Source organism: Oncorhynchus clarkii, chromosome 7 (genome assembly GCF_045791955.1).
Source record: "Oncorhynchus clarkii lewisi isolate Uvic-CL-2024 chromosome 7, UVic_Ocla_1.0, whole genome shotgun sequence".
In the NCBI taxonomy this organism is placed as follows: Eukaryota; Metazoa; Chordata; class Actinopteri; order Salmoniformes; family Salmonidae; genus Oncorhynchus; species Oncorhynchus clarkii.
The window spans coordinates 17,044,780-17,104,982 of record NC_092153.1 but is presented as its reverse complement, the minus strand read 5'-3'; the positions used below and the strand labels follow the sequence as shown (position 1 = coordinate 17,104,982).

The 60,203-nt window shown below is 43.9% G+C and overlaps 2 protein-coding genes across 2 annotated transcripts; one reads left to right on the top strand and one right to left on the bottom strand.

Moving 5' to 3' along the window:
- Positions 1–4,253: 4,253 nt before the first annotated feature.
- Positions 4,254–5,351, top strand: LOC139414129 (2-oxoglutarate receptor 1-like). The gene has a single exon (XM_071162008.1). The coding sequence runs from the start codon at positions 4,275–4,277 to the stop codon at positions 5,313–5,315; it is 1,041 nt and encodes a 346-aa protein (XP_071018109.1). The 5' UTR covers positions 4,254–4,274; the 3' UTR covers positions 5,316–5,351.
- Positions 5,352–12,589: 7,238 nt separating this feature from the next.
- Positions 12,590–43,898, bottom strand: LOC139414127 (heparan-sulfate 6-O-sulfotransferase 3-B-like). Its single transcript, XM_071162007.1, has 2 exons — positions 43,330–43,898; positions 12,590–14,279 (listed from the first exon to the last, which is right to left on the bottom strand). Exons 1-2 carry the CDS (start codon positions 43,896–43,898, stop codon positions 13,508–13,510), a joined length of 1,341 nt encoding a protein of 446 aa, XP_071018108.1. The 3' UTR covers positions 12,590–13,507.
- Positions 43,899–60,203: the final 16,305 nt, after the last annotated feature.

Genomic DNA, 60,203 nt, shown 5'->3' with positions numbered 1-60,203 from the left:
CAACTGTTCTTATGTTTTTTCGTACCACCTTTTTTGAAATGCAAGAGAAAGGCCATAATGTATTATTCCAGCCCAGGTGCAATTTTTATTTTGGCCACTAGATGGCAGCGGTGTATGTTCAAAGTTTTAGACTGATCCAAAGAACCATTGCATTTCTGGTCAAAACGTTGTATCAAGACTGCCCAAATCTGCCTAATTTGATTATTAATAACTTTTCATGTTCAAAATTGTGCGCTCTCCTCAAACAATAGCATGGTATTCTTTCACTGTAATAGCTACTGTAAATTGGACAGTGCAGTTAGATTAACAAGAATTTAAGCTTTCTGCCAATATCAGATATGTCTATGTCCCGGGAAATGTTCTTGTTACTTACAACCTCATGCTAATCACATTAGCCTATGTTAGCTCATCCGTCCCTTGGAAGGGACACCGATCCCGATTAAGTATTTGTCTGCGAATAGTACGCATGTTATACTAGATTCAAGTCTAAGATATGGTAAATAAGGAAAATAAATATAGGTGTGAGCCGGTTCGTAAAGTAAAAACAAACAGGTTAAGCATCAACTCATTGGCAGGTTTAAACAACTGTCCTGCATTATGCATACACAATGTACACCACAGTATGTGTCATACCAACACTGTAGGTCCCTAAAGATTTCCACAGTAGGTTTGACATACAGGAGGTTGATCTCCGTTGCCCACAGTGGTGGAAAAAGTACCCTATTGTCATACCTTAGTAAAAGTATAAATCACTTCAAATTCCTTATATTAGGCAAACCAGATGGTACAATCCTCTTTCTTTACAGATAGCCAGTGGCACTCTCCAAAACGCAGAAAAAAATTACAAGCAATGCATTTCTATTTCGTGAGACCGCCAGATCAGAGGCAGTAGGGATGACCAGGGATGTTCTTGTGATAAGTGCGTGAATTCGACCATTTTCCTGTCCTGCTAAGCATTCAAAATGTAATGAGTAATTTTGGGTGTGTAAAAATTGTATTATTTTCTTTAGGAATGCAGTGAAGTAAAAGTCAAAAAGAAGTCAAAAATATAATAATAATATATTACTAATAATAGTAAAGTACAGATACCCCCAAAAACTACTTAAGTAGTACTTTAAAGTATTTTTACTTAAGTACTTTACACCCCTGGTGACCCCGAACTAGAAATCTCTATGTTACCTAGTCTGTCCTAGAGATGAAATAAAGGTGAATATTACACCAAAACTCTAGAAACAAATTCCACATTCACCACAAAGAATATTAGGAGCATATGTTGTACTATTGTAAATGTGGGCATTTTCACTAGATCGTAACTTCCTCTAGATACCCTTTACATTCATGAGTTGAACTTGCACTGTAACATTACTAAATACTTACAACCACCACAGCTTTTGTTTTCACCGGCATCCATTTCTAGTTCACTAATGTTTGTCATCAACATATATCAAGCATATCAACCTGCAGGCTGATGCCAAATGCAGGACATGTGACATAATGCAGTACAGTAACACTAAGCCACTAAACCTGTAACAATTTTCATTGGTGGAAGAAGGAGTAGACCAAAGCGCAGAGTGGTACGTGTTCATGATGCCTTTAATAAACTGAACACTAAATACAAACGAACAGAAGAATAAAGGAAAACCGAAACAGTCCCGTATGGTGAAAACACTGAAACGGAAAATAATCACCCACAACTCAAAATGGGAAAACAGGCTACCTAAGTATGGCTCTCAATCAGAGACAACGATAGACACCATCCTCTGATTGAGAACCATACCAGGCCAAACACATAGAAAAAGAAAACCTAGACCTACAACATAGAATACCCACCCACATCACACCCTGACCAAACTAAAAATAGAAACATACAAAGCAATCTACGGTCAGGGCGTGAACTGAGGGGGAATAACGCAGCTCGATGTACTCCACGCTATTTCTCCCTTTATTTAACTGCTGCACAGGAATGATGTACTGTACCCATAGTGAAGAGGAAGTAGTACTGTACTTCCCGTATATTTTCAATAGTTTCATGTCAAATACAGCTGAAATAGGATCTGAATTCTTTGTGAATAAGGGTTCTATGCAGAAGTCAATGAGGTAAGGCCCAACAAAGGCACAGTGCGTGACATGCTTGTGTTTTCCCGTAGTGGGGCCCAGACAGAGCTGTTGGAGGTTTAATTGAGCTGGAAGGAGGGACTAGAGGTGGCTGATGTATAAGAGAGAGGAGGAGGAGGAAAGTCTCAGACAGGATATCGATGACTGAGGGAACAGCATTGACTGACTGACTGACTGAGAGTAAGTTTCCATATTACTAACTGTGTCTCTAGCCTTGTTTATACCTGGTGCTAACATGCGTCTTTTTTTCTGATCTTATCCATATTCTGAATGTGCCCACATTGTTAACGTTGCATCTACACACGGTATTAAAATGTGTCTCCTATCCTTCCACTGTGTCTGCATTGTGACCAGATTCGCTGGTGCCTCCCAGTATGCAGATTATTTGACACATTAAAAAAAAAATGTATTTATTTATTTTAAGACCTGTCAATGATTTTAGACCAGGACAAAGGACGCATGTTAGAACCAGGTATAAACGGGGCTTCTGACTCAATGTGTATAGTACAAAGAAATTCTAAGGAGGACTTTTTTTATTCTAGTCTGGCGTTGATCATACTTACTAGGTGGCTGCATATGTTACATTATTTTCTGAAAGAAAGAATACATGAAGTGCAGAGTAAAAATGTAAGTAACAAGATGAGAAGGAATAATCAGACCTGAGATGTAAACTTTGCACTGGCATGGTGTGGATTTTTTTGTTTGTGTAGGCTGCCAGACAAACCTGAGACTGTCTCACACCTTTTGTGATAATGGGACCAGAGGGAACTAGAAATAATAATTTTGAATTAGTATTAGTAGAATAAGTTTTAAAGTTGAAATTGTTAGAGGCTAGTGTTGAAAATGTGAGGGTAAGTGACTGTTTTAGAAATAGTAGTAGTAGTAGTAGTAGTAGCAGTAATAGTAGCAGAAGTAGTAGTAGTAGTAGTAGTAGCAGCAGTAGCAGTACTAGTAGTAGTAGCAGTAGTAGTAGCAGAAGCAGTATTAGTAGTAGTAATAGTAGTAGTAATAGTGTTGACTGTGGTAGAAGTAGGCCTAAAAGCAGTGAAAGTTACTGTTGGTGGGTTCTACAGTCCTGGATAGTTTCATCAAAATTGTAAGTGTGCCTTGAATTCTAAATAAATCACAGACAGTGTCACCAGCAAAGCACCCCCACACCATCACACCTCCTCCTCCATGCTTCACGGCGGGAACAATATATGCAGAGATCATCCATTCACCTATTCTGCATCTCACAAAGACACAGGGTTGGGAAAATACATCTCAAATTTGGACTCATCAGACCAAAGGACAGATTTCCACCGGTCTAATGTCCATTGCTCGTGTTTCTTTGCCCAAGCAAGTCTATTCTTCTTATTGGTGTCCTTTTTGTAGTGGTATCTTTGCAGATATTTGACCATGAAATCCTGATTCACCTCTGAACAGTTGATGTTGAGATGTGTCTGTTACTTGAACTCTTTGAACCATTTATTTGGGCTGCAATTTCTGAGGCTGGTAACTCTAATGAACTTATCCTCTGCAGCAGAGGTAACTCTGGGTCTTCCTTTCCTGTGGAGGTCCTCATGAGAGTCAGTTTCATCATAGTGCTTGATGGTTTTTGCGACTGCACTTGTTCAGATTGAATGACCTTCATTTCTTAAAGTAATGATGGACTGTCATTTCTCTTTGCCTTTTTGAGGTGTTCTTGACATTAACTTGTACTCAGTCTTTTGCCAAATCTTCTGTTAACCACCTCTACCTTGTCACACACAACTGTTTGGCTCAAACGCATTAAGAAGGAAAGAAATACCACAAATTAACTTTTGATAAGGCACACCTGAAATGCAATCTAGGTGACTACCTCATGAAGCTAGTTGAGAGAATGCCAAGAGTGTGCAAAGCTGTCATCATGGCAAAGTGTGGCTAATTTGAAGAATCTGAAATATACAATTTATTTTGATTTGTTTAACACTTTTTGGTTACTACATGATTCAGTGTGTTTTTTAATAGTGTTGATGTCTTCACTATTATTCCACAATGTAGAAAATAGTAACATAAAGAAAAACCTTTGAATGAGTAGGTGTGTCCAAACTTTTGACCTGTATTGTATATAATTATATAACTGTTTGTCTCTACTTGGGTTCCTCTCCTAGGCCTATAACAACACTCACAGCACGGTCATGTCTAGCGCCATCTACAACGGGAACAAATCCGACGATAACTGCACCAATGTGGACACCCTGATGAAACGCTACTACCTGCCCGTCATGTACAGCATCATTTTCGTTGTGGGGCTGCTGGGTAACGTCACCTCCATCGCCATCTACCTGATCAAGCTACGACCCTGGAAGTCCAGCAGTATCATCATGTTCAACCTGGCGTTGACGGATCTTCTGTATGTTCTGAGTCTGCCTTTCATGGTCTACTACTACACCAACGGTGAATCCTGGACCCTGGGCGACTTCATGTGTCGCTTTCTGCGTTTCGGGTTCCACTTTAACCTATATGGTAGTATACTGTTTCTCACCTGTTTGGCTGTGTTTCGATATGTCGTGGCGGCGCATCCTCTGAGGGCGGCGCAGGTGCAGCAGAGGAGGTGGGGTATCTTGGCGTGCGCTGTGGTCTGGGCCATAGCTGTGGCAGAGATTGTGCCCATGCTCACCATGATCACCATGGAGACTAAAAACAACAAGACCCATTGTTTGGACTTTGCTAGCGGTGACCCGGCTGTCCTGTGGTGGTACGGCTGGCTGCTGACCGTGCTGGGCTACCTGCTGCCCCTGGTGGTGGTGGTGGTGTGTTACGCCGGTGTGGTCCGTGAACTAGCCAAGGGGCCCCACACCCACAACCCTTGCCGCGTACGGGCACGCCGCCTCAACGTACTGATCCTGGTGGTGTTCGTGGTATGCTTCCTGCCATACCACATCCTGAGGATCCTAAGAGTAGACACCAGGATGAAGCCTGAGTCATCATGTATGCTGGTGCACTGGGTCCACACCGCATATATCGTGTCCAGGCCCGTAGCGGGGCTCAACACCTTCTTTAACCTGGCTCTGTACACCCTGGCCGGGGACAAGTTCCAGCAGGCCTTCCTCAGTGTGTTCCCCTGGGGTTCCTGGTGGACCAAGTTCAGGACTCACCTCAAACTCAGCCTGGCTGTCGTCAGTAAGCCCAGTAACACAGCTTCAGCCGAAAGGCCAGCAGCCACAGATATGGCATGAAATATAGTACATTGCTCTGTTTAATTCTGTGTGGACATTACTATCATGGCAATATATTGTCCTTCAATATTGTATATACTGCACTGTGATCCTGTAAATAGAAAACCTTTTATCAGATTTTATTATACGCCAATATGAGGTTTACAACATTGATGGGGTATCTATAAATATATTATATACTTGTAAAGAGTGACTTTATATGTACTGTATAGTCTAATTGATATTGCCATATCACTTCATTATAAATAAACGTTCAACACATTTGATGCATGACTTGAGAGAAACAAGAACATGATACACTTGACCCAGGACCAGAAACATGTCAATATGATTCAGACACCAAATGTTTTCACTTCTATACCCAGTGTTGGCACTCTTTCAGGTATGTGTTTCTCACGTACTTAACGCAAGCAACAATGAAATTAGAGTCTAGGAACAAGGAACAGGTTGGCTAGAGACGAAAAGGAGTGGCTGGGCAGAAAGATTTCCTGCTGTTAAGTGACGTCTGTTTTACATCTTACATTATGGAGAATCACAGAACCACTTCCTAAAAAGGACACTGATAATCAACTTTATGATCCTGTTTTTCCTCTGAAGGCTATTTACTATAATATATTATTAATGCAATTTGATTTCAACTAATTTCATCATTTGATAGTATCAAATAGCTAACAAACTAGTGTCAGATTAGTGGTGCTTAAATGTTAATTTGAGGCTGTACTATTTGAATCCCACATCAAAGGGTGGTAATGTCCACTGTCCACCCTACCTTGTGGGAGCCCAGACCTCATTTCAGATTCAAAGCTGAAAGCAATTATCTAACGCAAAGAAACACTTGAGTGAACTCTCTGACAGTAAAAAAAGACCTCTGTATAGTATCTTGCTACCATAACACAGTGAGAACAATATAGAGGAGTGATAGGCTAGGATAGAAACTTGAATATGAATATAAATGAGTAGGCCTTTGCGTGTAACAAGTTCCTCCTGTCTCTAGCTGCAATTGATTGCCGGCTGTTGTTTCTTGTCAACTTTTCAATCTCTTCCTCTACCGTTCCGGTAAACATTGTTGAGAAGTTCCTTTGATGAATACCCCATGTCATTAGAAGCAGTGTTTAATGCATTTGAACCTTTCGAGAATGTACAGGCGTATTCCAACAGGAGCATGTGGTCTCCTATCATAGTATCTACTGTCATTCAGAGGTGTTCAGATGTACAGATTAGTGCTGTGTTGCACACTGACTGGGAACCAGGAAGTAACTGTCTCTGTCTGGTAAACCCTCTCCTGTCTGGTAAACCTGTCTCTTCCTTCCTCCACACCTCCCTCTCTATCTGTATAATTTCATGTTTCTCGATTAACCACTTGTCTTTCTATTAGCACACGCCCTTCCCATATAAGTCAACTGGAATGTAAGTTGACAAAGCCACTGTTTTAGAGGTGTCTCTACAGGCCACAGCTACTTTTCTATTTAAAATATATATATATATAATTCCCAAACATCAATTCTACATAATATGTTGAATATGACATAAGTGTACTGAGTATAAGGACTCCATGTGGTTCAGGGCTGTCTTCATTTCAATGTATATTTAAGGTAAATTAGTCAACCCGAACAACCGGAATGGCCCATTTCAATCAACAGTGAGAGATCTTCTTCAGAAATGAGGAGTGATTGGATTGTTTGTTCTTTAGAAATGATGTCACCAAACGATTCTACTGAGTGCCATATATCATATCCCTTTATGCGTCACTGTAACGAGTGCGCTGAGAGTCGGGAAGCAAGTACAGGGAGTGAGTGAGTGTTTTAATAAATAAACAAACCACAAACAACGACACGAAACAGAGTCAAAAACACCTGAGGAAAGAACCAAGGGGAGTGACAGATATAGGGAAGATAATCAAGGAGGTGATGGAGTCCAGGTGAGTGTCATGAGGCGCTGGTGTGCTTGACGATGGTGACAGTTGTGCGGGATAATCAGCAGCCTGATGACCTAGAGGCCAGAGAAGGAGTATACGTGACAGTCACTAACCATTTCACAGTGCTCTCTCATGTTAATGATTCTAAAAGTGAAAGAGCTCCTATGGTTAGAACAAGTGCCATTTGGGGAAGCGGTGGACTTGACACTGAGGTTAATTTTGGTCTGAATTCTTGCAACAATGGATTTCTACTGGGATCACACTGCTTTTCAAAAAAAGCTTCACATCCTAAGTGTTATTCACAGTAGTGCATGGTATTAGTTATGGAAAAAAACAACTTATCTCACTGTTGCTGGGTTCCCTTGATAAGACATAATGATGGTTGTACAATTATGGGAGTAAGAACACACGGACTTCCTCCTCCTCCTCCTCCTCCTCCTCTTCCTCCCCTCCCTCCTACTTCTCCTACTTCATACATACAGTTGAAGTCAGAAGTTTACATACACCTTAGCCAAATACATTTAAACTCAGTTTTCACAATTCCCGACATTTAATCCTAGTAAAAATTCCCTGTCTAAGGTCAGTTAGGATCACCACTGTCACGTCCTAATCTTAGTTCCTTTTTATGTCTCTATTTTAGTTTGGTCAGGGCGTTGGGGTGGGCATTCTATGTGTTGTTCTATGCTTTTGTATTTCTGTGTTTGGCCTGGTATGGCTCCCAATCAGAGGCAGCTGTTTATCGTCGTCTCTGATTGAGAACCATACTTAGGCAGCCTGTTTTCCCACTATGGGTTGTGGGTAGTTGTTTTGTGTTTCTTCACCTTACAAAACTGTTGGTTCACGTTGTAATAAATTAAACATGGACACGTACCACACTGCATTTCTATCCTACTCCTCCTCAGAAAAGTAGGAAAACCGTTACAACCACTTTATTTTAAGAATGTGAAATGTCAGAACAATAGTAGAGAAGGATTTACTTCAGCTTTTATTTCTTTTATCACGTTCCCAGTGGGTCAGAAGTTTACATATACTTATTTGGTAGCATTGCCTTTAAATTGTTTAACTTGGGTCAAACGTTTCGGGTAGCCTTCCACAAGCTTCCTACAATAAGTTGGGTGAATTTTGGCCCATTCCTCCTGACAGAGCTGGTGTAACTGAGTCAGGTTTGTAGGCCTCCTTGCTCGCACACACTTTTTCCGTTCTGCCCACACATTTTCTATGGGATTGAGATCAGGGATTTGTGATGGGCACTCCAATACCTTGACTTTGTTGTCCTTAAGCCATTTTGCCACAACTTTGGAAGTATGCTTGGGATCATTGTCCATTTGGAAGACCCATTAGCGACCAAGCTTTAACTTCCTGACTGATGTCTTGAGATGTTGCTTCAATATATCCACATAATTTTCCTGCCTCATGATGCCATCTATTTTGTGAAGTGCACCAGTCCCTCCTGTAGCAAAGCACCCCCACAACATGATGCTACCACGACCGTGCTTCACAGTTGGGATGGTGTTCTTCGGCTTGCAAGCCTCCCCCTTTGTCCTCCAAACATAACACTGGTCATTATGGCCAAACAGTTCTATTTTTGTTTCATCAGACCAGAGGACATTTCTCCAAAAAGTACGATCTTTGTCCCCATGTACGGTTGTGTTTACAAACTGTCGTCTGGCTTTTTTATGGCAGTTTTGGAGCAGTGGCTTCTTCCTTGCTGAGCGGCCTTTCAGGTTATGTCGATATAGGACTCGTTTTACTCTGGATATAGATACTCTTGTACCTGTTTCCTCCACCATCTTCACAAGGTCCTTTGTTGTTGTTCTGGGATTAATTTGCACTTTTTGCACCAAAGTACGTTCATCTCTAGGAGACAGAACGCGTCTCCTTCCTGAGCAGTATGACAGCTGCGTGGTCCCATGGTGTTTATACTTTCGTACTATTGTTTGTACAGATGAACACGGTACCTTCAGGCATTTGGAAATTGCTCCCAAGGATGAACCAGTGTTGTGGAGGTCTAGAATTATTTTCAAGGTCTTGGCTGATTTCTTTTGATTTTCCCATGATGTCAAGCAAAGAGGCACTGAGTTTGAAGGTTGGCCTTGAAATTCATCAAAAGCTTCTAAAGCCATGACATAATTTTCTGGAATTTTCCAAGCTGTTTAAAGGCACAGTCAATTTAGCGTATGTAAACTTCTGACCCACTGGAATTGTGATACAGTGAATTATAAGTGAAATAATCTGTTTGTAAACATTTGTTGAAAAAATGACTTGCGTCATGCACAAAGTAGGTGTCCTAACCGACTTGCCAAAACTATAGTTTGGTAACAAGAAATTTGTGGAGTGGTTGAAAAATGGCTTTTAATGACTCCAACCTAAGTGTATGTAAACCTCCGACTTCAACTGTAGATCACTGGTTCTGTTCTCTCTTCATCACATCACACCAGCCTCTCTGGTGTGTAGAAATCCCCAGGGTGACTATGTACCCAGATGAAGGAGAACGGCATTCAGACAGCCTACTCTTTATTGTGCTGCGTTAGAGTCAAGCTCAATGGCACTTTAAACACTTAATTTCACCCTGAACTGCCTGTAACCAAAACTAATGGCTAACAGCTGCTCTACACCACCATGACATAAGAAGGCTCTAATTGGTTCAGACAGCCAGCCTATTGTGCCCCCCCCCCGGTGTTTATTTCTAACATCTTAAACAGAGTTCCATCACACAGTGTGTGAGTGTGTCTACATGTTTGTGTGAGTGTTTGTGTGTCTACGTGTTTGTGTGAGTGTTTGTGTGAGTGTGTCTACGTGTTTGTGTGAGTGTTTGTGTGAGTGTTTGTGTGAGTGTTTGTGTGTGTGTTTGTGTGAGTGTGTCTACGTGTTTGTGTGAGTGTTTGTGTGAGTGTTTGTGTGTGTGTTTGTGTGTGTGTTTGTGTGTGTGTTTGTGTGAGTGTTTGTGTGTGTGTTTGCGTGAGTGTTTGTGTGAGTGTTTGTGTGAGTGTGTCTATGTGTTTGTGTGAGTGTTTGTGTGTGTTTGTGTGAGTGTTTGTGTGAGTGTGTCTACGTGTTTGTGTGTGTTTGTGTGTGCGCGTTTGTGTGTGTGTTTGTGTGTGTGTTTGTGTGTGTGTTTGTGTGTGTGTTTGTGTGTGTGTTTGTGTGTATGTTTGTGTGTGTGTTTTTGTGAGTGTTTGTGTGAGTGTTTGTGTGAGTGTTTGTGTGAGTGTGTCTACGTGTTTGTGTGAGTGTTTGTGTGTGTGTTTGTGTGTGTGTTTGTGTGAGTGTTTGTGTGAGTGTGTCTACGTGTTTGTGTGAGTGTTTGTGTGAGTGTTTGTGTGAGTGTGTCTACGTGTTTGTGTGAGTGTTTGTGTGTGCGCGTTTGTGGATTTGACAGGGAAGGCGTGCGAAGAGAACTGGATGTCATCAAGACTTCTCTTTGTCATGAATAACAATGTGAACAGAAGCAGAAAAAATGACAGATTTTGGAAAGCTTGGAAATCAGTGGTATGCAGCGTACATTTAATGAACAGCTTTCCTACAGGTGAATGTCTTGAATACCATCATACTGTACATACTAACTCATAGTTGGAAAGCAAACTTACAAGGTAAACTAATACAAGTCCTGTCCTAAATAACCAAAGTATGGGAGGGTGGTTAATGAATCCTTTATTGTGTTATTTACTATCGTATCTTACTTTAGATATCATGAGCAAGTCCTAGGTTGCAAAGCTACCGCTAATTCACCAAAGTTACTGGAATTTTCAGTAATTTTGGTAATTAAAATGTCATCTTTGGTAACTATGGTCATTTACTCGAATAACTTAAAAAATATACTGTATATTCATATATGTATACATTTTTTATATCTGTGTCCATATTGTCCATGACTTTCTAGTGTATAGACCATATCGTTCAAGAGGAAATAGCATAATTAATGAAAAAAAGCATCTAATCAAGAATGGCATTATTTTCATGTAACTCTGCAACTCTTCCAACTATTGACTTTTTTCACAACTAATACCAGTTTGGCGCCAAAACAGTTACAACAAAGACATAAAAGTGTGTAAAAAAATATAAAGGTGTTTTATGCTGAAACCCTCATATTAAACACCAATGGCATTCACTAAGTTGATGGTTTATATTTGGATAATATTTTACAGGTTTTTCATTCAATTTCTTATTTTAAAATCTTATGTGATTATTTTATACATTTTACATGTGATAAGGCCACAGAGGGCCATATATAATTACAGACACCTGTGATAAACTGAAGTACCCAAAATGACCTGTAGATGTCATCTGATAAAATACAAAAAAAAAAACTACCAAAAAACTACCAAAAACTTTGAAAGTTTCCAGTATTATACAGTACTGTGCAAACGTTTTAGGCAGGTGTGAAACATTCTGTAAAGTAAGAATGCTTTCAAAAATAGACATGTTAATAGTTTATATTTATCAATTAACAAAAATGCAAAGTGAGTGAACAGAAGAAAAATCTACATCAAATCCATATTTGGTGTGACCACCCTTTGCCTTCAAAACAGCATCAATTCCTCTAGGTACATTTGCACACAGTTTGAAGGAGCTCAGCAGGTAGTTGGCCCAAACATCTTGGAGAACTAACCACAGTTCTTCTGTGGATTTAGGCAGCCTCAGGTGCTACTCTCTTCATGTAATCCCAGACAGACATGATGATGTTGAGATCAGGGCTCTGTACCATCACTTCCATGACTCCTTGTTCTTCTTTACGCTGAAGATAGTTCTTAATGACTTTCACAGTATGTTTGGGGTCGTTGTCATGCTGTAGAATACATTTGGGGCCAATCAGATGCCTCCCTGATGGTATTGCATGATAGATAAGTATCTGCATGTACTTCTCAGCATTGAGGAGACCATTAATTCTGACCCAATCCCCAACTCCATTTGCAGAAATGCAGCCCCAAACCTCCACCATGCTTCACTGTTGCCTGCAGACACACATTCGTGATCCGCTCTCAGCACTTCGGTGAACAAACTGCCTTCTGCTACAGCCAAATATTTCACATTTTGACTCATCAGTCCAGAGCACCTGCTGCCATTTTTCTGTACCCCAGTTCCTGTGTTTTCGTGCATAGTTGAGTCGCTTGGCCTTGTTTCCACGTCAGAGGTATGGCTTTTATTTTTATTTAAAAAATGTAGCCCCTTTTTCTCCCCAATTTCGTGGTATCCAATTGTTAGTAGCTACTATCTTATCTCATCAACTCCCGTACGGGCTCGACGAAGGTCGAAAGTCATGCGTCCTCCGATACACAACCCAACCAAGTCGCACTGCTTCTTAACACAGCGCGCATCCAACCCGGAAGCCAGCCGCACCAATGTGTCGGAGGAAACACTGTGCACCTGGCGACCTTGGTTAGCGTGCACTGCGCCCGGCCCGCCACAGGAGTCGCTGGTGTGCGATGAGACAAGGACAAGGACATCCCTAACGGCCAAACCCTCCCTATCCCGGACAACGCTAGGCCAATTGTACGTCGCCCCACGGACCTCCCGGTCGCGGCCGGTTGCGACAGAGCCTGGGCGCGAACCCAGAGTCTCTGGTGGCATCCGGGAGGCCTGGAGGTATGGCTTTTTGGCCGCAAGTCTTCCAGGAAGGGCACTTCTGAGCATACATCTACGGACAGTAGATGGGTGTACCAGTGTCCCTCTGTTTTCTGCCAATTCTGATTGTGAAGGGAAGTAAGCATGATGTGTCTTTCATCTGCTGCAGTAAGTTTCCTTGGCCGACCACTGAATCTACGGTCCTCAACATTGTCCGTTTCTTTGTGCTTCTTCAAAAAACATCTGGAAACCCCTATCTGCCTTGATATTTCTGCCTGCCTTGTTGATGCAGTATAACTACCCTGTGTCTTGTTGCTGCGCTCAGTCTTGCCATGGTGTATGACTTTTGACAGTAAACTGTCTTCAGCAACCTCACCTTGTTAGCTTACCTGCCTAAAATGTTTGCACAGTACTGCACCCTCCCTTTGCAACCCTAAGCGAACCACATTACTTTTCAAGAATCCTGAGGCGCTCATTTTATTTACATACAGTCCTAGAGTTGTTCAGCAACTTTGAAGAACAGACAAGCTTTAGAAAATGAACACACAATAAACTCTGCATGAGAGGAGAAACTAAAGTTTACCACATCATAATACATAGTAATAATAAATAGTAAATACATCCATCTGAAAGATTAAGACACCATTGGGCAGCCCAAGGCAGAGAGAGAGAGAAACTGACAGGAAGTACTAGTCCTTACATGGGTGTTACAGCCTCACCATCTCACCACCTGGCTGCTGTAGTCCTCTGTGGTGGCTACACCTCCCACCTCCTCCCCTTCCACCCCCTCTATCTCCCTCTCCTCCTCCTCCCTCCTGGCTTTGGAGATAGAGGCTGTGTGCTGGTGTAGCCGCTGCCTCTCCTCCTGCCTCTCCTGCCTCCTCCTCAGCCTCTGCTCCCGGTGCTGTGTCTGGCGGCTGTACTGGTACCTCCGGAGGAATAGCTCCTTGGCGTACTCGTACAGCTCCACGTCCAGGGCGTTGAGCCCCTCGATGCGCCGCCGCAGAGCCCCCTCCCCCACCCCCACGCTGGCCGCCCGCGTGCTGTTGATCTGCGTGAAAGCCTGGATGAAGCGCAGACCGAACGTCCGCTCAAACAGGTACTGCGTCTTGCGCTGGAACTCGGTCAGGCCGTAGAAGGCCATGTTGCGGAGGTTGTTCTTGGCACTGGCTAGTAGGACGCGGCCGCGCTCCCGTTCGGCGCCGGCGGTGAAGGTGGAGACATTGTAGCAGCCCACCAGGCTGAGGTCGGCCAGCATGCGGACCTGCCGGTTGTTGGCCAGGTTGGAAGGGCAGTCCATGAAGTTGGTCAGCGTGACCCCGGTCCAGTCGTCGCCACTGTAGCAGGCGGGCAGTTCGTCCTGGGTGGGAGAGCGGCCGTCACACATGTGCAGGGCTGTCTTCCAGGTGGCGCCGCGCTGCACGTGCTTCCACTCGCTCAGGTAGCGGGAGACAGGGTCCCTTAGCATGGTGATGTAGTAGAAGTTCCTGCAGCAGCAAAGACAGAAAGAGACATTCGTTTCAATACTTGCTTCCTTTCCATGTCTCCTGTCCTTATCTTTTTTCCTCCGCGCTCTCCAATCTGTAATGACAGAACTTGGAAGTGGGAGAAGTGGGAGAGTCAGAGAGAGTGAGACTGGCACACGTCTTTCACTTTCCCTCCCTCTATCTAACACTCACTGATGAGCTAGAGGGTGGCAATGAGCTATAATTATTTGACCATGTGAGAGAGAAAAAAAGGTGGAAATGGGGCGATGAAAAGAGTGAAGAAAATATTATATTTCTCACATTTAAAAATAGCCAGCACTAGAACTCTGATAACGCTCTCTCTAAACAGTGATCCTAATGAGCTGAGAGCACAGTGCTCTCATTTTTAATACGGAATAAGAGATATCTCTCATCTTATTGCTAGGCCTCCCTAGCTCCTGAATATGCATAACTTGGTACCTTCCTTTCACTACATAACAAATAGCTACATTTAAGAAGCCTTTTTCATTGTGCTCTACTGTACTTTTTCATTGTGCTCTAATGTACTTTTTCATTGTGCTCTAATGTACTTTTTCATTGTGCTCTACTGTACTTTTTCATTGTGCTCTACTGTACTTTTTCATTGTGCTCTACTGTACTTTTTCATTGTGCTCTACTGTACTTTTTCATTGTGCTCTACTGTACTTTTTCATTGTGCTCTACTGTACTTTTTCATTGTGCTCTATGTACTTTTTCATTGTGCTCTACTGTACTTTTTCATTGTGCTCTACTGTACTTTTTCATTGTGCTCTACTGTACTTTTTCATTGTGCTCTACTGTACTTTTTCATTGTGCTCTACTGTACTTTTTCATTGTGCTCTAATGTACTTTTTCATTGCTCTACTGTACTTTTTCATTGTGCTCTACTGTACTTTTTCATTGTGCTCTAATGTACTTTTTCATTGTGCTCTACTGTACTTTTTCATTGTGCTCTACTGTACTTTTTCATTGTGCTCTAATGTACTTTTTCATTGCTCTACTGTACTTTTTCATTGTGCTCTAATGTACTTTTTCATTGCTCTAATGTACTTTTTCATTGTGCTCTAATGTACTTTTTCATTGTGCTCTACTGTACTTTTTCATTGTGCTCTACTGTACTTTTTCATTGTGCTCTAATGTACTTTTTCATTGCTCTAATGTACTTTTTCATTGTGCTCTAATGTACTTTTTCATTGTGCTCTACTGTACTTTTTCATTGTGCTCTAATGTACTTTTTCATTGCTCTATGTACTTTTTCATTGTGCTCTACTGTACTTTTTCATTGCTCTAATGTACTTTTTCATTGTGCTCTAATGTACTTTTTCATTGTGCTCTACTGTACTTTTTCATTGCTCTAATGTACTTTTTCATTGTGCTCTAATGTACTTTTTCATTGTGCTCTATGTACTTTTTCATTGTGCTCTACTGTACTTTTTCATTGCTCTAATGTACTTTTTCATTGTGCTCTAATGTACTTTTTCATTGTGCTCTACTGTACTTTTTCATTGTGCTCTACTGTACTTTTTCATTGTGCTCTACTGTACTTTTTCATTGTGCTCTACTGTACTTTTTCATTGCTCTAATGTACTTTTTCATTGTGCTCTAATGTACTTTTTCATTGTGCTCTATGTACTTTTTCATTGTGCTCTACTGTACTTTTTCATTGCTCTAATGTACTTTTTCATTGTGCTCTAATGTACTTTTTCATTGTGCTCTACTGTACTTTTTCATTGCTCTAATGTACTTTTTCATTGTGCTCTAATGTACTTTTTCATTGTGCTCTACTGTACTTTTTCATTGTGCTCTACTGTACTTTTTCATTGTGCTCTAATGCACTTTTTCATTGCTCTACTGTACTTTTTCATTGTGCTCTAATGTACTTTTTCATTGTGCTCTACTGTACTTTACCATTGTGCTCTATGTACTTTTTCATTGTGCTCTACTGTACTTTTTCATTGTGCTCTACTGTACTTTTTCATTATGCTCTACTGTACTTTACCATTGTGCTCTACTGTACTTTTCCATTGTGCTCTACTGTACTTTTTCATTGTGCTCTACTGTACTTTTTCATTGTGCTCTACTGTACTTTTCATTGTGCTCTACTGTACTTTTTCAGGAAGATTATCAATTTATCGAACATCCAATCCCTAGAGGATTTCTCATAAATCAAAAAAGGGAATATAGGCTAAAGATGAGCGTGTAGTCAGAGAGATCCCCTTTTATGTATATAGAATCACTTCTTCTAACACAGATCAACTCGCATTGCAGTATTTTCTACATTCGTTTTCTACATAGTCAAATAAAGTAAGGGAACCGTTTTGGGCACTGGGAAAAAATAGTAGCACCCCCTTGACAGGTAGTGACGGGAGTTTGAGAATTGAAAGCTGCAGCTACATGGAGTCAGACTGTGTCAAACATAGAGCGCTGCTTGTTTCCACTTTGAGATTCCTAACGGCGAGCTGCTAGAGATCTATGAGGAGCGGGTAGGAAAAGAGTAGACTGTCAGAGGAGACGGAGCTTCACGAAGCATTCACTTGTACATTCTGATGGAGAAGGAACAGACACTTTATAAGATAGATGCCATAGTCAACACTGAGTTGCTAACATTTTGCCGGAAAGGAAACTTGAGTTGCTTAACATTTTGCCTGATCAGAAACTGAATTGCTTGAACAGGATTTTCTCAACGGTGAGCAATGGCGTTGAGTAGTCAGAGTATGTCTCATGTTGTCTCTATTCTGATGAACAAATATTGATTTCTACCAAACCTCTTAGGGGTAATTGAGAAAAGTGAAATGTCAGTCTGCACCACTGAAGTGGTAATAATGGCTCTGTGACTGCCATTTAAAGAACCACCTGACTGTTGACCTTTTGGTGCAGGGGACACACACACCACCCTCAAAGGTAATTAGGAGATTATTTGTGAGGTGGCAGACTACCATCGACCAAGATTTTAATGTGTCAGCAGAAATAGATCCTAACAAAGTTTTTTCTCATGATACACACGCACACACTCCCACCGCTGTACAGAGAGATGGACACACACTCCCAGAGCTGTACAGAGAGATGGACACACACCCACAGCTGTACAGAGAGATGGACACACTCCCACAGCTGTACAGAGAGATGGACACACTCCCAGAGCTGTACAGAGAGATGGACACACTCACAGAGCTGTACAGAGAGATGGACACACACTCCCAGAGCTGTACAGAGAGATGGACACACTCCCACAGCTGTACATAGAGATGGACACACTCCCACAGCTGCTGCCTACACAGTGTTTCAGGGAAGAGGGCATTTTAGACCTCCATTACCTACAGATGTAGGACCTTTATTTGATCACCCTTTTGTTGCTGAGCATTTTCCTTCAGCGCAAGAATGATTTGCATAAATTCACTGAAAACCCACAGTTCTATTAAGAGTATATTACGTTTCATGTTACTACATTTTGACCAGCTAATAGCCTAAACACTGTTCAAGCGACATTATTGACACAGATTATTTTGCTGTGACAATATAATGTATTTAACGAGGCAAGTCAGTTAAGAAACAAATTCTTATTTACAATGACAGCCTAAGAACAGTGGGTTAACTGCCTTGTTCAGGGACAGAGTTTTAACTTGTCAGCTCGGGGATTCGATCTAGGAACCTTTCGTTTACTGGCTCAGCGCTCTAACCATCAGGCTACCTGGTTAGAGGCCCAATTAAGATCCTACATCTGGGCCGCTAACCACAGGACAGGCCCATCAATACGTCTCAGCACAATCCAGACATTCTAGCTCCATCCTCCTATTCTTCCATAGTGACCTATTGACATGAACGGGCGAATGTCAAAGCACTCCGATTACTCGTCTGTGTGTGTGTGTGTGTGTGTGTGTGTGTGTGTGTGTGTGTGTGTGTGTGTGTGTGTGTGTGTGTGTGTGTTCGAGCGACAGAGTGGTTGGGAAGGTCAGGGCATCAATCAACAGTTAATAGAGTCCGTCATCAAACAATGGAGTGTTCAGCTTTATCTTACTGTGCAAAACAACAGTGCACACACACATTGTTTCAACATGCACACGTTTGGCATGTAATTGACCTGGGACAACATCATATTCTGTAACAGGATGGATGTTGACTTACAGACTGGCTACACTCCATGCATTTACATATATACTGAACCAAAATATAAATGCAACATGTAAAGTGTTGGTTCCATGTTTCATGAGCTGAAATAAAAGATCTCAGACATTTTCCATATGCACAAAAAGCTTATTTCTCTCACATTTTGTGCACAAATTTGTTTACATCCCGGTTAGTAAGCATTTCTCCTTTGCCAAGATAATCCATCAACCTGACAGGTGTGGCATATCAATAAGCTGATTAAACAGCATGATCATTGCACAGGTGTACCTTGTGCTGGGGACAATAAAAGGCCACTCTAAAATGTGCAGTTTTGTCACACAACACAATGCCACAAATGTCTCAAGTTTTGCAGGAGCGTGCAATTGGCATGCTGACTGCAGGAATGTCCACCAGAGCTGTTGTCAGAGAATTGAATGTTAATTTCTCTACCATAAGCCATCTCCAATTTCGTTTTAGAGAATTTGGCAGTACATCCAACCCGCTTCACAACCGCAGACCACGGTTAATCACGCCAGCCCAGGACCTCCACATCCGGCTTCTTCACCTGTGGGATCATCTGAGACCAGCCCCCCCGGACAGCTGATAAAACAAAGCCCTTCTGATTGGCTAGGCCTGGCTCCCCAGTGGGTGGTCATGTGAAATCCACAGATTAGGGCCTAATGAATTTATTTCAATTGACTGATTTCCTGATATGAACTGTAAATTGTTGCATGTTGCGTTTATATTTTTTGTTCATTATACTTGTTTCATTTCTACAGCACAGAAAGAACTCCAATCACTTGAAGCTGACCAGAGAGAGCCTGAGCCTGAGGGCTTGTTTTACTGTGTTAGTGCCAGTCATCTATAAAATGGGATGAAATCTAAATAAAACAAGCTGTGAAACTGTACTCCAAACTATTTAACGCCAAATCGTATATACTCTGTGTGCTTATACATATGTTACGATCCCTTATAAATGACACTCAAACAATGCTTAGGGTCCATCATATTTTTCATCATTTCATAATTTATATAAATTATTTTTTTTTATCACAGAATATCTGGTGGGTTTATGTCAAATTGTTTTTATATTTTTGTAAGTAAATGTACATAAAGTGTAATATCGGGATGCAAACTCAAAATGTAATCCATTTCAACTCTATAACTGACATGGTACATGTCTTCTTTTTTTGAAGTCCATAACCATGTGTGTATAATTTAGTTTCAAAGAAGATTTGTTTAAGACTACCAAGAAACACTCTGTGTGGGACCATCTGTGTGGGACCATCTGTGTGGGACCACCGTTCAGCCCACTGCAGTAAAAGGCTCAATGCTGCAGGTACATGGACAGATCTAGCTTACCATCCTCAAACCGCTTCTTTAACCCTGACCTTAGATGACCGTCTACTCTACAACTCCCTCCCACTGTTTCAACAGCTGTAGCGGGCTGCTACTCCTCTAATTAATATGTGTGAATTCTACTGGGTTTCCATAATTGAATGAGACAGCTCGGATTCTATTAGCGTGGCTGGAGGACTGATCCTGTCTGATGACTTCATTGAGAAACAAACTACTATTCGCACAGAGCTCAATCAGAGAGGTGCAGGTAAATACACTTGATTGATTGATTGATTGATTGATTGATTGATTGATTGAAATGAGCCCAGCTCCTCTCTGTGTTGCTCTCACAAAATCCCTGTGTAACTTCAATTCAAGTTGTGTTACAACAAGGAATATGAACATGTACTGTAAGAAGCCGAAATAACTTAATATTCATAACTACGAAGTCACTAATATTTATTGAGATAAAATAGCAAACCAAGCAATATAGGGAAAGTAAGTAAATGAGCAACAACGTAATTCACTACTACATAATCATTTTCATTCAGAGGAACACCCCTCCTCATCTCCTGGCACGGTCAATGCAATGGTTGTGTCTAAAATGGCACCCTTTTCCATGTAGTGCACTTATTTTGACAAAAGTAGTGAATTGTTATAGGAAATAGGGTGCCATTTCAGATGCATCTGACCCAGTGGCAGAGAGGCCTCTATCCACCCTAATAAGATGAGTGCCTCTCAATCATTCATAACTGACCATTTCAACAGTGCATGGGAGCACTCTGGACAAGCAATCAATACTGCCCTGCCACAACTCCCAGTGTCTGTCTGATGGATGGTTGAATAAAGATAATTGGTCAAAGATTTTTTTTTTAACTAAATGGGCGAAGTTGGCTTATGGCATTTAACACGGCTTCAGTAAGCTATACAGTGTCTGCTGACCTTTTAGACATAGTTCTCTGGTTTAGAAATGTCTGAGGGGAACAGAGGGTGTTATGGGTACTCGGACCCATGGTAGTCGGGAAGATACTTGGACACAAACTCATATGATTAAAAAAATACAACTCTAAGAAAACAGTATGCTGCTATAACAGACAAAGCACCCAATGACTAACTTAAATGAATGGACGGGATACTCAAAACAGGAGCAATAGTTGTTGAAACACCTTGTATTGCCATAGACCTAGAATTATATTTCTATGTCTATGCCCCTCTTATGGCCTGATCTCCAAGTCTCCTTCATCTGCAGTGCAGACAGCCTCTCATTGATTTCCCGGAGTGTGTGGGGCGAACTTGACGCTATTGCTGTCTCCCTCTTGCCTCCCCTCACCTTCCCCTCGCTTGCTTAGGCTTTAAAGGAACTCACGCCGTAGAGGAAATGTGGAACATGGGATCAATATTAGCCAAGACAATTCTCATTCATTACTATTAAGGACACACACTGGCGTGATGAGGTGGAATTGAGTCACTTCGTGGAAAATGGCTCAAATCAAATACAATTGTATTTGTCACATGCTTCATAAACAACAGGTGTAGACTGACAGTGAAATACTTACTTACGGGCCCTTCCCAACAAAGGAGAGATATCATTTTTTTAACAATAAAAAAGAACAACAAGAGGAATAAATACACAATGTTGATGCACAGGGGAAATTGAGGTAGATATGTACATATAGGTAGGGGTAAAGTGACTAGGCAACAGGGTTGATAGTAGCAGCAGTGTATGTAATGAGTCAAAAGAGTTAGTTCAAAAAGGGACAATGCAGATAGTTAGCTATTTGGGTAACTATTTTGCGGTCTTATGGCTTGGGGTTAGAAGCTATTCAGGGTCCTGCTGGTTCCAGACTTCATGCACTGATACCACTTGACATGCGGTAGCAGAGAGAACAGTCTATGACTTGGGTGGCTGGAGTCTTTGACAATGTTTAGGGCCTTTCTCTGGCACCACCTGGTATAGAGGTCCTGGATGGCAGGGAGCTCGGCCCAGTATGCACTTCCCTCTGTAGTGCTTTGTGGTCTGATGCCAAGCAGTTGCCATACCAAGCAGTGATGCAGTTAGCCTGGAGCTAGCCTGGAGCTAGGCCCATCTCTGGGCTAGCTGAAGAAATCCATCAGATAATTCCCGAGCTTCAATACCTCTTTTGCCAATTAGCCTGGATCCTTTGCTGCCGACACGGAGCCCCGCCGATCCATCTCGACTGGCCTACCGACGTAACCGTCCCAGGGGGTTTCTGTCCCGAAGCAAGCACCAGTTAGCCTGGAGCTAGCCTCAAGCTAGGCCCATCTCCCAACTTAGCCAAAGAAATCCATCAGATAATTCCTGGGCTTCACTCACTGGATCCTATGATCACTCAGCTACACATGCCTCTCCCTAATGTCAATATGCCTTGTCTATTGCTGTTTTGGTTAGTAATTTTTGTCTATTTCACTGTAGAGCCTCCAGCCCTGCTCAATATGCCTTAGCCCTTATGTTCCACCCCCCACACATGCGGTGACCGCACCTGGCTTAAATGGTGCCTCTAGAAACAAAACCTCTCTCATCGTCACTCAATGCCTAGGCTTACCTCCACTGTACTCACATGCTACCATACCCTTGTCTGTACATTATGCCTTGAATCTATTCTTCCGCACCCAAAAACCTGCTCCTTTTACTCTCTGTTCCAAATGTACTAGACGAGCAGTTATTTTAGCCTTAAGCCGTACTCTTATCCTGCTCCTCTGTTCCTCTGGTGATGTAGAGGTTAACCCAGGCCCTGCAGCCCCCAGCATTACTCCCATTCCCCAGGCGCTCTCATTTGTTGACTTCTGTAACCGTAAAAGCATTGGTTTCATGCATGTTAACATTAGAAGCCTCCTCCCTAAGTTTGTTTAATTCACTGCTTTAGCACACTCCGCCAAAAAGGAAGGCAACCAAAAATCCTGAAAATTCCATCCCTAACTATAAAATTTTCCGTCAAGATAGAACTGCCAAAGGGGGCGGAGCTGCAATCTACTGCAGAGATAGCCTGCAGAGTTCTGTCATACTATTCAGGTCTGTGCCCAAACAATTCGAGCTTCTACTTTTAAAAATCCACCTTTCCAGGAACACGTCTCTCTCTCTCCACTTGTTATAGACCCCCATCAACCCCCAGCTGTGCCCTAGACACCATATGTGACACAAACTGGGACATGCTTATCACCCCGGACGTCCTACATTCTAAGCTAGATGCCCTCAATCTCACACAAATTATCAAGGAACCTACCAGGTACAACCCTAAATCCGTAACCATGGGAACCCTCTTAGATATCATCCTTACCAACTTGCCCTCTAAATACACCTCTGCTGTCTTCAAGCAGGATCTCAGCGATCACTGCCTCATTACCTGCATGCGTCATGGGTCCGCGGTCAAACGACCACCCCTCATCACTGTCAAACACTCCCTAAAACACTTCAGCGAGCAGGCCTTTCTAATTGACCTGGCTCAGGTATCCTGGAAGGATATTGACCTCATCCCGTCAGTAGAGGAAGCCTGGTTGCTCGTCAAAAGTGCTTTCCTCTCCATCTTAAATAAGCATGACCCATTCAAGAATTGTAGAACTAAGAACAGATATAGCCCTTGGTTCACCCCAGACTTGACAGCCCTTGACCAGCACAAAAACATCCTGTGGCGTTCTGCATTAGCATAAACTAGCCCCCGCGATATGCAACTTTCAGGGAAGTCAGGAACCAATATACTCAGTCAGTTAGGAAAGCTAAGGCTAGCTTTTTCAAACAGAAATTTGCTTCCTGTAGCACTGATTCCAAAACGTTTTGGGACACTGTAAAGTCCATGGAGAATAAGAGCAACTCCTCCTAGTTGCCCACTGCACTGAGGATAGGAAAAACTGTCACCACCAATAAATCTACGAAATCTACGATCTACGATCATTTCAATAAGCATTTTTTCATGGCTGGCCATGCTTTTCCACCTGGCTACCCTTACCCCGGCCAACATCTCAGCACTGGACCCTCTCATCTGGACCCTCTCTCTAAAATTATCCGCCGAAATTGTTGAGACTCTTATTATTAGCCTATTCAACATCTCTTTCGTATCGTCTGAGATTCCCAAAGATTGGAAAGCTGCCGCGGTCATTCCCCTCTTCAAAGGGGGAGACACTCTAGACCCAAACTGTTATAGACCTATATCCATCCTGCCCTGACATTCTAAAATCCTCAAAAGCCAAGTTAATAAACAGATCACCAAACATTTCGAATCTCATCGCACCTTCTTCACTATCCAATCTGGTTTCTGAGCTGGTCATGGGTGCACCTCAACCACGCTCAATGTCCTAAACAATATCATAACCGACATCGATAAAAGACAGTACTGTGCAGCCGTCTTCATCGGCCTGGCCAAGGCTATCAACTCTGTCAATCAGCACTTCCTTATCGGCAGACTCAATAGCCTTGGCTTCTCAAATGACTACCTCGCCTGGTTCACCAACTACTTCTCAGATAGTGTTCAGTGTGAAAAATCGGAGGGCCTGTTGTCCGGACCTCTGGCAGTCTCTATGGGGGTGCAACAGGGTTCAATTCTCAGGCAGACTCTTTTCTCTGTATATATCAATGATGTCGCTCTTGCTGCTGGTGATTCTCTGATCCACCTCCACGCAGACGAAACCATTCTGTATACATCTGGCCCTTCTTTGGACACTGTGTTAACAAACCTCCAAACGAGCTTCAAAGACATACAACACTCCTTCCGTAGCCTCCAACTGCTTTTAAATGCAAGTAAAACTAAGTGCATGCTCTTCAACAGATTGCTGCCCGCACCCTCCCGCCCGACTAGCATCACTACTCTGGACGGTTCTGACCTAGAATATGTGGACAACTACAAATACCTAGGTGTCTGGTTAGACTGTAAACTCTCCTTCCAGACTCACATTAAGCATCTCCAATCCAAAATTAAATCTAGAATCGCCTTCCTATTTCGCAACAAAGTCTCCTTCATGCCGCCAAACATACCCTCGTAAAACTGACTATCCTACCGATCCTTGACTTTGGCGATGTTATTAACAAAATAGCCCCCAACATTCTACTCAGCAAACTGGATGTAGTCTATCACAGTGCCATCCTTTGTATCACCAAAGCCCCATATACTACCCACCACTGCAACCTGTATGCTCTCATTGGCTGGCCTTCACTACATATCCGTCGCCAAACCCACTGGCTCCAGGTCATCTATAAGTCTTTGCTAGGTAAAACCCTGCCTTATCTCAGCTCACTGGTCACCATAGCAACACCCACCCGTAGCACGCGCTCCAGCAGGTATACTGCACTGGTCATCCCCAAAGCCAACACTTACTTTGGCCGCCTTTCCTTCCAGTTCTCTGCTGCCAATAACTGGAGCGAATTGCAAAAATCTCTGAAGCTGGAGTTTTATATCTCCCTCTCTAAATTGAAGCTGCTAGGGAGTCCTCAATGTAGGTCTCCATAGCCTTGGTCTCCGGAACCGAAAGAGAGTACAGTCGTCCCCCGGTGCGGAGTGGTGCCTGGGAAAAGATAATTCCCATAGTCAAATGGTTGGTACGGCAGCAGCGAAGTGGCCCGGGCCTTACTGAACACCTCCTGGAGGTCCTGGTACTCCACGGGAATGGCGGAGAGGTCCGGGGCAACTTCCCAGGCCCCAGGAAGACGTCCTGGGGCAGGCTGCGCTGACTTCAGAGGGGCTGTACCGCAGAACCTGAGACCATCCTACCCATCTCATGCCTGGCGACAGCACCCAGCTGGGGAATAGCGAAGCAGGTTTGGGAGGCATAGCGTTCCCAGCCAAACCGGATGTTCGTTCCTGACGCAGTCCGCTCGAAGGTCCTGGAGTGGGCCCACTCCTCCAGGCTTGCCTGTCACCTGGGCTCCCAGCGGACCCTGGCTTATTGTGCAACAATGCTTTTGGTGGCCTACCATGGTTCCTGACGTCTCCGCATTTGTCGCCGCTTGCATGGTCTGTGCACTGAATAAGGCTCCTCGGCAAGCTCCGGCTGGTCTCCTCCAACCTCTGCCTGTCCCTCACCGTCCCTGGTTCCACATCTCCCTAGATTTTGTCATGGGTCTCCTCCTGTCTGATGGCAACACCGCCATCCTGACCCTTGTGGATCGGTTTTCCAAAGCCGCATACTTCATTCCTCTCCCCAAGCTACCCTCTGCCAAGGAGACGGCCCAGCTCATGGTGCAGCATGTCAGCATGTCCGGATCCATAGACTACACATTGACATGGTCTCCGACCTGGGTCCTCAATTCTCGTCCCGGATCTGGAAGGCATTCTGCACCTTCATTGGGTCGTCGGCCAGCCTGTCCTCCGGGTTCCACCCCCAGTCCAAAGGCCAGTCGATGTGAGCCAACCAAGACCTAGAGACTACTCTGCGCTGCCTGGTCTCCGCCAACCCCACCACCTGGAGCCAGCAGCTTGTGTGGGTCGAATACGCCCACAACACCTTTCCCTGCTCTGCCATGGGCCTATCACCTTTTGAGAGTTCCCTGGGGTATCAGCCCGCTCTTCCCTGAGCAGGAAGAAGAGGTCGTCATACCTTCTGCCCAGATGTTTATCCACCGCTATCGTCGTACCTGGAGGAGAGCCCGGTCGGCCCTTCTCAAGACCACCTCCAGGTATCGACGACAAGCGGATTGCCACCAGACCCCGGCTCCTGTACCCTTCGCATACATCCCACCTTTCATGTGTCCAGAGTTAAACCCATGTCTCACAGCCCTTTGTCTCCTGTTTCCGCCACCTGGCACCCAGGTAGGACACCAGGTGGCGCTTCTAGAGGGGAGGGGGGGTACTGTCACACCCTGATCTGTTTCACCTGTCTTTGTGCTTGTCTCCCCCTCCAGGTGTCACTCATCTTCCCCATTATCCCCTGTGTATTTATACCTGTGTTCTTTGTTTGTCTGTTGCCACTTTCTTTTGTTTGTGAAACCTACCAGCGTTTGTTCCCCTGCTCCTGCCTGTTTCTTGCTCCTGTTTTCTAATTCTTCCCGGGTTTTCACCATTCTGTCTACCCTGACCCTGAGACTGTCTGTCGTTCTGTACCTGACCCCACCTTACTGGATTATTGACCCCTGCCTGTCCTGACCCTGAGACTGCCTGCTGTTCTGGACCCTTTACCATAAATTATTACCCTCTCTGGATTATTGACCCCTGCCTGCCTTTGACCTGTCGTTTGCCTGCCCCTGTATTATAAATAAACTTTTGTTTCTTCGACACTGTCTGCATCTGGGGCATAACTGAAATGTGATAGATCAGTACAATTAAATAAGTCCAAAATGGAAGGGAAACAGATTGTTTGTCATCTGTAGTCCCGTGAAATCTGCCAAAACAAGCTCAATAACTCAATGCATGTACACACTCCTATTGAATATGTATTCACCTGTATTGTGGATAAGCCTACATGTTGATTTACCCAGTTTTTCAACAGAGATTTACCATTCAAATAAATTATTGATTATTGTCTAATTGATTCATTAATGTCTAATTGATTCATTAATGTATACATGACTGTCTCTGAAATATGTTGATGTAAAAAAATGCGCTCAAAAGATGCCCAACAATTTAACAGAGCAGTAGCTGAGTTACAGTGCCTTGCGAAAGTATTCGGTCCCCTTGAACTTTGCGACCTTTTGCCACATTTCAGGCTTCAAACATAAAGATATAAAACTGTATTTTTTTGTGAAGAATCAACAACAAGTGGGACACAATCATGAAGTGGAACGACATTTATTGGATATTTCAGCTGTAAGTCGCTTGGGGTATGTCTCTATCAGTTTTGCACATCGAGAGACTGACATTTTTTCCCATTCCTCCTTGCAAAACAGCTCGAGCTCAGTGAGGTTGGATGGAGAGCATTTGTGAACAGCAGTTTTCAGTTTTTTCCACAGATTCTCGATTGGATTCAGGTCTGGACTTTGACTTGGCCAATCTAACACCTGGATATGTTTATTTTTGAACCATTCCATTGTAGATTTTGCTTTATGTTTTGGATCATTGTCTTGTTGGAAGACAAATCTCCGTCCCAGTCTCAGGTCTTTTGCAGACTCCATCAGGTTTTCTTCCAGAATGGTCCTGTATTTGGCTCCATCCATCTTCCCATCAATTTTAACCATCTTCCCTGTCCCTGCTGAAGAAAAGCAGGCCCAAACCATGATGCTGCCACCACCATGTTTGACAGTGGGGATGGTGTGTTCAGGGTGATGAGCTGTGTTGCTTTTACGCCAAACGTAACGTTTTGCATTGTTGCCAAAAAGTTCAATTTTGGTTTCATCTGACCAGAGCACCTTCTTCCACATGTTTGGTGTGTCTCCCAGGTGGCTTGTGGCAAACTTTAAACAACACTTTTTATGGATATCTTTAAGAAATGGCTTTCTTCTTGCCACTCTTCCATAAAGGCCAGATTTGTGCAATATACGACTGATTGTTGTCCTATGGACAGAGTCTCCCACCTCAGCTGTAGATCTCTGCAGTTCATCCAGAGTGATCATGGGCCTCTTGGCTGCATCTCTGATCAGTCTTCTCCTTGTATGAGCTGAAAGTTTAGAGGGACGGCCAGGTCTTGGTAGATTTGCAGTGGTCTGATACTCCTTCCATTTCAATATTATCGCTTGCACAGTGCTCCTTGGGATGTTTAAAGCTTGGGAAATCTTTTTGTATCCAAATCTTTAAACTTTAAGCTTTAAACTTCTTCACAACAGTATCTCGGACCTGCCTGGTGTGTTCCTTGTTCTTCATGATGCTTTCTGCGCTTTTAACGGACCTCTGAGACTATCACAGTGCAGGTGCATTTATACGGAGACTTGATTACACACAGGTGGATTGTATTTATCATCATTAGTCATTTAGGTCAACATTGGATCATTCAGAGATCCTCACTGAACTTCTGGAGAGAGTTTGCTGTACTGAAAGTAAAGGGGCTGAATAATTTTGCACGCCCAATTTTTCAGTTTTTGATTTGTTAAAAAAGTTTGAAATATCCAATAAATGTCGTTCCACTTCATGATTGTGTCCCACTTGTTGTTGATTCTTCACAAAAAAATACAGTTTTATATCTTTACGTTTGAAGCCTGAAATGTGGCAAAAGGTCGCAAAGTTCAAGGGGGCCGAATACTTTCGCAAGGCACTGTAATCTGTCTGGATGAGGTGCCATTCTGTGGCATTGGCTAATATGCCTTATTTTTTGCTGTGGTATCGTTTTGGAATTGTTTTGGTATTGAGTGTTGTGATGGTATTGAGTATTGTGATACTAAGTCTGGTATTGAAGTCAAAATGCTGGTATCGTGACAACACTAGTTGTGATGTTTGCTGGAATAATTATCAGACCAAACTGCAGCACGATATGGTTTCCACATAATATTGATTTGAAAACGCACAAAACAACAAACGAAAGAACGAAACAAACAACAAACCGTGACTACAGAGGTGCTACGTGCACTAACTCAAAACAATACCCCATAAAACACAGGTGGAAAAAAATGCCAGCTGTCTCTAATTGGGAATCATACCAAACACCTACATAGAAAAACTAAACTAGAACCCCACATAGAAAATAATAACTAGAATACCCCCAGTCACGTCCTGACCTACTATACCATTGAAAAACAAAGGCTCTCTATGGTCAGGGCATGATAGTACCCCCCCCCCCCACCCCCCATTTGTTGACTTCTGTAACCGTAAAAGCATTGGTTTCATGCATGTTAACATTAGAAGCCTCCTCCCTAAGTTTGTTTAATTCACTGCTTTAGCACACTCCGCCAAAAAGGAAGGCAACCAAAAATCCTGAAAATTCCATCCCTAACTATAAAATTTTCCGTCAAGATAGAACTGCCAAAGGGGGCGGAGCTGCAATCTACTGCAGAGATAGCCTGCAGAGTTCTGTCATACTATTCAGGTCTGTGCCCAAACAATTCGAGCTTCTACTTTTAAAAATCCACCTTTCCAGGAACACGTCTCTCTCTCTCCACTTGTTATAGACCCCCATCAACCCCCAGCTGTGCCCTAGACACCATATGTGACACAAACTGGGACATGCTTATCACCCCGGACGTCCTACATTCTAAGCTAGATGCCCTCAATCTCACACAAATTATCAAGGAACCTACCAGGTACAACCCTAAATCCGTAACCATGGGAACCCTCTTAGATATCATCCTTACCAACTTGCCCTCTAAATACACCTCTGCTGTCTTCAAGCAGGATCTCAGCGATCACTGCCTCATTACCTGCATGCGTCATGGGTCCGCGGTCAAACGACCACCCCTCATCACTGTCAAACACTCCCTAAAACACTTCAGCGAGCAGGCCTTTCTAATTGACCTGGCTCAGGTATCCTGGAAGGATATTGACCTCATCCCGTCAGTAGAGGAAGCCTGGTTGCTCGTCAAAAGTGCTTTCCTCTCCATCTTAAATAAGCATGACCCATTCAAGAATTGTAGAACTAAGAACAGATATAGCCCTTGGTTCACCCCAGACTTGACAGCCCTTGACCAGCACAAAAACATCCTGTGGCGTTCTGCATTAGCATAAACTAGCCCCCGCGATATGCAACTTTCAGGGAAGTCAGGAACCAATATACTCAGTCAGTTAGGAAAGCTAAGGCTAGCTTTTTCAAACAGAAATTTGCTTCCTGTAGCACTGATTCCAAAACGTTTTGGGACACTGTAAAGTCCATGGAGAATAAGAGCAACTCCTCCTAGTTGCCCACTGCACTGAGGATAGGAAAAACTGTCACCACCAATAAATCTACGAAATCTACGATCTACGATCATTTCAATAAGCATTTTTTCATGGCTGGCCATGCTTTTCCACCTGGCTACCCCTACCCCGGCCAACATCTCAGCACTGGACCCTCTCATCTGGACCCTCTCTCTAAAATTATCCGCCGAAATTGTTGAGACTCTTATTATTAGCCTATTCAACATCTCTTTCGTAAACCAAATGGGGAGGGTAGGGGGGGTGATTAGTATCAGTGGCGGCTCTGGTGCGGGACGAAGAAAACGCTCATCCCGCGGATCCGCCAGCATCGGGAGCAGCTCTGGTGCAGGACGAAGAACCCGCTCAGCTCGTGGATCTGCCAGCATTGGTGGCAGCTCTGGTGTGGGCCGAAGAACCCGCTCATGCCGTGGATCCAGCCATGGACCCGGGCTGAACACTGTGCCTGGACTGGACATCGGTGTCAAGGAAGGCTCCTGCCATGGAGCAGGACTGGACACCAGATCTGGACTGGATGTCAGTGCAGAGGAAGGCTCCGGCCATGGAGCTGGACCAGACGCCGTGCCTGGACTGAGCACCGGTGCAGGGGAAGGCTCCAGCCATGGAGCGGGACTGGACGCTGTGCCTGGACTGGGCACCAACGCAGAAGAAGACTCTGGCCTTGGAGCTGGACTGGACGCCATGCTAAGACTGGGCATCTGCGCAGGGGAAGGCTCCGGCCATGGAGCTGGAGGTTTTGTACCGTTGACCGTCACAGGAAGGTTCCAGAACGTTGACCGTCTCAGGAGGTTCCGGACCGTGGACCGTCTCAGGAGGTTCCGGACTGTGGACCGTCGTTGGAGGTTCCGGACTGTGGACTGTCGTTCAAGGTTCCGGACTGTGGACCGCCGTTGGAGGTTCCGGACTGTGAAATGTCGCCGGAAGCTATGGTCTGTGAATCTTCGCCGGAAGCTCTGGATTGTGAACCATCGCATGAAGCTCTGGATTGGGGACCGTCGCCTGAAGCTCTGGACTGGGGAAGAGAACTAGAGGCCTGATGCGTGGGGCCGGCACAGGTGGCACCGGACTGGTGGCAGGCACCTCAGGGCGAGTGCGAGGAGCAGGCACAGGACGCCCCTGGACTGGGAAGGCGCACTGGAGGCCTAGTACCTGGAGCCGGCATAGGTGGCGCCAGACTGGTGACACGCACTTCGGGCGAGTGCTGGGAGCAGACACAGGACGTACCTGACTGGGAAGGCGCACTTGAGGGAGAGTGCGAGGAGCAGGTACAGGACGTACTGGACTGGGGACACGCACTTCAGGGAGAGTGCGAGAAGCAGGTACAGGAATTACCGGACTGGGGACACGCACTTCAGGGAGAGTGCGAGGAGGAGAAACATGACATACCGGACTGGAGAGGTGCACTTGAGGCCAGAAGTGTGGAACCGGCACAGGTTGCACCAGGCTGCTAACCGGATCCTCTGGTCGGACGTTGAGCAGAACACACTTGCACAACATCTCTCTCATCTCACTCTCTCCCAACTTTGTCATTGCCTCCCTGACAGTCTCTTGCTCTTCCCTCTGCTCAGCCGCAAGCTCCATGTGCCACCCCCCAAATAAAAACTCTGTGTTGTCCTTAGGCGTTCTGTAGCCGCAAACCTTTTCGTCGTCGCTGTCCTCCATAATCTCCTTCCATCTGTCGCCAAGGAAGGGTTTCGCATCTCCCCATCACTTCTTCCCATGTCCGGAAATCCTTCCCTCTTTGGGCACGCTGCTTGGTCCTGATTTGATGGGATATTCTGTCACGTTCGCTGGAATAATTATCGGACCAAACTGCAGCGCGATATGGTTTCCACTTAATATTTATTTAAAAACGCACAAAACAACAAAGAAAGAACGAAACAAACAACAAACCGTGACTACAGAGGTGCTACGTGCACTAACTCAAAACAATATCCCAAGTTTTAAGTTCCTCGGCGTACACATCACGGACAAACTGAATTGGTCCACCCACGCAGACAGCGTGGTGAAGAAGGCGCAGCAGCGCCTCTTTAACCTCACGAGGCTGAAGAAATTTGGCTTGTCACCAATAGCTCTCACAAACTTTTACAGATGCACAATCGAGAGCATCCTGTCAGGCTGTATCACCGCCTGGTACGGCAACTGCTGCGCCCACAACCGTAAGGCTCTCCAGAGGGTAGTGAGGTCTGCACAACGCATCAGCGGGGGCAAACTACCTGCCCTCCAGGACACCTACACCACCCGATGTCACAGGAAGGCCATAAAGATCATCAAGGACAACAACCACCCAAGCCACTGCCTGTTCACCCCGCTATCATCCTGAAGGTGAGGTCAGTACAGGTGCATCAAAGTAGGGACCGAGAGCCTGAAAAACAGCTTCTATCTCAAGGCCATCAAACTGTTAAACAGCCACCACTAACATTGAGTGGCTACTGCCAACATACTGACTCAACTCCAGCCACTTTAATAATGGAAAAATGTATGTAAAAAAATGTATCACTAGCCACTTTAAACAATGCTCCTTAATATAATGTTTACATACCCTACATTTCTCATCTCATATGTATATACTGTACTCTATAACATCTACTGCATCTTGCCATCTTTATGTAATACATGTATCACTAGCCACTTTAAACAATGCCACTTTTATATGTTTACATACCCTACATTACTCATCTCATACTGTCCTCGATACCATCTACTGCATCTTGCCTATGCCGTTCTGTACTATCACTCATTCATATATTTTTATGTACATATTCTTTATCCCTTTACACTTGTGTGTATAAGGTAGGTGTTGTGAAATTGTTAGGTTGGATTACTCGTTGGTTATTACTGCATTGTCGGAACTAGAAGCACAAGCATTTCGCTACACTCACATTAACATCTGCTAACCATGTGTATGTGACAAATACAATTTGATTTGATCCCCAATTAGAGACAACAATAGCCAGTTGCCTCTAATTGGGAATCATACTGAACACCAACATAGAAAAACTAAACTAGAACCCCACATAGAAAATAATAACTAGAATACCGCCCAGTCACGCCCTGACCTACTATACCATAGAAAAACAAAGGCTCTCTATGGTCAGGGCGTGACACTAGTTCAGTGTTGCTTGCCTCAAAGCGAACATAGAAGGCATTTAGCTCATCTGGTATGCTCACGTCACTGGGCAGTTGGTTTACCTTTTTAATCTGTGATAGTTAAACTAAACCTGCCACATCCAACGAGCGTCAGAGCCGGCATAGTAGGATTCGATCTTAGTCCTGTATTGACGCTTCGCTTATTTGATGGCTTGTCGGAGATAGTAGCCAAATTGCTTATAAGCTTCCAGATTAGAGTCCTGCTCCTTGAAAGTGGCAGCTCTAGCCTTTAGCTCAGTGTGGATGTTGCTTGTAATCCATGGGTTCTGGTTGGGATGTGTACGTACGGTCACTGTGGGGACAATGTTGTTGATACACTTATCAATGAAGCCAGTGACCAATGTGATAAACTCCTCAATGTTATTAGATGAATCCCGGAACATATTCCAGTCTGTGTTAGCGGAACAGTCCTGTAGTTTAGCATCCGCTTCATCGAACCACTTCCGTATTGAGCGCATCCTTACTTCCTGAGCGCAGTACTTCCTGTTTGAATTTTTGCTTGTAAGCAGGAATCAGGAGGATAGAGTTTTGGTCCGACTTGCCAAAGGGAGGGCGGGGGAGAGCCTTGTATGAGTTTAGGTGTGTGGAGTAAAGGTGATGTTGAGTTTTGTTGCATTTAGTACAGGTGATATGCTGGTAAAAATGAAGTAAAACTAATTTCCGTTTCCCTGCATTAAAATCACCAGCCATGAGAAGCACCGCAGTATGTACTGTCTGTACATGTTCCTGTTTGCTTATGGCCCTATACAGCTCATTGAGTGCAGTCTTAGTGCCAGCATAGGATTGTGGTGGAAAATAGATTAGAAAAATATAGATGAAAACTCTTGGTAAATAGTATAGTCTGCAGATTATCATGAGGTATTCTAACTCAGGCAAACAAAAACTTGAGACTTCCTTAACATTAAAGATCATGCACCAGCTGTTGTTACCAAAGAGACATTTTGTCCTACCTGAGGCTGCATGGAAAAACCAGCGAGATGTACAGTGCATTCGGAATGTATTCAGACCCCTTGACTTTTTCCACATTTTGTTACGTTACAGCCTTATTCTAAAATGTATTAAATCGTTTTTTCCCCCTCATTAATGTACACACAATACCCCATAATGACAAAGCAAAAACAAGTTCTTAGACATTTTTGCAAATGTATAAAAAAACGGAAATATCACATTTAAATATGTATTAGGAAAGGAAAGTGAAAGGGGGATACCTAGCCAGTTGTACAACTGAATGTATTTAACTGAATGTGTCTTCCGCATTTAAGCCCTGTGAATCAGAGAGGTGTGGACCCTTTACTCAGTACTTTGTTGAAGCACCTTTGGCAGTGATTACAGCCTCGAGTCTTCTTGGGTATGACGCTACATGCTTGGCACACCTGTATCTGGGGAGATTCTTCCATTCTTCTCTGCAGATCCTCTCAAGCTCTGTCAGGTTGGATGGGGAGCGTTGCTGCACAGCTATTTTCAGGTCTCTCCAGAGATGTTCGATTGGGTTCAAGTCCGGGCTCTGGCTGGGCCACTCAAGGACATTCAGAGACTTGTCCCAACTAGTCTCCCAGTCCCTGCCACTGAAAACAATCCCCACAGCATGATGCTTCCACCACCATGCTTCACCGAAGGGATGGTACCAGGTTTCCTCCAGATGTGACACTTGGCACTCAGGCCAAAGAGTTCAATCTTGGTGTCATCAGTCCAGAGAATCTTGTTTATCGTGGTCTGAGAGTCCTTTAGATGCCTTTTGTCAAACTCCAAGTGGGCAGTTCTGTGCCTTTTACTGTGGAATGGCTTCCGCTTGGCCACTCAACCATAAAGGCCAACATAGAATATTACAGTTCTTCAGTTTGTTCTCTAGTGATTGTATGTTCGCCAACAGAACAGAGGGTAGAGGCGGTTTATTTGCTCATCAGCATAACCTTGTCAGGATGGCGGCTCTTCTGCCTTTCCTGGGCTGACGCTTCCTCTTTTCGAGTCCCGGGGATTAGCGCCTGGTCTGGAGTAAGCAGCAAGTCCAGAGCTGTTGAATCATTGAAGTATAAATTGTTATCCAAATCAAGGTTAGTGGTCGCTGTTCTGTCTGGAAGCTGTTTTCGTTCATAGGAAATTATGGCGAACACGAACACGTTCTCAAAAAGCAGAATTGGTCCGGGGCCCGTAAAATGGCTGCTATCCACTGCAGCACCATCTCTTACTCTTCTGCTGTGTTGACTGTTTTAAGTCTGTGCACAAAGTCCCCCCATAGGAAGTTTGGCCAAACTGAGACTACTGTCTGTGATTCCAATCGAATGAGGTGAATAAGTCCATCAGACATTTCAATAAATCACGGTTGCCTGACCTGGTACTTGTGTACTAGCATTCCTACCCTACCCTTACTTCCGCCATATTGTGTGATACTGGTAGATAAGAGGTTTGAAAGTTGTGGATGTTTCTACTTCACACTGAGGCTAGGGTGTTGATGATTCTTGGGGAGTGTACCACACAACCAGTGCAAATCCAATTCAAAGGTGTCACTAACACCACACTGAAGCAACATTGACCCACATAGGCTACACGAGGCGTACCATTTTCTATCATACTCTTTCATCTTCACAATAACCCAATCGGTTGTCCTATTCCCAAACTTAACACCCTCAAACACTCTCCGACACCCCTTTCTGGTGTGTGAATTAGCTTCCCTGCAGGAGACACAGAGGGTGTGAGTTTGTGACCTCCTGCTCCCCGGCCCCCCTACAGGAGGTGGAATTTCCTGCTGGAAATGGAGGTTGTGTCCTTGAACCGTGCAGTGTTGTGTTTGTATCAAGCACGTTGTGATTGGTAGAGGCAGCAGGCCAACAGTGTTAGACAAGAAATAGAAAGATAGTGAGAGATGCAATTTTTAAAAATATATATTATTTAACTAGGCAAATCAGTTAAGAAAATAATGCTTATTTACAATGACAGCCTTCCCCAGCCAACGCTGGGCCAATTGTGCACCTCCCTAAGGGACTCCCAGTCATGGCTAGAAATGATGTAGCCTGGATTTGAACCAGGGACTGCTGTGATGTCTCTAGCACTGAGATGCAGTGCCTTAGACCACTGCGCCACTCGGGAGCCCAAAATAAAGACATATCAGAGCTAACCACTAACTAAATGATCACTAACCAGCAATTAAACATTCACCATAAACCATAAACCATTAACCAACCAACCAACCACTGGCAATGTTACTATACTTAGTGGCAGATTCATTCAATACTTACTGTAGGGGCCTGAAAGATTGTCAAAACAGGGAACTGAACATAACAAATCACCTAAACATTTCTTTCCGAATATTAGAATGTCAGTATGGGAGTTATATTAGTGTGGGAAACGATCAGATGGGAGTTGGATCATCAGTGTGTCCATTGAGCCAGAGCCACGTGGAGCTGTGTGACTACTGCCAACAGCCAGACTGTGGGAGATATCCTCCCCAGTCTGGTCTAGAGATCTACTTAATGAATCCTCACTGAGAGAGAGAGAGAGAGAGAGAGAGAGAGAGAGAGAGAGAGAGAGAGAGAGAGAGAGAGAGAGAGAGAGAGAGAGAGACACACAACGACAAAACAAAGAGCTGGAGCTCTACATTATAAACCCTAGCTGCACCACATGGTCTCAGAAAAATACAAACAGAGGGTGAGAGGGAGAAGTGACAAAAAAAGAGGCAGGGAATGATATGGTAAGATAAAAAGAGCATAGATACTACATATACAAAGCCCCTTCTTAGAGACTGCAGGGAGGACAACTCCACAAGAGTTGAAAGACCTGCGAGAGCTGTCTGTAGAGTAAGCTCAGATCCTAGAAATAGATTGAAACTAATTCCAGTTCTATGGGTCAGACTGACCTCTTGTCCATTCACACTCTCAGCACTGTCTCCGGCCAGTACAACCAAGTGTGGGAGTGGACAGACCCATTCACTCTAGTGTGTGATTGATTTTGTTAAATGACTGATTGCTGCTCAAGCCAGTTCCAGGATATTAAGGTGTTGTTGGGGTAATTAACTTGTAATGACTCGCGATCAGAGATCATGGTCAGGTAAAAAAAAAATGGAACTAGCCCCAATTTTGACAACTGAGCTCACTAAGTCCTCACTGAGAACGTTTGATACAGAGCATCAAGTAACATCAGAGCTCACACTGGGCAGAATGGGACTGTTACTGTATCTCTCTCAGTGGGTGAGTCCCAAATGTCATCCTATTCCCTAAAGGTCACTAGTTTTAACAAGAGCACTATAGGCCCTGGTCAAAAGTGGTGCACTATGTAGGGATTAGAGATACATTTGGGACAGAACCACTGTTTCTCTTCCTGGATGTATATGACTGTCACCATGTATTAGGGACCAATCAGATCACTTCTGCACTCTCTCCTGTTCAACAGCGTCTGTTCGACGGCGTGTATAGTCTCTCTCCGCAGATGAAGCGTGAATGCTGATGCAACACTCATTTAAAGCAGGGAAAGATGCTACGCGCTAGCCAAGCATGAACAGCTGTGTGTGAAATCCTTTTTTCCTTTAGAGATGCTGTGATTACTTAACACCACTTGTTTGGCTGATGCTGTTGGATTAAATAGAGTTGTGCATATTAATTGAGCAATTAGTTGATGTGACTGAACAGATCACTTCCTCTACTGGAGTTCTCTGCCAGTTGTTACATGAGGTGATAATAGAATACCTTCCTACAGTGCTCGCACGTACACGCCCACGTGCCAACACACACACACACACACACACACACACACACACACACACACACACACACACACACACACACACACACACACACACAGTACAACGTTCAGTCCATTACAAGACCACGGGAGAATAGGCAGAGAAGGAATGTTACTCGATACGGCACAGATCCATTTCAGATTGAGTAGACAAAAAGAGAGAGGGGGGGGGGGGGGGGGGGGGGGCTAACTGTGGTTCTCTGATGGTCTCAGATCTGGGATGCTATTTCGGGAGCTACAGGAAAGCCCTAGGGATACATACTGGTGTAGAGACAGTGGAATAAAATGAGAGATTTACTGGGTAGATCTTGGATTGAGAGAGAGAGAGAGAGAGAGAGAGAGAGAGAGAGAGAGAGAGAGAGAGAGGGGAGTGGGAGAAGGAGGGCGAGGGCGAGCGTGAGAGGGCGGGGGAGAGGGACGGTGGGTGGGGGGGGAGACACCAAAGAATAATGGACTCTCCAGTGAGTTACTTGGACCACAATGTATTTCAGCCTTCACTTTCCCCCCAGCACAGAGCAGTGCATATTTCTCAATTGACAGAAACCTGATTTTGTTGCAAAGATTTGTACATTTCCTAAAGATAAACTATACAAGTCAGGAAAACAGCAGCCTGTCAGGATTGTAGTTAGCATGTCACCTTTCTCTTTAACACAGTTATCAGAAAGACCATGTACTGCTTATGGAACTACATACAGTAATACATGGAACCACAGCAATGGCCTACAGACACAGATGGCCAAACAGGTAATGATGCAATCACATGTCACCCGTGAGCATGTCCTGATTGTTTCTCAGAAAATAACTTGGCATGGCGACATGAAAACAGTCAAGTTATGTCACTATTTCAAATGACCTTATATTAGAGAAATTCAGAGTCAAACAAAAGTATTTTGAAATTCTTTGACACAGCCAATGGCATGCTACTACTCTAATACTCAAACCTGGAGTGTTAGTATTTACAGTAGCTTTGAGGTATTAGTCATGAATTGATCTTGACATGTTAATCTTATCAGTTGTTTTCTTCTAAATAAGTCACTTCCAATCCTTTGGGTGAGCTACACACACACACACACACACACACACACACACACACACACACACACACAGCTGTTACTGTAATACCACTCACACAGATTCTCTGTCGTGAAACCTGTGTACTCAAAACACTTCTCGATAAGACAGAAAGGGAGAGGGGAAAGGCACAAGTAGAAAGAGGCTTGTATCCGGGGCTTTAGTGACGTGCTATATGCACGTGAAGAGCGACAAGTTAGTGTATAAATCGGGATCTGCTCCTTAATCTGCCTCCAGATGATAAAACAATGTAATCTCTAATCTCCTGTAAAGGAGTGTGGAGATTACTACTATCCTCTGAATGCCTCTGCAGAATACATTACATTACGTTACAATGGAACATGTTACGTTCTGATTAGGGACTGATACATTTTGGGAATATGATCCAAACCAACGACACATTCGGTTTTTTGAGAGACTTCCCAGGCAATTGCTGGGAGAAGGTGTTGCTGACACAAGACTTTATTAATGCATATGATCAATTGACCAACTTCTATGGGAAATAATAACTGAATGGACCTTTGGTCTAGTTCAGGGTTTCCCAAACTCGGTCCTGGGTGCAGGTTTTGTTTTTTGCTCTAGCACTATACAGCTGATTCAAATAACCAACTCTTCATCAAGCTTTGACTATTTGAATCAGCTGTGTTGTGCTAGAGCAAAACCCCAAACGTACACCACTGGGAGGCCCCAGGACTGAGCTTGGGAAGCCCTGGTCCAGTTAATTCCAGGTCTATAGAAACTACACAGAGGGAACACACTAATGACAGAATTACCTTATACCAACTTGGCTAATTAAGGTCGGAAATCATACGTCTCTCTCTCTCCTGCCTTCTGTGAAGAAAAAAAGGGTACTGAGTGTCAGAACCGGGATGCTGTGTCTAATGATGTGTGAAGAGCATGCTCCGAGCTCTGTGTGCATGTGTGTGTGTGGTTGATCTACACAGAGTGTCTGGAACACACACACACCTCGGAGTGTGAGACATCTGCTGTACATGAATACACCTGGGGCTACACCTCCACTGATAATCCACTGATAATCACCTTCTGATCATATATTATCCGTTTTATTTCATTTTATTGACATGTTCTTATTCATTTTCGTCCTATCTGATGTGACTTCCTTGTTATATGTGTGTGTGTGTGTGAAATGGGTTGTGACAGTCATGTGAAATTCACTGTAAATACAGTTAGAAATTCAATCTACCCTCTGAACTGACTGTGAGAGGAGCTTACATAAAACAGCCTTCTCTTCAGATGGGAATCTTGAGCTGAGGGATTTAACGGATGAGAAATTGACTTAAGTGCAGGACAAGATTAATGTCAGAAATTTGCCACCAGATGGGTTTTTTCTCATTTTCTCATGGTGTGCTTTGGGTCCCAGTGCCAGTGAAACGTGGAGGAGGAAGACAACGCTGAATCATCAGTGTACTGGATTTTGTGCACAAAACCCATATTATTAGACTACTAGACTGCTGTGGGTCCTGGGTAGGATGTTTTATCTCTCCTCCTATAAAACAAAGCAAAATGTTAATAATATATTTGTCTATTCTAGTAGTGGTGTCTCTTTGTGGAAGAAACACATTAGCCAATGTTCACAGGCTCTGAGTAAAAGCCCTGTCCGTCAGCCTCAGGGTTTGACTTTCATTTTCAATGAATTGAAGAAAAAAAAACTGTCAAAGATAATGGTCAGTTTTCCAGTTCATAGCCGGTGATTCAATGCCATTCGAATTTGATTGTTCTGAGATGGAATTGACCCCAGAACACTTGGGTGAGACAGTGAGGTTTGCCTCCTCTCTCTCTCTCTCTCTCTCTCTCTCTCTCTCTCTCTCTCTCTCTCTCTCTCTCTCTCTCTCCTACCATTGCAGCTGACCGTGGAAGAGCAGAAGTGACAAATGAGGCAGGTTCTAAGGTTGGAGCAGTGTGTTGCTGTTGTGAGGAGCACGCCATGCTGGACTCTGTGGCACGGTGCTCTTATTAGTGATTGGCAGTAACCTCACATGAGTCACTGATGGGGTTGGTCAAGTGAAGGTAAATTATGTGGAAAGTAGGATGGAGGTCAAGAAGGGAGGGAGGGAGGGAGGGAGGGAGGGAGGGAGGGAGGGAGGGAGGGAGGGAGGGAGGGATTTTAGCATTAGTGCAGAGCCTAATCCTGATCATGTTGGTTAAGAACAGGAGATACATCCACATTCACCCACGGTGGGCATTCCAATGAAAGTAGTCTGATGTGACAGGATCTGCTGGGATGGATGTGACCTTTCATGCGTTAGCCTGACTGAAGCGTCCCATGCTCTGGAGTTGCATGGGGACTGCCTGGAAATGCCAACGCTGTCAGAGCTCTGGCACCAGCCCTGACACAGCCTCGACCAGGGGAGACCAGATGATGGGGTGTCTGTGAGTTGACCCGAGGGCAACAATAGACAGATGGCAGCTTTGGCTCCACTAAAGACCAACATGTCCACATAGATGCTCCATACTAGCCTATAGGCACAGAGACTCTCAGAGTGACAACCTCTCAATTTCCAATGTCAAGGCCCAGTGCAGTTAAAAACATGTTTTTCATGTGTTTTATATATTTCCCCACTATGAGTTTGGAATAATACTGTAAAATTGTGAAAATGATGATAGTGCCCTTTATAGTAAGAGCTGTTTGAAAAGGCCGCCTGAAATTTCAGTCTGTTTTGGTGGGACGGAATTTTGGCTTGCCTAGACCAATAAGAAAGAAAGTTCCAAACCTCTCTGCCAATAACAGCTTGTTTTCAGTTTCCCCCTCCCACTCAGATGATGCCCAGACAGTCTTAGCAAATATCTTTGTTGAGAAATTGCTCTTTGCTGACAAGCTATTTTTGTTTATATTTTACCATTTAGATTTTTTCTCAAATGAAGGTAATTAATTGCTACCCAGAAATGAGTTGATATTGAGATTAAAATGAGTGCATTGGAACTTTAACAAACCAGTGCCATGGTTCTGGTCTGACCATTTGATCCGTTTCGTTTCCATGCTTATTCTTCCTATACAAGCAGATCATATTTCTGGATACTTACCTGCATTGTTACCAGATTTACTGTTTCAGGTTTTACTATCTCAGTCTTTATGGTCTTTTATAACACCCTCATAATCATTGATTATCTTTTAACTCTTGATACCAATAAAAACCATGGAGATGATCTACAGTACTCTACTTGTATTATCCCTATGGTTACAGTACATCCTAAATCTACAGTAAGAAGTATGGGATCAGGACCAACAAGAGGACAAATGCACCAACCAAAATACAAGAAGATTAAATGATTGTAATGTCAAGCAGAACCCAAAAAGTAAAAAGGGAACAAGTTTTTTTTTTTTTATGTTTTAACTAGAAGTGTTTCAGCCTTTCTACCCCAGAGTGGAATAACCCTGACATAGATGCAGTTTATAAGGTGTTTATTATGTGTTTATAGCCATGTATAAAGGCGTCATGTACAGTAAGTAGCCCTCTGTGAGGATAACTATTGCCTGTTAAAGCCTTCAGAAAAGTGCAAATTCATTTTCAACGGGAACATGAGTGCAAGGGGGGACATTTTTCACATTTTTAGTCAAGCTCCTTGCCTTCTATTCTTTTAATCAAGCTTTTAGCTCTATTCAAAAGAGAGGCTAATCATAGTATTTTAATACAAACCATAACGACTTTAATCAGTGTTCATGCTGAGTTGGAAGAAAAGCCTGCCCACTGCAGCCCCTGAGAGTCAGGGTTTTCCACCCTTTGCATGCTATTGTTCCTGTTATAGAAATGTAGTATAGGCTACATTATTCTTTCAAACCTATCTGATCACTGAATTGAATTCTGTCAATGTACACTTGCACCTCACACTGTTTCTCCTGGCCACAAACAGTTTAGGGTCTACTGATTAGGTACAGGAGCAAGAATCAAATTGAGACCCCTTACCGTCCGTTCCTCTGAGCATCCTTCTTGCTTTTCTTGTTCATCACTGCAGGCACGCAGTTAGTGAGCTCGGTCCAGTCCGCATGGAGACCACAACTCCAGCCAGTAGAGAACCTAGAGAAAAGCCAGGACTCCGCTTTGCCCGGGCGGTGACAGGTACATTTCTTCTGTCCGGGCATACAATCACAGGGCTGTTCGAGGTGAATGTTTCGGACAAGGTGCCGTCCGAAAGTAGTCCCACCGGTCTTCTGGATGTGGAGGAACACTATAACGTCATCTCCTTTGATGTTGAAATCCACGTGTCGCTCAAGGTCTCGGTCTGTAAAATTGAATTTAGACAGAATTTTCGAGGAACCCTCCTCGTCCAGCCCATCTTGGTACGCGTAAATGTCGTCCCCCGAGTGATATTGGCGGAACATTCCACTCAACTTGTCCCCAGTTAGAAAGCGACAAGAGTTACTGCCGGCTGAACAAATGTACTGATAGCCTATCATCAAGAAGACCACGGCCAGTATCGGAATCAAAATGAGTTTGTTGGATTTATCCTCCATTGTGCGTGGTGAAATAGTCATGCCATTGATATAAGCGGTAACATAAAGTCTCCAGCCAAACAAAATGCTCTAACTCCTCGTGCACCCTGCTTCATCGTAGCCTAGATGGTTACAGTTGTCAAACTTGATGTCTCCTTTGGAGCGATGCACATCTCTCTAGACAGGCAGCCTATTTATTTCCAGCAGCAAAATGTAATAATAAACTGTTCCCAACGCTGTGCCAATGTATCGTCTTCTATTGTCAGAAGCAAGGGAGAAATTTGTGAAATTGGAAAAGGAGACATAGCCTATCCGGGGTAGTCTATCTCACGAGCGCGCAGCTGATTCAGCATCTTCTTCCACAACGGCTCTGTCCGGAGGCGGCGACTGCAAGCTCGCATAAATGCATCACGCTGTCATTAGTAGCATAACCACCAGGCGCACACGCACTACTCATGCATCTCTCTATAACCTAACCAGTCCACTGTTCATTTGAAACGTTTGCGTCACCGCGACAATGTTTTTAAATAATAATTGTGTGTCGCTTAAGGCCGGCTCTTCAAGTCAGCATCTCAACAACAATTGTTCTTCTGTGCGCAGGGCAGTAAATTGAAAGCGGAGGATAGAGAACCCTCTGCATATGAACCAATTATTTATTATCACTTGCTGCAAAATCAACCAATCCATGAACATAGCCTACGTGAAATACCCATTGGCCACCATACCAATGTTCGCAGTAAAACATTACTTTTTAAGCCAATCCAAACAGGGGATACTTGATTATGCCTACAGACCTACACCGGCCATCCCCATTAATGGAAATCAAATTCCTTCGCGGGCAGCTTGCAAAGGAGTTTCTGATGTCAAACTTCTGGTTCATCAAATTTCCAATAGTAACTGCATTACTTTTATACAAATGTCGTATGTCTTCTTGGTTTTAAAGTGAGCCCTGTGCTGACCTGAACGGTCTATACTAGGCTATAGCGTTTCAGAACCTTGGACAGGTCCAATAGCGACAGATAGTACCTAGATTATAGGAAAGCAAAGCACCTTTGTAACCAGTGCATTAGTGTGTGTATGTGTGTCAAATCAAATCAAATCAAATGTTATTGGTCACAAACACATATTTAGCAGATGTTATTGCGGGTGTAGCAAATTGCTTCTGTTCCTAGCTCCAACAGTGCAATAATATCTAACAATTCACAACAATATACACAAATCTAAAGTAAAAGAATGGAGTTAAGAAATATATAAATATTAGGATGAGCAATGTTGCGTGGCATTGACTAGAATACAGTAGAATAGAATACAGTTTATACATATGAAATGAGTAAAGCAGCAAGTAAACATTATTAACATGACTAGTGTTCCATTATTAAAGTCACTGGTGATTCCATATCTATGTACATAGGACAGCAGCCTCTAAGGTGCAGGGTTGAGTAACCGGGTGGTACCGGCTAGTGATGGCTACTTAACAGTCTGATGGCCTTGAGATAGAAGCTGTTTTTCAGTCTCTCGGTCCCAGCTTTGATGCACCTATACTGACCTCGCCTTCTGGAAGGTAGCGGGTCTAAGGGTCTAAGGTGTCAGTTAAGGTAGAGGTAATATGATCCTTAACTAGCCTCTCAAAGCACTTCATGATGACAGAAGTGAGTGCTACGGGGCGATAGTCATTTAGTTCAGTTACCTTTGCTTTCTTGGGTACAGGAACAATGGTGGACATCTTGAAGCAAGTGAGGCAGCAGACTGGGATAGGGAGAGATTGAATATGTCCGTAAACACTCCAGCCAGCTGGTCTGCACATGCTCTGAGGCCCCGGCTATGGATGCCGTCTGGGCCGGCAGCCTTGTGTGTGTGTGTGTGTGTGTGTGTGTGTGTGTGTGTGTGTGTGCGTGTGCGTGTGCGTGTGCGTGTGAGCGCAAGTGCATGTGTGTAATCATTTGCTGAGGATTTTCATTGCAATGCACCTCCAACATTACTGCCTTTTCCAAAATTACACCATAACCTGCATGGCCTTGCAGGACAGTGTGCATGAATATAGTCCACTCTCATGCTGTTCTCAATCTGTATCATAAAGACTGTAAGTGCTTCCACTAAGCTTTTTAACAAATGCATGTTTCTTAAGCTTTTATATAGATCTCAAGCTTTTGTTGAGATTTGCCTGAAACCCCCACCATCAAAGGCTTTTATAACGATGTGGTGAAACGCTTTAGTATTCCATCGTCTTTTTGCCGTGACTGCTCCAGCACATGACTCCTGCCCTGTCCTGTTCTGCGGTAACATAATCACAGCTTTGATCAGCATCGGAAAATGTGACATTGTGGTTTGTGTCACTGCAGCCAGGAGAACAAAGCCATAAGCTGTGAGTGTTAGAGCTTCAGTGGTGAGAGACTGTGGATAATACAGCAGAAGTTGTGTTGTGGAAAGGGATGAAGACAACAGCTGTGTCCTCAAGCTTTCCACTGTCAAGGGACCACACGCAGTTGAATAAGTTCAAACATAACACCGTAAAAAAACTATACAGATAAGTTCTCTCCATTTTCCTCTCCTCGTTGGTTGAACATGATCCCACTTGCCAAACTGTTTGATGGTCACATGGACACCTTTGAAAAGATGTTTGGTAGTTGGAGCCATTCCCAATACTACAATCATTGATTACAGCCATACGATTGAGCTAATGTACATTACTCAATAAGGTTGGGGTCTTATTATTCAATTGAATCCAGTCTAATCAGGAACAGAATAAAAAATTCCAGTCCTGGTGACTGTAAACATCAAGATCAGCCGTCCCGGCCAACAAATGTTGGTTCTCAGAATCGTTACGGGAATCTTCTGTGCTAGCTGGCTACCCCCTTGGCACCAGTCCCAGTTAGTGAGGTGTGGTAAAGAGTCTTGTAATCCTGTGGCTGTGATGTTTATAGGGCCTGAGACTCTGACAAGCAGGCAGCGGTATGAGGAACAACCCCTCAGAGTGCAGACTCAGCACCTCACCGCTGATATACAGCCCCGACGGGCACAGGTGACTACAGGAAATTAGATATTTTTTATACGTAACCTTTTTTTAAACATTCCCTGGAGTCCTGAGATGTGAGGACAGATCATGTGACTGTTTGCGTTCATGCTCTGTGTATGTGTTGTATTTCTGTCCTAGAACTGGATCACATTGAAGGGGTACATAACATGTCCTCTCAGTTTCAATAGGTATAAGTAGTTCTGGTTGAAGAGGTCCAAGAGAAATCCTCATTGGAGAGCTGAGATGGCCCTCCAAATCAATACACTTTCTGGACAGGAAGTGACATCTAACTCCATAGGTGCATGAATCACACACTGTGCCATTCGCCTTGACTGCATATAACTGACTGTGTGTGTGTGTGTGTGTGTGTGTGTGTGTGTGTGTGTGTGTGTGTGTGTGTGTGTGTGTGTGTGTGTGTGTGTGTGTGTGTGTGTGTGTGTGTGTGTGTGTGTGTGTGTGTGTGTGTGTGTGCGTGTGTGTCCAACACATAAATGAGTTAGATAGAAGCCCTTGCTTCTGTAGAGACCCACTGCCCTGTGGAGCTCCAGTGCCAAGCTTCCGCCCCCCACTGTCCCCCATGGTCCAACTACACAATGGTAAAGCTCCCATGTCTTCCTCTTGGGCCTGTATAAAAGCCTTCTCGCTCATGCTCAGCCCACCAAGGTTACCATGGCAGCTATGATTGCTCTGTGTGCCAGGAGGGCCATTACCCACTTTCCTGTCCAAACAGGAAATATACAGAACCTGTCTCCGTGATTTGGAAGGAAATTGGGGCGTTGGAGGAGGACTGTTGGGTTCCGACAGGAGTCTGTCACCTCAGCCTACCAGCGCTTTGCCATCGGGCCAGTGCTGGGGGAGGAAGTACTCACCGCTGCAACATCCCAGGGTAAGGCCTCTCTATCTCTCTGCAGAGGAAAAATCACACGTGAAAAGGCCCACAAGTAATTGCTGTCCTACCTGTCTACTTAAAGCTAGAATTAAACTAGTTGAAACACATGTACTGGCAGCTTTGACATACTGTATGGTGCAATCCATGAACGCACAAGCATCAGAATCCTTCCTGTGAATTAATGCATCCATGTTTCTTTTACCTCAAAATATGATAATTACAAGTGCTGCTGTGTGAGATAAAGAGCTTAGATGTGTCATCAAGTGTTTCCGACGGTGTTTTACCTCCCTCTCTGTCTCCTGCTGTTGATTTCACAGGAGTGATCCAGTGCTGGGGTGTCCTCTCTGCAGACAATCTCCTCTCTGCAGGCAGTCTCCTCTCTGCAGGCAGTCTCCTCTCTGCAGACAATCTCCTCTCTGCAGGCAGTCTCCTCTCTGCAGGCAGTCTCCTCTCTGCAGACAATCTCCTCTCTGCAGACAATCTCCTCTCTGCAGACAGTCTCCTCTCTGCAGGCAGTCTCCTCTCTGCAGGCAGTCTCCTCTCTGCAGGCAGTCTCCTCTCTGCAGACAGTCTCCTCTCTACAGGCAGTCTCCTCTCTGCAGACAGTCTCCTCTCTGCAGACAGTCTCCTCTCTGCAGGCAGTCTCCTCTCTGCAGACAGTCTCCTCTCTACAGGCAGTCTCCTCTCTGCAGGCAGTCTCCTCTCTGCAGACATTCTCCTCTCTACAGGCAGTCTCCTCTCTGCAGACAGTCTCCTCTCTGCAGGCAGTCTCCTCTCTGCAGGCAGTCTCCTCTCTGCAGACAGTCTCCTCTCTACAGGCAGTCTCCTCTCTGCAGGCAGTCTCCTCTCTGCAGGCAGTCTCCTCTCTGCAGACAGTCTCCTCTCTGCAGGCAGTCTCCTCTCTGCAGACAGTCTCCTCTCTGCAGACAGTCTCCTCTCTGCAGGCAGTCTCCTCTCTACAGACAGTCTCCTCTCTACAGGCAGTCTCCTCTCTGCAGACAGTCTCCTCTCTGCAGGCAGTCTCCTCTCTACAGACAGTCTCCTCTCTGCAGGCAGTCTCCGGGCAGAGGGGAAATGATCCATTGCAGCAAGGGCCATTGTAGTAATTCCTTGACTGTGAGGTGCTGTTACATTGATTGAGTTATGGACATAATTGAAGGAGATGAAAGATTTCAAGAAGAAAATAAAAACAGTGTGAAAAAAAAGTGTGAAAAAACTCAACCACATACGTGTTTTTAATCATATTCTTTAGAATTTCAGCCATGTACTGTATATTACTGTATATGTCACATTTCAAAGGATCCATTTAAAGTGAGTCAAAAGTGTGAAGCTGTGAGAGTGAATTCTCAGGTGTCCTTTTTCCTTGGCCCTGATAGAATTCTTTAAAAGATATGTCAGTGTTCATTAGAAATCGTGCTATAGTTGTGTGATGGATGCACTGAAAAGAAGGTCTCAAGTCAAACCATAGATGACTCAGTAATGGGTGAATTGGGTATACATAAAAGTATTTTGGATTAGCATAGGATTCCGATAGATGTGTACTTTTTAAAATCTTTCAAATATAAGCATTTGAGTCTGTCTGGAGTGCCAAATGGCTGGGTTTGCAGTTTTGGTCTTTGAAATGATTTCAAATAGTATTTGAACCCAGGTCTGGTAAATAGGAAGGATGCATAGACGGGTTGGTTGTTTAGCAACAAAACCGACACATGTGCAACTAACTATGGGGAAAAACAGACAGGCTTAGATTGTTGACAACATGTAAACTATATTTCGTCTCCAATATTTATTGAAAACAAATACATTTTCACAATGCGCACTTTCTCTTAAATACTTCGTTCCAGTTGTTGGTTTGCTAGCTAACACATTTTTGCCATAGAATTGACATGAAAAGGGTCAAAAAAAGTCAAAACAAGACATGTTATGAAGAACATGACAAAAACATCTGAAATTAGTCCCTTACGATTCCCTGCATGGCAGTTTCTTGTCATGCTGGCTAGCAATCAGCTAACAATCAGCTAACCCATCTATAGGGAAGGACATTCATAGGATGCAGAATAGGATATAGACTAGACTCACTGGCCTTTCTTGGTAATGGTAGGGCTAAATACCTTGATCTGTGTGTGTGTGTGTGTGTGTGTGTGTGCGTGTGTGTGTGTGTGTGTGTGTGTGTGTGTGTGTATGTGTGTGTGTGTGTGTGTGTGTGTGTGTGTGTGTGTGTGTGTGTGTGTGTGTGTATGTGTGTGCGCGCGTGTGCGTGCATGGGTGGGTGCTTGCGGGTGTGCGTGCGTGGGTGCTGAGTTAACCCAGTGTACCACCTGAGTCAAGGAGGAAGTGGGAGCTGTGCCACACAGACCCTGGCACCAGACTAGCCCTCCCCAGCTAATGTATTACTCCACCACTAAAGACCAGGGCCGACATTCAATCATTCCATAGTGCTTCAAATCTCAATATAATCTCAAAATATGTATTTATATGTTGTTAAAGTCATATCCCAACTACAGTATATATATAAACAAAATGTGTATTTGTCTGAAATTATTTTCTGTTAATACAGCTGTTGTTGCTGTTGTTTTTCCCAAGGCAGTATGTGTAATACTGTCAATGAATCATGGTGGAATTCATGCAGTAATATGTGTGGGTATTCAGGACTTTCACAAGCAACTTGGGGAGGAAAACAAGGTGAACAGCCTGTGGATCCAGTCTGAATCACAGAAAGTCATTATCTACTGAAAACACCTTCCCCAGAGGAGGAGCAAGGAAGCTTCAAACGGATATCTTAATATTATAATGCAGTCACATTGCACAAAACTAGGAGAATTGCACTGGGAAATCTGTGAAAGCTTGATATGCCTGGGCTGCTTAGGTAAGTGCATTGGACAACTGTACATCAAAGCCTCAAAATATTCAGTGAGCAGAGCAGAAATGGTAAGAAAAATATACTAATGGATTAGTCATCTCCCTCCGGCCGTAAATATAGTGAATCTCATCTTGGCACATTCCATAAGGCAGCCAACAGGGAATCTTTTATAGTACATTCCCTGAGTGACATGTTCCACAGTGACATGGTATGCGTCCCAAAAAGCACCCTATTACCCATATAGTGCATTACCTTTGAGCAGGGTCCATAGGGCTCTGGTTAAAAGTAGGACACTTTTAGGGAATATGGTGCCATTTGGGATGCAGAATGGTGAGAGCTGACAGAAATAGAAGATAGAGAATGTTGTGTGTCACGTTGTATAAATGATTGGAGACAGGCGCAGGAATTTGTAATAGGGGGGTTTAATACTCCACCAAAATATACAACATGCCATGAAAAGGTATGGGGACGAAGCCCAAAACAAACACGTATATAAAATACATGGGATGTAACCCAAACAAAAGAGCGAGGTAAAACCTCTAATAAATACACAGGACAAGACCCGCAATACACTACACGGGACAAGATTCGTAATAACGAGTACACAATACATGCAGCACGAAAGCCGAAACAACAAAGCACAGGTACTCATAAGACCAACGGACATGGGAACAATAACCCACAAGACAATGGTGAACAGAGGGCACATATATACAATTACTAATCAGGGGAATTGGAATCAGGTGTGCGTAATGAGACAGTTCAGCGACACCTAGAAGGCCGGTGACGTAGACCTCCGGAACTGGTACACAGAATGAGCAGCAGTACCGGTGGAATCCGTGACATTGTGTCCTCAACAACCCTTAGTAGAATATATTGTTGGTTAGCAGAAACAATACTTCAAAACAAACATTTGTTGACCTTTAAATTATTAATGAAGCCAATTACAGTACCAGTCAAAAGTTTGGACACACCTACTCATTCCAGGGTTTTTCTTTGTTTTACAATTTTCTACATTGTAGAATAATAGCAAAGACATCAAACTATGAAATAACACACATGGAATTATGTAGTAACCAAAAAAGTGTTAAACAAATGAGATTGAGATTGAGATTCTTAAAAGTAGCCACCCTTTGACTAATGATAGCTTTGCACACTTGGTATTCTCTCATCCAGCTTCATGAGGTAGTCACCTAGAATGAATATAAATTAACAGGTGTGCCTTGTTAAAAGTTCATTTGTGTAATTTCTTTCCTTCTTAATGTGTTTGAGCCAATCAGTTGTGTTGTGACAAGGTAGGGTTGGTATACAGAAGATAGCCCTATTTGGTAAAAGACCAAGTTCAAATTATGGCAAGAACAGCTCAAATAAGCAAAGAGAAACAACAGTCCATCATTACTTTAAAACATGAAGGTCAGTCAATCAGAAAATTGAATGAACGTTGAAAGTTTCTTCAAGTGCAGTAACAACAACCATCAAGAGCTATGATGAAACGGGCTCTCATGAGGACCTCCACAGGAAAGGAAGACCCAGAGTTACCTCTGCTGCAGAGGATACGTTCATTAGAGTTACCAGCCTCATAAATTGCAGCCCAAATAAATGCTTCACAAAGTTCAAGTAACAGACACATCTCAACATCAACTGTTCAGAGTAGACTGTGTGAATCAAGCCTTCATGGTCGAATTGCTGCAAAGAGACCACTACTAAAGGACACCAATAAGAAGAAGAGACTTGCCTGGGCCAAGAAATAAAAGCAATGTACATTAGACCGGTAGAAATCTGTCCTTTGGTCTGATGGGTTCGATTTTTTGTTCCAACCGCATGTGTTTCTGAGACACAGAACAGGCGAACAGATGATCTCCGCATGTGTGGTTCCCACCGTAAAGCATGGAGGAGGAGCTGTGATTGTGTGGGTGCTTTGCTGGTGACACTGTCAGTGATCAATTTATAATTCAAGGCACACTTAACCAGCATGGCTACCACAGCATTCTGCAGCGATACACCATCCCATCTGGTTTGCGCTTAGTGGGGGCTATCATTTGTTTTTCAAAAGGACAATGACCCAACACACTTCCAGGCTGTGTAAGGGCTATTTGACCAAGAAGGAGAGTGATGGAGTGCTGCATCAGATGACCTGGCCTCCACAATCACCTGACCTCAACCCAATCGAGATGGTTTGTGATGAGTTGGACCGCAGAGTGAAGGAAAAGTAGCTAACAAGTGCTCAGCATATGTAGAAACTCCTTCAAGACTGTTGGAAAAACATTCCAGGTGAAGCTGGTTGAGAGAATGCCAAGAGTGTGCAAAGCTGTCATCAAGGCAAAGCGGGGCTTATAATACATATATTTGAATTTGTTTAACACTTATTTGGTTACTACATGATTCCAGATGTGTTATTTCATAGTTGTGATGTCTTCACCATTCTACAATGTAGAAAATAGTAAAAATAAAGAAAAACCCTTGAATGAGTAGGTGTGTCCAAACTTTTGACTGGTAGTGCATATCAACATAAAGGAACACCATTTTAAATAACATTGTGAGGATTCTTTCAACAAGCAGCAGTTGGAATGATGAAAAGAATGATGCAGCTAGTGCTCTATTTTTCAAGAGCAGTGCTTCAAAAGGACACCTGAAGTAGATGTAGGATACGTTCCAAATGGCATCCTATCTCCCTATGTAGTGCACTCTATTGGGCATGGGGTCCCATTTGGGACAGAGCAGTATATTAACCTTGTTCAGCTATATATGTCTGTTATTATGTTTGCAATTGTGAGTCATGAAGATCAGTGAAATCTCATCCGGCCCGAATGTGTGGACAGTTTCAAATCCATTTGTATTGCAGTAGTATCTGAAAGGGCCGAAGCAGCATTAATATGCTATGTAAGAAGATTGTTCTGTGATGATGACCTTTCGCTAAGCACTAAGCCTTGGAAGATAATGTTTGATAAAAACAAGAGAATGTGTAGAGAAAGCTTAATATGTGAACTCCAAATAGGCCAGAGGACAGGTTTTTGCTATCTCCGTGGTCACAGAGCTACCAGCCCATTTGGCATTTAAACACATGTCTGCGATAACATCCTCTTCTTTTCTTTTTCCCCTGGCCTCTAGAGAAAATCTCTGAGCCTTTCTAAATGTCAAGTTAAGTGCTTCTCTTGTCCTGGCTTGACAGGAATGAGATCCCTTCTCAGAATTGGAAGAGAATCAGGCTGAGAGTTGCCAGGGACTATGTCGGATATCGCCCTTTCAGATCTACACCCTTTATTGTCTTTCAACCTGTCAAATTAAGATAGCTACTGATGCTCTCCACCTGCACACTGAGATAGAGAACTCCAGTATTTCAATTGAATAGAAAGTGGAGCCATAACCGATGTATTTGCTAACATTCCTAACAAGGTACATCGATATGCACTATGATCTCTGTTAATATATGTCGATGTCAACTTCCCATCTCCCTATTGGATAGCAACAGCCAGTACTCAAACACTTCCCCTCTTGCCATGCTTGGCTCACTGCAGTTGTGTGAACTCTCTACCTCCAACACCAGAGTGATACTGTACAGACTTTACACAGTGAGTTACGTAGAGAGACTGGAAGTCTGAAAGCGTTGCATCACAGAAGTCAAGAAGACACCCAAACATATTGATTAAAAGCTGTATAACTGAATATTCCGGGAAGACAAGTGGGGAGGAGCCATTTAGAAATGACCACTGCTTATAAGTAGTGTTATAATGAGATCATTACTTTTTTGTGTGCTGGAGCCAGGCCAAAGGGAGTGAAACACAGCTTGATGTGATGTCACATGACATAAAGCACATGGATCTATCGTCATTAAGAAGACGTGCCCCATCCCAGATTTACAACTAGTGAACACAGGGCTGTAAGCAGCAACCTTGAGATGCATATTGCACTGATGTAAAAAATAACCATCAGAACCGGTGAGTGCTACTCACTAACATACTATTCGGTGTAGCACTATCTTGGAAGATTGTGAGAAGTTCTCATGTCTCACAGTTCCTCCATGAGTGTCGGAGCCCACCTACACTCTTAAGCTGTGACTTGTGAACTATCTTCCCTTCCTTATTGCTGACCAGAATTGGGCCAATAACTGAAAAGTTGCTACTTCACTTGCTCGAATCACCGAGTTGATTAGGTGAAAAAAAAGCGGTCGATTTGCCCCTGAGCAAGGCACTTAACCCTAATTTCTCCAGGGTCGCTGTCAATAATGGCTGATCCCTGACCGCGGCCCCCACTCTCCGAGGGTTTCTCAGGGGGAGTGGGATATGCAGAAATCACATTTCCAATTCACACCACACACTTATACAGGTTACACGCTTGTACATGTGTGAAACAGGACAAATATAAGCACCCCCTATCTGACCTTTGGTTTGATGACCTGTGATATAGAACCAGGTTGGAGATGAGTGAAAACAACAAGACCTTTCACCTTCCAGGAAAAAATAGAAGAAGAAGCAGCCATTTTTTGACTGGTACAACTTGCAGACTTGTTTACGTGTTGCTGTGCGTTTTGCTGCCAACCTTACTTTGCTACAGTTTTTACTTTTTATTTACGTTTATATTTTTTGTTTTTCCCTCACTCAACATTTTTTCATACAACTTTTTCACTCCGGACGTTTTATCTGGACATGGTTCGTCAGGACCTTCAACAGCCGAAGCCAAGTAGTAACATTAACATGATGCCTTCTAATTGCAGTCCCTGTACTCATACAATACAGGAGAACGATCGCCTTACGGCGAGGATAGCTGTGCTGCAAGCCCAGCTTCAGACGCAATTGTTAGGCAAGGGTAATTTCAGTGTAGGAAAGGATGAAACAGCGTCTGTGCCACCAGTAAGTACAGATAGTAACGTTAGTACAAATCCCCTCGCAACTTTCCGGACAACTTTCTCATGGCTTCTGGAGGGAAATGCTGTATGAATGCTCAACTGGTGTTGCTCATTCAGCCAACAGAAACTTTCAACCGGTTTCCCCCATTAAGCAGCGAGTCAGAGTCTGAGGCCGAGCCTTCTCTGGTCTCTACTCCTCCCGTTACGGGGTCTGAGACGCTTCCCACCATTAGCTCTGACAAATTGAAAACCCTAGTCATTGGCGACTCCATTACCCACAGTATTAGACTAATTAGATAATTGGCCCTCTTTCTGGGACTCACCCGCAAACAGGACCAAGCCTGACCTGTTGAGGGGTGATGGATTCCATCCTAGCTGGAGGGGTGCCCTCATCTTATCTACCAACATAGACAGGGCTCTAACTCCTCTAGCTCCACAATGAAATAGGGTGCAGGCCAGGCAGCAGGCTGTTAGCCAGCCTGCCAGCTTAGTGGAGTCTGCCACTAGCACAGTCAGTGTAGTCAGCTCAGCTATCCCCATTGAGACCGTGTCTGTACCTCGACCTAGGTTGGGCAAAACTAAACATGGCGGTGTTCACTTTAGCAATCTCACTAGAATAAAGACATCCTCCATTCCTGCCATTATTGAAAGAGATCATGATAACTCACATCTCAAAATAGGGCTTCTTAATGTTAGATCCCTCACTTCAAAGGCAGTTATAGTCAATGAACTAATCACTGATCATAATCTTGATGTGATTGGCCTGACAGAAACATGGCTTAAGCCTGATGAATTTACTGTGTTAAATGAGGCCTCTCCTCCTGGTTACGCTAGAGACCATATCCCCCATGCATCCCGCAAAGGCGGAGGTGTTGCTAACATTTACGATAACAAATTTCAATTTACAAACCCCCCCCCCCCCCCCCCCCCCCGACGTTTTCGTCTTTTGAGCTTCTAGTCATGAAATCTATGCAGCCTACTCAATCACGTTTTATAGCTACTGTTTGCAGGCATCCTGGGCCGTATACCGCGTTCCTCACTGAGTTCCCTGAATTCCTATCGGACCTTGTAGCCATAGCAGATAATATTCAAATTTTTGGTGACTTTAATATTCACATGGAAAAGTCCACAGACCCACTCCAAAAGGCTTTCGGAGCCATCATCGACTCAGTGGGTTTTGTCCAACATGTCTCTGGAACCACTCACTGTCACAGTCATACTCTGGACCTAGTTTTGTCCCATGGAATAAATGTTGTGGATCTTAATGTTTTTCCTCATAATCCTGGACTATCGGACCACCATTTTATTACATTTGCAATCGCAACAAATAATCTGCTCAGACCCCAACCAAGGAACATCAAAAGTCATGCTATAAATTCTTAGACAACACAAAGATTCCTTGATGCCCTTCTAGACTCCCTCTGCCTACCCAAGGATGTCAGAGGACAAAAATCAGTTAACCACCTAACTGAGGAACTCAATTTAAACTTGTGCAATACCCTAGATGCAGTTGCACCCCTAAAAACTAAAAATATCTGTCATAAGATACTAGCTCCCTGGTATACAGAAAATACCAGAGCTCTGAAGCAAGCTTCCAGAAAATGGCACCAATGGCACCACACCAAACTGGAAGTCTTCCGACTAGCTTGGAAAGACAGTACCGTGCAGTATCGAAGAGCCCTCACTGTTGCTCGATCATCCTATTTTTCCAACTTAATTGAGGAAAATAAGAACAATCCGAAATGTATTTTTGATGCTGTTGCAAAGCAGCATTCCCCAAGAGAGGATGGCTTTCACTTCAGCAGTAATAAATTCATGAACTTCTTTGAGGAAAAGATCATGATCATTAGAAAGCTAATTTAAATCTGCGTATCCCTCCAAAGCTCAGTTGTCCTGAGTCTGCACAACTCCGCCAGGACCTAGGATCAAGAGAGACACTCAAGTGTTTTAGTACTATATCTCTTGACAAAATCATGAAAATAATCATGGCCTCTAAACCTTCAAGCTGCATACTGGACCCTATTCCAACTTAACGACTGAAAGAGCTGCTTCCTGTGCTTGGCCCTCCTATGTTGAACATAATAAATGGCTCTGTATCCACCGGATGCGTACCAAACTCACTAAAAGTGGCAGTAATAAAGCCTCTCTTGAAAAAGCCAAACCTTGACCCAGAAAATATAAAAAAACTATCGGCCTATATCGAATCTTCCATTCCTCTCAAAAATTTGAGAAACAGCTGTTGTGTAGCAAATCAAATCAAATCAAAATCAAATCAAATGTATTTATATTATATAGCCCTTCGTACATCAGCTGATATCTCAAAGTGCTGCACAGAAACCCAGCCTAAAACCCCAAACAGCAAGCAATGCAGGTGTAGAAGCACGGTGGCTAGGAAAAACTCCCTAGAAAGGCCAGAACCTAGGAAGAAACCTAGAGAGGAACCAGGCTATGTGGGGTGGCCAGTCCTCTTCTGGCTGTGCCGGGTGGAGATTATAACAGAACATGGCCAAGATGTTCAAATGTTCATAAATGACCAGCATGGTCCAATAATAATAAGGCAGAACAGTTGAAACTGGAGCAGCAGCACGGCCAGGTGGACTGGGGACAGCAAGGAGTCATAATGTCAGGTAGTCCTGAGGCATGGTCCTAGGGCTCAGGTCCTCCGAGAGAGAGAAAGAAAGAGAGAAAGAGAGAATTAGAGAGAGCACACTTAAATTTACACAGGTAATCGAATAGGACAGGAGAAGTACTCCAGATATAACAAACTGACCCGACACATAAACTACTGCAGCATAAATACTGGAGGCTGAGACAAGAGGGGTCAGGAGACACTGTGGCCCCATCCAAGGACACCCCCGGACAGGGCCAATATAGGATATAACCTTCCTGTTTGGAAGCAACTCACTGCCTTCCTGAAGACAAACAATGTATACGAAATGCTTCAGTCTGGTTTTAGACCCCATCATAGCACTGAGACTGCACTTGTGAAGTGGTAAATTACCTTTTAATGGCGTCAGACCGAGGCTCTGCATCTGTCCTCGTGCTCCTAGACCATAGTGCTGCTTTTGATACCATCGATCACCACATTCTTTTGGAGAGATTGGAAACCCAAATTGGTCTACACGGAAAAGTTCTGGCCTGGTTTAGATCTTATCTGTCGGAAAGATATCAGTTTGTCTCTGTGAATGGTTTGTCCTCAAACAAATCAACTGTAAATTTCGGTGTTCCTCGAGGATCCGTTTTAGGACCACTATTGTAATCATTATATATTTTCCCAAGAAACAAAGAGATCTTCTCTTGATGGTTGTACAGTCGTCTCAAATAAAACTGTGATGGACCTCGGCGTTACTCTGGACCTTGATCTCTCTTTTGACGAACATATCAAGACTGTTTCAAGGACAGCTTTTTTCCATCTACGTAACATTGCAAAAATCAGAAACTTTCTGTCCAAAAATGATGGCGAAATATTAATCCATGCTTTTGTTACTTCTAGGTTAGACTACTGCAATGCTCTACCTTCTGGCTACCCAGATAAAGCACTAAATAAACTTCAGTTAGTGCTAAATACGGCTGCTAGAATCCTGACTAGAACCAAATAATTTGATCATATAACTCCAGTGCTAGCCTCCCTACACTGGTATCCTGTTAAGGCAAGGGCTGATTTCAAGGTTTTACTGCTAACCTACAACGCATTACACGGGCTTGCTCCTACATATCTTTCTGATTTGGTCCTGCGGTACATACCTACCCGTACGCTACGGTCACAAGACGCAAGCCTCCTAATTGTCCCTAGAATTTCTAAGCAAACAGCTGGAGACAGGGCTTTCTCCTATAGAGCTCCATTTTTATGGAATGGTCTGCCTACCCATGTGAGAGACGCAGACTCGGTCTCAACCTTTAAGTCTTTACTGAAGACTCATCTCTTCAGTAGGTCATATGATTGAGTGTAGTCTGGCCCAGGAGTGTGAAGGTGAATGGAAAGGCTCTGGAGCAACGAACCGCCCTTGCTGTCTCTGCCTGGCCGGTTCCCCTCTCTCTACTGGGATTCTCTGCCTCTAAGGGGCTGAGTCACTGGCTTACTGGTGCTCTTCCATGCCGTTCCTAGTAGGGGAGTGTCACTTGAGTGGGTTGAGTCACTGACGTGATCTTCCTGTCTGGGTTGGCGGCCCTCCCTTGGGTTGTGCTGTGGCGGAGATCTTTGTGGGCTATACTCGCCTTGTCTCAGGATGGTAAGTTGGTGGTTGAAGATATCCCTCTAGTGGTGTGGCGGCTGTGCTTTGGCAAAGTGGGTGGGGTTATATCCTGCCTGTTTGGCCCTGTCCGGGGGTATCATCGGATGGGGCCACAGTGTCTCCTGACCCCTCCTGTCTCAGCCTCCTGTATTTATGCTGAAGTGTTTATGTGTCGGGGGGCTAGGGTCAGTCCAGTCTCTTGACAACAAGGTTGATGAAAACCAGAGAGGCATCAGAGACTGTAACGTTCTTTGCTTCACGGAAACATGGCTCACTCGGGAGACTCTGTCGGAGTCGGTGCAGCCAGCTGGTTTCTTCACACATCGCACTGACAAAAACAACCATCTTTCTGGTAAGAAGAGGGGCGGGGGGGAATGCCTTATGATCAACGAGACGTGGTGTGATCATAACAACATACAGGAACTCAAGTCCATCTGTTCACCTGACTTAGAATTCCTCACAATCAAATGTCGGCCAAGGGAATTCTCTTCGATTATAATCACAGCCGTATAT

Excerpts from the sequence above, each read along its gene's own strand:
- LOC139414129 (XM_071162008.1), top strand. The coding sequence starts at position 4,275 with ATGTCTAGCGCCATCTACAACGGGAACAAATCCGACGATAACTGCACC.
- LOC139414127 (XM_071162007.1), bottom strand. The coding sequence starts at position 43,898 with ATGACTATTTCACCACGCACAATGGAGGATAAATCCAACAAACTCATT. Across the intron at positions 14,280-43,329 it reads GATGCTCAGAGGAACGGACG|GAACTTCTACTACATCACCA; the intron begins GTAAGGGGTCTC and ends TTGCTGCTGCAG.